We start from the raw sequence: 61242 nt of genomic DNA, 5'->3' as shown, positions 1-61242 counted from the left end.
ACTAAACCAGGTCCAAACCAGGACTAAACCAGGTCTAAACCAGGTCTAAACCAGGTCTAAACCAGGACTAAACCAGGTCTAAACCAGGTCCAAACCAGGACTAAACCAGGTCCAAACCAGGACTAAACCAGGTCTAAACCAGGTCTAAACCAGGTCTAAACCAGGACTAAACCAGGTCTAAACCAGGACTAAACCAGGTCTAAACCAGGTCTAAACCAGGTCTAAACCAGGTCTAAACCAGGACTAAACCAGGTCTAAACCAGGTCTAAACCAGGTCTAAACCAGGTCTAAACCAGGACTAAACCAGGTCTAAACTAGGTCTAAACTAGGTCTAAACTAGGTCTAAACTAGGTCTAAACTAGGTCTAAACCAGGACTAAACCAGGACTAAACCAGGACTAAACCAGGACTAAACCAGGACTAAACCAGGACTAAACCAGGACTAAACCAGGTCTAAACCAGGTCCAAACCAGGACTAAACCAGGACTAAACCAGGTCTAAACCAGGTCTAAACCAGGTCTAAACCAGGTCTAAACCAGGTCTAAACCAGGTCCAAACCAGGTCCAAACCAGGTCCAAACCAGGTCTAAACCAGGTCTAAACCAGGACTAAACCAGGTCCAAACCAGGTCCAAACCAGGACCAAACCAGGTCCAAACCAGGACTAAACCAGGACTAAACCAGGTCTAAACCAGGTCCAAACCAGGTCCAAACCAGGACTAAACCAGGTCTAAACCAGGACTAAACCAGGACTAAACCAGGTCCAAACCAGGACTAAACCAGGTCTAAACCAGGACTGTTCCGGGTGCATTCCAGATTAAAGATGTCAAACCAAATATTCACAATCCTGCCTTAATCTTATTGTTCTTTTCCTTGTGTTTCTTTTGTGCTGTGACTTTTTCTGTTTTGATATAATTTCGATGTCTTTTTTGTTGTTGTTTTAATCCAAACGTGAGACAAACGTCATGATGCTTTTGTTTTGCATACAAACTGTGCCTTTAGCGTCAGAGCCACATTTACAGCCGCGTTTTTAGATGTATTTATTCAATAAAACTCACCCCAGTGTCGTTTAAAACAAGAAAAGTGTGTAACTTTTTTTTAATCTTTTACATTTTCTAAAAGTGGCTAAAAACATGTCCCTTTTTGTCCAACATAATTATATTTTATGTGTTTTTTCAACTCATTTGGAATAAGATATTAACATTGCCTGAATTTGTCATTTGATTTTTTAAAAACATTTTACAAGGAATACAGTGTTCATTAAATCAACCTCATGTATATTTTCATTAAATTCATTATTAGTAATATATTTATTTTGTTTTATTTTTATTGAAAGTAAATTATTTAAATGTATCTAGTTTTATTTTAGTTATATATTTTTAGTTCTTGGTACTTAATAATAAGCCCTAATAACATCTCAAATTATTTAGAAGTAGATTTTTATTTTTGATGTTTTTAAATTAAAGTGATTTTCTTGAGTTGTACATCTTTTATTTATTTTTGACACAATTTACTTTTTTTTTTTTAAATTTATTTTTTAAGTTTATTTTTATTTTAAACTAAATGATCCTACTTTTTAGGCCCGAGCCCCAGCAGGGCGGAGGGCCTATTGCTCCCGCAACGCTGCCGAAGGCAGCTGTTCGGTCAGACAACTGTCTGACCCGTCGCCCCTGGCAAGTACAGTGAACTAGCCCATGCCGAAGACATGGATCATGCATACTTACTCCTGCTATGACAGAACAATGAGTGAATGGGCCACTCATTGTTGACAACAGCAGCGCGAAGCGCTGCATTCCTCCAAAAACCCTCCTGGCATCGTCCCGTACACGAGAGTCCATGCCGCAGGCATGGGCCATGCTTGTACCTGCTCAAGCGCGTAAGCGCTCGTAATGATGATTCCACCCCATGGCGGCATCGGGAAGGCTTAGAGCTTTCAAACGATGTATCATTTGTTGTTATAGTGGAAACGGCTATATTGTTTTTGCTAAAAATATTATTATTTTTAGGCCCGAGCGCCACAAGCTGCGAGAGGCCTATTAATCTCGTAAGGCTGTGCGAAGCACGGCTGTGAAAGTGCGCAGCGCTCGCCCACTTCCAAACACTCACTAACGCACTCCTTCACTCACGCACGCCCCGTGCAGACTAATTAGTAGTAGGAAAATGGAACATTACCGTTGTAAACGGGCGAAGCCCGTGCAAAAGTGCACACTAAACGAGCACTTTACATTGAGATGACGACCGCGAAGCGGTCGTCATCCCCATATAAAGCACTCATTTGCCCTAAGTAGCTCACGAATACGTTCCATCTCTTGCATGTTCCGTTCATATAAACATGTGATGCAAAAATGTAACATTATTACTGTTTAGAGGGCCAAAAACACAAAGTGGGCGGAGCCCACTCAAAATTAACGAAAGTACCCGTCAGTGACCAGGGACCCACACCATGAGGTAGGAAAGCGCGAGCGCTTTCCGAAAATGTATAGTTTATGATATTTGGAAAATGGGAAACATTGTTTTCGCATCGGAATATTCTTCTTCTTCTTCTTCTTCTTCTTCTTCTTCTTCTTCTCGGGACCAACCCCCCTATTTTTCACCCAGTGAACATTGACGAAAAGTCACAAAAATGTTCACACCTCTAAAAATCGTGCCTCTCTACATTCTGGCTATTTCCCTTTTCTAAAATTAAAAAAATTGGCGCGTCAGCGCCCCCAAATGTACCAAAAATACATTGAGAGATGGGAAATGACCCAAAAAAAATCTGATCGTAGAATCATGAAATTTGGCGCAGAGGTAGATGGTGACAAGAGAAGTAAAAAATATTATTACGGCAACGCCGTCCGCCCAACCAAATGTCGGCCATATTGCTTCAAAAATGGCTAAACATGACTTCGGAGTTTTTCCAAACGTCGTACTTTTACGAACTCCTCTCAGGGCGTTGGCCCTAAAAAGCTGAAATTTGGTGAAAATGCTACTGAGGAGTGGGACATCAAAAGTTATTCAAATTACATTGACCCTGTCACGGTCTCTGAGCGGCGAAGCCACAAACTGTAGCAAGAATTTCAGAAATCTCCCATATTTAAAATTTCTGCCGTTTGCGCGGATAAAGTCCGAATTGCGTCAAATTAGAATCAGTTGTTAAACTCTTTGCCCTAAACCTACTTGAAGTGAAATAAATTCATTTGGCGCCACAGCGCCCCCTACAGATTTTATATGGAGGTTAAATGTTTAGTTTTGCGAAATTATATGAAATTTGACACAAAACTCAATTTTAGCCCCATCAAAAAAGTCAATGAGACTCATGTCATAATTGTTATGTCGTTGCCGTAGCGATGACTGAAACCTCCCATGTTATTCCAATGGGGAAATCACCAGAACATGTTTACACTTTAGACTTTCACAAACTCCTCCCCCTCAGGGCGTTGGCCCTATTAACCTGAAATTTGGTGAGACTCATCTTCAGGACCATCAAAAGTTATCCACATTTTTATTCAAAGAGTCACGATGTCTGTGCGGCAAAGCCGCACATTTTGCCAAGAATTCAAAATAAAATTGCTTTTTGATGTAAAACAAAGGGGAGAAGATGTGACAGCGTCACAGATTCAGCAGTAGGCGTAATAAAAGGACCGTTGGGGCGCGTTAGCCACGCCCCCTCCTCTTGCGGCGTGGTGGCGGTGTGGCGAGGGCCGATCATTGCCGCTTGCGGCTATATTTATTATTATTATGGTGTTTTTATAAAGCGTTTCCACCTTCAAAGCGCTTCACTACATTGTGGGTAAAGTGTCTGGCCCGAGGACACAACATCATTCCCTGTAGCGCCCCCTGTGGCTCCTGGTGTCCCTTTTGCGCCCCCTGTGGCTCCTGTAGCGCCCCCTGGTGTCCCTGTAGCGCCCCCTGGTGTCCCTGTAGCGCCCCCTGGTGTCCCTGTAGCGCCCCCTGGTGTCCCTGTAGCGCCCCCTGGTGTCCCTGTAGCGCCCCCTGTGGCTCCTGTAGCGCCCCCTGGTGTCCCTGTAGCGCCCCCTGGTGTCCCTGTAGCGCCCCCTGGTGTCCCTGTAGCGCCCCCTGGTGTCCCTGTAGCGCCCCCTGTGGCTCCTGGTGTCCCTGTAGGGCCCCCTGTGGCTACTGGTGTCCCTGTAGCGCCCCCTGGTGTCCCTGTAGCGCCCCCTGGTGTCCCTGTAGCGCCCCCTGTGGCTCCTGTAGCGCCCCCTGTGGCTCCTGTAGCGCCCCCTGTGGCTCCTGGTGTCCCTGTAGCGCCCTCTGTGGCTCCTGTAGCGCCCCGTGGCTCCTGTAGCGCCCCCTGTGGCTCCTGGTGTCCCTGTAGCGCCCCCTGGTGTCCCTGTAGCGCCCCCTGTGGCTCCTGTAGCGCCCCCTGTGGCTCCTGTAGCGCCCCCTGTGGCTCCTGTAGCGCCCCCTGTGGCTCCTGGGGTCCCTGTAGCGCCCCCTGGTGTCCCTGTAGCGCCCCCTGTGGCTCCTGTAGTGCCCCCTGTGGCTCCTGTAGCTCCCCCTGGTGTCCCTGTAGCGCCCCCTGTGGCTCCTGTAGCTCCCCCTGGTGTCCCTGTAGCTCCCCCTGGTGTCCCTGTAGCGCCCCCTGTGGCTCCTGTAGCGCCCCCTGGTGTCCCTGTAGCGCCCCCTGTGGCTCCTGTAGCGCCCCCTGGTGTCCCTGTAGCTCCCCCTGGTGTCCCTGTAGCTCCCCCTGGTGTCCCTGTAGCTCCCCCTGTGGCTCCTGTAGCGCCCCCTGTGGCTCCTGTAGCGCCCCCTGTGGCTCCTGTAGCGCCCCCTGTGGCTCCTGTAGCGCCCCCTGTGGCTCCTAGTGTCCCTGTAGCGCCCCCTGTGGCTCCTGGTGTCCCTGTAGCGCCCCCTGGTGTCCCTGTAGCGCCCCCTGTGGCTCCTGGTGTCCCTGTAGCGCCCCCTGGTGTCCCTGTAGCGCCCCCTGTGGCTCCTGGTGTCCCTGTAGCGCCCCCTGGTGTCCCTGTAGCGCCCCCTGGTGTCCCTGTAGCGCCCCCTGTGGCTCCTGTAGCGCCCCCTGTGGCTCCTGTAGCGCCCCCTGTGGCTCCTAGTGTCCCTGTAGCGCCCCCTGTGGCTCCTGGTGTCCCTGTAGCGCCCCCTGGTGTCCCTGTAGCGCCCCCTGGTGTCCCTGTAGCGCCCCCTGTGGCTCCTGGTGTCCCTGTAGCGCCCCCTGGTGTCCCTGTAGCGCCCCCTGGTGTCCCTGTAGCGCCCTCACCCGCAGTATTGTGCCGTTATTAATCCTTCAGTTTAGATGTAACTGAGTTTATATCCTGAGTCTTTACAGTTTGTGGAAGTGGGAGTCATTTCATGATTTAGTGTTAAAAAAACAAGTTTTAATCTTTAGTGTAAGCGGCTCTGCGCATGCGCCCTGGCCGCGCTGCCATAGGGCGTGGCTCAGGGGGCGGGGCCCTGAGTGGAGCGCAGCAGCAGAGTTTTAAATGTCCGCCATGTTGTGCATGGCGCACTGAAGCGGCGCGTCATAAAAACACAGTCCGACAGAGAGCGACGAGACCCGGCCTTCCCGGCTCCGCGGCGACGCCCTAAACACTCTCACGTCCCAAAGCTTAGACTGAGCCTCACAGACACATCCATGAACGCGCCACTCGGCTCCGCGGCGCAAATCTGGAGATCGGATATATTTATATCGCATCTGGAATTGTGAAAAATGAGTAAATTGTCGTTTCGGGCGCGGGCGCTGGACGCGTCCAAGCCTCTGCCCGTCTTCCGCTGTGAGGATTTACCAGATCTGCACGAATATGCTTCTATCAACCGGGCCGTGCCGCAGATGCCCACGGGGATGGAGAAGGAGGAGGAATCGGTAGGAATTTCACCCGTAAACCGCTTCCGTGGAACAGTGTGATTTCTGCAGCACAGACGCGTCCCTCTTTTCCTGCGCCAGCGTTCACAAAATGGCGGCCAGTTTTCACAGACGTTACACGACGAAAATCCCCGTTAAACATCCGCGTGCACTGCCGCGGGGCCCCGGGGCTTTGTCACGGGCCCACGCTGCGTGTTTATCGGGTGGCATATGTCGGTTTGCGCGGTGTATTTGTGAGCGCAGCGGCTTTCCGAGTACAAAAGGGTCATGTGACCGAGGCCGTGCCGACATTTTGTGTCTGTCAGGACGGAGCAGTACCAGCGGCGCAGCGAGGGGGCGCTGTGCCGCGGCTCTGTACCGGCCACTAATGTCAACAAGCCGGGGCAGACCGCGGTGCATGTCCCCGCGCGGACCGCGGCGCATGTCCCCGGCCTGGTGTCTCTTCGAGGCTCAGGTCCCGCTGCTCAGGGTTTGTCCAAGTGTAAATAAACCCGGACACCTGAGGGTTCTGTCCTGTTAGCATCGTTAGCATCAGAGCCGCTCCTCGTTAAGTCCCCTTGTCTTCTGCTTTGTACCTGGACACCACATTCAAAGCCTGCTGTCCATCTTCGTCCCTGTGATGATCTTTGTAAACATGACCTTTTGGGGAAAAACTTGTTCACGGTTGGCATTCTGTCATGTTAGCATCGTTAGCATCAGAACCAGCCCTTACGTCCCTGTCAGACTGTCGCCCCGCGAAACTTCACATTAGTCTCGTTATTGGTGTTAATTTAAGCTAATGTATCACTGGCGGCTGTGCTATCCCTGCAAACATTAGCTTTGTGTAAACATTAGCTTTGTGTAAACGCTCCTTGACACTTAGCATTCTGTCATGTTAGCACACTTAGCATTCTGTCATGTTAGCACACTTAGCATTCTGTCATGTTAGCACACTTAGCATTCTGTCATGTTAGCACACTTAGCATTCTGTCATGTTAGCACACTTTAGTGGCTTCAGCTGGTGGTGTTTCCTTGTAAACATTAGCTTTGGGTGCTATGTCGTGTTAGCTTCCATAGTTGGCTCTGCTTTGGGGGCTTGTGCGTTACTTTGGACCCTCGTGTCATTATATTTACCATCTTGGTCCTGGGGTAGTGCTTTTCTTTGACATGTTAGCATTCTGTTGCGTTTAAGGCTCTGTCTCTTGTCGTGGTTGTCTGTGTTGTACAGTACTAGAGTACATCTCTACTTTACATCTACAGTACATGGCTGCAGTACATGCAGTACATGGCTGCAGTACATGGCTGCAGTACATGCAGTACATGGCTGCAGTACATGGCTGCAGTACATGCAGTACATGGCTGCAGTACATGGCTGCAGTACATGCAGTACATGGCTGCAGTACATGGCTGCAGTACATGCAGTACATGGCTGCAGTACATGGCTGCAGTACATGCAGTACATGGCTGCAGTACATGGCTGCAGTACATGGCTGCAGTACATGGCTGCAGTACATGCAGTACATGGCTGCAGTACATGGCTGCAGTACATGCAGTACATGCAGAGGATGATCAGTATTTGCTCTCGTTTACACTTGGCCTGCTCGGCTATATTTCCAGCACAATTTCACTCACATTTAACCTTCGTTTTGTGAGTTTTGTTCATTGACAACGGCAATAAAAGTATTCTGAATCTGAGTGAAAATTAAAACTTTCTGTTCTGCATAAACCAGACTTTGCCACATGATGGCGCCACCTGTCGGCCACAATCCCCGTCATATCAACGTTCCGGGATGTCACTTATGGGGGAATGATTCTGGCTAAATGTGATTGACATGGATTAGATTTGAGCAAAACACACTCAGTGAAACAGGCAGCGCCCCCTACAGGCCGGGCCACTCGGTGAACCAAAATGCATTTAAGATCAATATATTTTGAATTTGCCTCAAAATGTTATGTTTTTTTTAACGTTTTTTATCATTTCACTTCCTGTTTGTAATTTACATCACACTAGGAAAATACCCAGCAACCACTGGGCCAAAACCAAACAATATTTCTACAAGGTTTCAAAAAGTTTCTTTTATATAAACTTCCTCCACAAATACCTGCTCGATTGTTGTAAAACTTTAATGTATATGTGCAACAGGTAAAAACACGCCAAATAAAGTCCACATTAGGACGTGATATCAGTGTTCTCCCCAGGATGTTTTGAATTGATTGTAAATATAACTCATACAGGGTTGCATTTTCCACCAAGGATGGTTTAATGTACCTACATGTACAATGTGTATAAGCCTAAACACACTATTACATGTGTATAAGCCTAAACACACTATTACATGTGTATAAGTCTAAACACACTATTACATGTGTATAAGCCTAAACACACTATTACATGTGTATAAGCCTAAACACACTATTACATGTGTATAAGCCTAAACACACTATTACATGTGTATAAGCCTAAACACACTATTACATGTGTATAAGCCTAAACACACTATTACATGTGTATAAGCCTAAACACACTATTACATGTGTATAAGCCTAAACACACTATTACATGTGTATAAGCCTAAACACACTATTACATGTGTATAAGCCTAAACACACTATTACATGTGTATAAGCCTAAACACACTATTACATGTGTATAAGCCTAAACACACTATTACATGTGTATAAGCCTAAACACACTATTACATGTGTATAAGCCTAAACACACTATTACATGTGTATAAGCCTAAACACACTATTACATGTGTATAAGCCTAAACACACTATTACATGTGTATAAGCCTAAACACACTATTACATGTGTATAAGCCTAAACACACTATTACATGTGTATAAGCCTAAACACACTATTACATGTGTATAAGCCTAAACACACTATTACATGTGTATAAGCCTAAACACACTATTACATGTGTATAAGCCTAAACACACTATTACATGTGTATAAGCCTAAACACACTATTACATGGTGTATAAGCCTAAACACACTATTACATGGTGTATAAGCCTAAACACACTATTACATGGTGTATAAGCCTAAACACACTATTACATGGTGTATAAGCCTAAACACACTATTACATGGTGTATAAGCCTAAACACACTATTACATGTGTATAAGCCTAAACACACTATTACATGGTGTATAAGCCTAAACACACTATTACATGGTGTATAAGCCTAAACACACTATTACATGTGTATAAGCCTAAACACACTATTACATGGTGTATAAGCCTAAACACACTATTACATGGTGTATAAGCCTAAACACACTATTACATGGTGTATAAGTCTAAACACACTATTACATGGTGTATAAGCCTAAACACACTATTACATGGTGTATAAGCCTAAACACACTATTACATGTGTATAAGTCTAAACACACTATTACATGTGTATAAGTCTAAACACACTATTACATGTGTATAAGTCTAAACACACTATTACATGTGTATAAGTCTAAACACACTATTACATGTGTATAAGTCTAAACACACTATTACATGAGTATAAGTCTAAACACACTATTACATGTGTATAAGTCTAAACACACTATTACATGTGTATAAGTCTAAACACACTATTACATGTGTATAAGTCTAAACACACTATTACATGTGTATAAGTCTAAACACACTATTACATGTGTATAAGCCTAAACACACTATTACATGTGTATAAGCCTAAACACACTATTACATGTGTATAAGCCTAAACACACTATTACATGTGTATAAGCCTAAACACACTATTACATGTGTATAAGCCTAAACACACTATTACATGTGTATAAGCCTAAACACACTATTACATGTGTATAAGCCTAAACACACTATTACATGTGTATAAGCCTAAACACACTATTACATGTGTATAAGCCTAAACACACTATTACATGTGTATAAGCCTAAACACACTATTACATGTGTATAAGCCTAAACACACTATTACATGTGTATAAGCCTAAACACACTATTACATGTGTATAAGCCTAAACACACTATTACATGTGTATAAGCCTAAACACACTATTACATGTGTATAAGCCTAAACACACTATTACATGTGTATAAGCCTAAACACACTATTACATGTGTATAAGCCTAAACACACTATTACATGTGTATAAGCCTAAACACACTATTACATGTGTATAAGCCTAAACACACTATTACATGTGTATAAGCCTAAACACACTATTACATGGTGTATAAGCCTAAACACACTATTACATGGTGTATAAGCCTAAACACACTATTACATGGTGTATAAGCCTAAACACACTATTACATGGTGTATAAGCCTAAACACACTATTACATGGTGTATAAGCCTAAACACACTATTACATGTGTATAAGTCTAAACACACTATTACATGTGTATAAGCCTAAACACACTATTACATGGTGTATAAGCCTAAACACACTATTACATGGTGTATAAGCCTAAACACACTATTACATGGTGTATAAGCCTAAACACACTATTACATGTGTATAAGCCTAAACACACTATTACATGGTGTATAAGCCTAAACACACTATTACATGGTGTATAAGTCTAAACACACTATTACATGGTGTATAAGTCTAAACACACTATTACATGGTGTATAAGTCTAAACACACTATTACATGGTGTATAAGCCTAAACACACTATTACATGTGTATAAGTCTAAACACACTATTACATGTGTATAAGTCTAAACACACTATTACATGGTGTATAAGTCTAAACGCACTATTACATGGTGTATAAGCCTAAACGCACTATTACATGGTGTATAAGCCTAAACGCACTATTACATGGTGTATAAGCCTAAACGCACTATTACATGTGTATAAGCCTAAACGCACTATTACATGTGTATAAGTCTAAACGCACTATTACATGTGTATAAGCCTAAACGCACTATTACATGTGTATAAGCCTAAACGCACTATTACATGTGTATAAGCCTAAACGCACTATTACATGTGTATAAGCCTAAACGCACTATTACATGTGTATAAGTCTAAACGCACTATTACATGTGTATAAGTCTAAACGCACTATTACATGTGTATAAGCCTAAACACACTATTACATGGTGTATAAGCCTAAACACACTATTACATGTGTATAAGCCTAAACACACTATTACATGGTGTATAAGCCTAAACACACTATTACATGTGTATAAGCCTAAACACACTATTACATGTGTATAAGCCTAAACACACTATTACATGTGTATAAGCCTAAACACACTATTACATGTGTATAAGCCTAAACACACTATTACATGTGTATAAGTCTAAACACACTATTACATGTGTATAAGCCTAAACACACTATTACATGTGTATAAGTCTAAACACACTATTACATGTGTATAAGTCTAAACACACTATTACATGTGTATAAGTCTAAACAATAGGGCTGGGGATCGTGGCCAATTTCCTAAATCGATTTGATTTCGATTCATAACGTCCTGAATCGATTCATCATGATTGGATTGAATCTGCTCTTAAATAATGAAAATGGCTCAATTGTGTTACAAAATACAAATGTACTTTGTTTTCTTTTCACCATAAACAGGTTTTAAGTGCAAACTTGTAAATTGGACAGTTTAAACTTCAGCTGTAACAAAACTCTCTAAAGTGCAATTTTGAAATATAAAGTAGTTTTTAGAGCTGTTTGTGAGGCTCAGTTCAGTGAGACCTGCACCAGCCACTGTCTGTAGTGTTGTCCTCACCCCTGTGTGGCCCCCACCCCTGTGTGGCCCCCACTCCTGTGTGGCACCCACCCCTGTGTGGCACCCACCCCTGTGTGGCCCCCACTCCTGTGTGGCCCCCACCCCTGTGTGGCCCCCACCCCTGTGTGGCACCCACCCCTGTGTGGCACCCACCCCTGTGTGGCCCCCACTCCTGTGTGGCCCCCACTCCTGTGTGGCACCCACCCCTGTGTGGCCCCCACCCCTGTGTGGCCCCCACCCCTGTGTGGCCCCCACTCCTGTGTGGCACCCACCCCTGTGTGGCACCCACCCCTGTGTGGCCCCCACTCCTGTGTGGCACCCACTCCTGTGTGGCACCCACCCCTGTGTGGCCCCCACCCCTGTGTGGCCCCCACTCCTGTGTGGCCCCCACCCCTGTGTGGCACCCACCCCTGTGTGGCCCCCACCCCTGTGTGGCCCCCACCCCTGTGTGGCCCCCACTCCTGTGTGGCACCCACCCCTGTGTGGCACCCACCCCTGTGTGGCCCCCACTCCTGTGTGGCACCCACTCCTGTGTGGCACCCACCCCTGTGTGGCCCCCACCCCTGTGTGGCCCCCACTCCTGTGTGGCCCCCACCCCTGTGTGGCACCCACCCCTGTGTGGCCCCCACCCCTGTGTGGCCCCCACCCCTGTGTGGCCCCCACTCCTGTGTGGCACCCACCCCTGTGTGGCACCCACCCCTGTGTGGCCCCCACCCCTGTGTGGCCCCCACTCCTGTGTGGCCCCCACTCCTGTGTGGCACCCACCCCTGTGTGGCCCCCACTCCTGTGTGGCCCCCACTCCTGTGTGGCCCCCACTCCTGTGTGGCACCCACCCCTGTGTGGCACCCACCCCTGTGTGGCCCCCCACCCCTGTGTGGCACCCACCCCTGTGTGGCCCCCACTCCTGTGTGGCCCCCCACCCCTGTGTGGCACCCCACTCCTGTGTGGCCCCCCCACCCCTGTGTGGCCCCCCACTCCTTGTGGCCCCCGTCAACATATTAGCTATATTATTAGGGAGTGTCTACAGAGCCGCAGCCGAAACTGCCATGTTGTTTTGTGCCGCGGCTCCTGAAACTGCTGGTCCATTTGACCGCGCCGCGGCTCTGCAGCACGGGTCATATTAGCGGCGTGGCTCGTCAGGAGTACGGGCGTAAATCTTTGCAGGTGAAAGTTGCGACGGCCTCTGTCATCGTTATGACCAGCAGAGAATCGTCTGGTCCTGTTGGTGATTCCCTCAGTTTCATTTGTTTTGCTGGACGGCTGTTTTCGGAAGCTAACGTTAGCGTAACGTGGTAATACTGGTCATGTGGTTTCTGAGGTTTGTAGTATTTCTACCAGAACTGACCTGCGCTTCAGATTTAACAAACCACTTTGGTTTGATCGGCTGCACCTGCACAAGATTACTGCACCTGCACAAGACGACTGCACCTGCACAAGACTGCTGCACCTGCTGCACCTGCACAAGACTGCTGGGGAAAAATCGATCTCCTGCCGTATGAATCGATATTGCAAAATTTTAATTACATCGATCCAAAATCGATTTAATCTTTTTTTTTTTTTTTTACCCAGCCCTAGTGAATCGTCTCTGGTTTAAGATCAGACAATCCTTTAATGTCCACACAGGGACATGTTGTCCACACAGGGACATGTTGTCCACACAGGGACATGTGGTTGTTGCAGTAGAAACGGGAGGAAAGGACAGATTATAGGAAGTTTCAAAAACACTCTTAATAGAAGAAAACAATTAACAAAACTCCTCTCCTATCTTAATAGGGAATGGAGGGGGGGAAATGAAATATAATTGATAAATAAGAAGGGCTGTCCGGTCCCTGTATGACCGGAGCAGGAGCTGTGTTCACATTGCCGGCAGTAAGTCAGACCTGTTCCCAGTGCATGTTGGACTCCGCCAGGGCTGCCCTTTGTCACCGGTTCTGTTCATCATTTTTATGGACAGAATTTCTAGGCGCAGTCAGGGCTCGGGGACCACAGGATCTCATCTCTGCTGTTTGCAGACGATGTTGTCCTGATGGCTCCATCAAACCCTGACCTGCTGCTGCACTGGGACGGTTTGCAGCCGAGTGTGAAGCGTCTGGGATGAGAATCAGCTCCAAATCCGAGGCCATGGTTCTCGACCGGAAAAAGGTGGCTTGCCCTCTCCAGGTGGGTGGAGAGTCCTTGCCTCAAGTGGAGGAGTTCAAGTATCTCGGGGTCTTGTTCACGAGTGAGGGAAGGATGGAGCGTGAGATCGACAGGCGGATCGGTGCAGCGGCTGCAGTGATGCAGTCGCTGCATCGGACTGTTGTGGTGAAGAGGGAGCTGAGCCGAAAGGCAAAGCTCTCTATTTACCGGTCGGTCTACGTTCTGACCTCACCTATGGTCATGAGCTTTGGGTAGTGACCGAAAGAACAAGACCGCGGATACAAGCGGTCGAAATGAGTTTCCTCCGCCGTGTGGCTGGGCGCTCCCTTGGAGATAAGGTGAGGAGCTCGGCCACACGGGGGGAGCTCGGAGTAGAGCCGCTGCTCCTCCACGTCGAGAGGAGCCAGCTGAGGTGGCTCGGGCATCTGTTCCGGATGCCTCCTGGGCGCCTCCCTCGGGAGGGGTTTCAGGCATGTCCCACCGGGAAGAGGCCCCGGGGAAGACCCAGGACACGCTGGAGAGACTATGTCTCTCGGCTGGCCTGGGAACGCCTCGGGATCCCCCCGGAGGAGTTAGAGGAAGTGTCTGGGGAGAAGGAGGTCTGGGAGTCCCTGCTTAGACTGCTGCCCCCGCGACCCGGCCCCGGATAAAGCGGCAGAAGATGGATGGATGAAATAAAAATAAAAAGATAAATAAAAATAACAGAGCCTGCTGATAGGACCGTAGCTTTTAGAGATTCTTCTGTGTGGGAGGGGCCAAAGGGTCTTTATCATGTTCTAACTCTTTGTTTGTGAGTGCAGTTCTTGGTTGTACCAGGAGGGGGCGCTTTGACCTTATGACCTTCTGTTTTAACGGAGCTGCAGCATCAAGAGCAGACTTCAGAGAGTTCATGGTCAAGTGGACAGATTGGTCACTTCCCCTGGACCAAAGCTGTTCTCAGCAGGATCACATGACATGATCACGTCACGTGATCATGTCATGTGAATATTGGCTCTATTATTTCTTTGAACTTTGAGATAGATTTTTCAGATAACTTTAGGCCGTGGCTACAGAGCCGCGGCGCGGTCAAAACGTCCAGCAGTTTCAGGAGCCACGGCACGGCCATATAGCCTAATGGCTAACCCTGACCCTGACCCTAACCTTAACCCGGCGCGGTGAAATAGCTTAGCAGTTTCGGCCGTGCGCCGCGGCTCTGTAGACCAGGCTGCAAAATAGACGGGGCTCCGTAGGCCCTCAAATTGCCGGGGTTTGAATTAGGAGGGGGCCCCCCGTGCCCCTGTATAGAAATTCCTCGAAAAAAATCAAGATTTAACTAGTAATTTGGCAATATTTGGGGCATTTTCTTCACTTAAGTTTCATTTTGACAGACATTCCACTTCGCAGTATTCTCGCTTCTCATTGGCCGAGTGGTGTCCGTGATGTAATTTCGATGAAAGCGGGCGTCTGATTGTCCGCCGCGTTCATGTCGCGTTCCGGTGCACTCAGAAATGCTCCGTCTAATTTTGTGCCAAAAGTGAAATCCAGGTTGACGGTGTCAATCTACTCAGTCCACAATTCAGTCTTTTTAAAGTTGTACAACAAAAGCTGTGTCAATGTGGAAGCGTCTGGAAGAGGGAAACCCACCACCAAAAAAGCAAAGTGACAGAAAATAAATAAAAACGATGATGATGAGAAGAATGATAGGGACGGACAGTATGTGGTGCGGGACGGACAGTATGTGGTGCGGGACGGACAGTATGTGGAGCGGGACGGACAGTATGTGGAGCGGGACGGACAGTATGTGGAGCGGGACGGACAGTATGTGGTGCGGGACGGACAGTATGTGGAGCGGGACGGACAGTATGTGGAGCGGGACGGACAGTATGTGGAGCGGGACGGACAGTATGTGGAGCGGGACGGACAGTATGTGGAGCGGGACGGACAGTATGTGGAGCGGGACGGACAGTATGTGGTGCGGGACGGACAGTATGTGGTGCGGGACGGACAGTATGTGGTGCGGGACGGACAGTATGTGGTGCGGGACGGACAGTATGTGGAGCGGGACGGACAGTATGTGGAGCGGGACGGACAGTATGTGGAGCGGGACGGACAGTATGTGGAGCGGGACGGACAGTATGTGGAGCGGGACGGACAGTATGTGGAGCGGGACGGACAGTATGTGGAGCGGGACGGACAGTATGTGGAGCGGGACGGACAGTATGTGGAGCGGGGGGGACAGTATGTGGAGCGGGGGGGACACTATATGGAGCGGGGGGGACACTATATGGAGTCCAGTGACGCAGCAGCTAACACTGACAACCTGTATTAGCTAAAGCTGACATTTTATTTTTAAATTCTACTCCGACTTCTGGATGGTAGAGATGTGATTGTTAACGAGAAAATAACTTGGTGTAGATTGTTACTGTGGAAAAAACAATTCTTAATATTAAGGTTCCAGGCCTCAAAATAACGGGCCGGACACGGTCAATGACCGGCGTGAAAATCAGTTTTGACCGACTCCAAAATCAAGGCTCTGGACACAATGACAGACGCTCATTTTTCGCCGTAATATATATTTGTAACGGGCAAAAACAGCGGTGAACATGTCTAAAGTGATTCCTCTGCACAGACTCGGGCGCGCTGTACTACAGACCACCATTACTGCTGTAGTTCTACAGACCACCATTACTGCTGTAGTTCTACAGACCACCATTACTGCTGTAGTTCTACAGACCACCATTACTGCTGTAGTTCTACAGACCACCATTACTGCTGTAGTTCTACAGACCACCATTACTGCTGTAGTTCTACAGACCACCATTACTGCTGTAGTTCTAATGACCACCATTACTGCTGTAGTTCTACAGACCACCATTACTGCTGTAGTTCTACAGACCACCATTACTGCTGTAGTTCTAATGACCACCATTACTGCTGTAGTTCTACAGACCACCATTACTGCTGTAGTTCTACAGACCACCATTACTGCTGTAGTTCTACAGACCACCATTACTGCTGTAGTTCTACAGACCACCATTACTGCTGTAGTTCTACAGACCACCATTACTGCTGTAGTTCTACAGACCACCATTACTGCTGTAGTTCTAATGACCACCATTACTGCTGTAGTTCTACAGACCACCATTACTGCTGTAGTTCTACAGACCACCATTACTGCTGTAGTTCTACAGACCACCGTTACTGCTGTAGTTCTACAGACCACCGTTACTGCTGTAGTTCTAATGACCACCATTACTGCTGTAGTTCTACAGACCACCATTACTGCTGTAGTTCTACAGACCACCGTTACTGCTGTAGGGGTTAGGGTTAGCGCCCCTAACTTTGAAAATCTATTTCTCAGCCTGTAAATGATAAAGTTCTTTTTACATTAATGATGTTATTCTGTTTTCCTTTCCTTGTGACAGATTCAGAATTAGCCATGACAGGTGCCAAATGATGGGTACCTGTCATGTTGACAGGGACGTGAAAATAATTATTTCAAGGCTTGAGGTTGTTCTGAGTCAGTGTGAGGAGGGGAGGGGCTTATCTCAATGAGATGCAAATGAGCACGTTGTCCTCCATGTGACTCGGGTCAGGAAAGTTTGAGCCTCGTTTCCTCAGTAAAGGTTTTTATGGTGTTTATGTTCAAATGACCACAATTTATTCAAATATGATCAGATGTACATGAGCATCATTGAGTCTACACTTCATCACATTTGTTATATTATAGTCACTAATCAAATTGCTTTTGGTTAATGAATTAGAGGAGATTGATCTAATGTTTAGCAGTCCACATGTTATATGTTTGTTTGAGTTATTTGGTCTGAGCCTGAAATAGTTTATCTGAGATTTGACTTTATGCCATTTGTGTGAGTCTGAACACTTGAGTACACTGGAGCTGCCCGGGCCTCGTCCTGGGGGGGCCTCGTCCTGGGGGGGCCTCGTCCTTGGGGGCTCACTGTAGACCACTCAGGTTAAAGATCCCATATCATGCCATTTTTCCCGTTTCATAGTCCACCCTAAAGGTACATTTGATCAGTGTTGTGCAACGTCCATAACATAATGGTTCAGAAATATCGCCCTCGTGGAGAGTGCTCTGCCTCCCCCGCCCTCAGTGCTCTGCCTCCCCCGCCCTCGTGGAGAGTGCTCTGCCTCCCCCGCCCTCAGTGCTCTGCCTCCCCCGCCCTCGTGGAGAGTGCTCTGCCTCCCCCGCCCTCAGTGCTCTGCCTCCCCCGCCCTCGTGGAGAGTGCTCTGCCTCCCCCGCCCTCAGTGCTCTGCCTCCCCCGCCCTCGTGGAGAGTGCTCTGCCTCCCCCGCCCTCAGTGCTCTGCCTCCCCCGCCCTCGTGGAGAGTGCTCTGCCTCCCCCGCCCTCAGTGCTCTGCCTCCCCCGCCCTCGTGGAGAGTGCTCTGCCTCCCCCGCCCTCAGTGCTCTGCCTCCCCCGCCCTCGTGGAGAGTGCTCTGCCTCCCCCGCCCTCAGTGCTCTGCCTCCCCCGCCCTCGTGGAGAGTGCTCTGCCTCCCGTAAAGTGGGACGGGACACTCCAGTTTTGCTCAGAGACCAGTTCTGTCATTTCTTGTACAGTTTTCTGTCTTTCTCATTAATAATTCTGACTAAAACGTGGTGTTGTTGTTGCAGGAGCACCACCTGCAGAGGGCGATCTCAGCGCAGCAGGTTTATGGAGAGAAGAGGGACAACATGGTGATCCCTGTTCCTGAGGCCGAGAGCAACATCCCCTACTACGACTCTCTGTACCCCGGAGAGTTCAAGATGCCCAAGCAGCTCATCCACCTGCAGCGTGAGTACTTCTGTACTGCAAGTACTTTTACTGCCCAAGCAGCTCATCCACCTGCAGCGTGAGTACTTCTGTACTGCAAGTACTTTTACTGCCCAAGCAGCTCATCCACCTGCAGCGTGAGTACTTCTGTACTGCAAGTACTTTTACTGCCCAAGCAGCTCATCCACCTGCAGCGTGAGTACTTCTGTACTGCAAGTACTTTTACTGCCCAAGCTGCTCATCCACCTGCAGCGTGAGTACTTCTGTACTGCAAGTACTTTTACTGCCCAAGCAGCTCATCCACCTGCAGCGTGAGCACTTTTAATTAGAGCTGGGTTTCAAATTTCAAGAATCAATTCGATTCCGATTTTTACGTTTCAAAAACAATTTTCTCCGATTCCATCCTATTTCGATTGGATCCGGGGGTTAATGTTATTAAAAATGAAAAATGTATTTGAACCGTTTCCTTCACTTCATGACGGTGTAGAGAAACAATATATTAAAACTATTATTATATCAATATTAAACAGCAAATCTTACAAGTCTTGGTATTTACTGATGGAAGACTGATGAAAGGTTAAGGGTCAATCTACCTTCAAGAAAGAGAATCCAGGACAATAAATGAAGGACATGATTGAGGAGACACGTGTATACTTGTACATGACACGTGTATACTTGTACATGACACGTGTATACTTGTACATGACCCGTGTATACTTGTACATGACACGTGTATACTTGTACATGACCCGTGTATACTTGTACATGACCCGTGTATACTTGTACATGACACGTGTATACTTGTACATGACACGTGTATACTTGTACATGACACGTGTATACTTGTACATGACCCGTGTATACTTGTACATGACACGTGTATACTTGTACATGACCCGTGTATACTTGTACATGACACGTGTATACTTGTACATGACACGTGTATACTTGTACATGACACGTGTATACTTGTACATGACACGTGTATACTTGTACATGACACGTGTATACTTGTACATGACACGTGTATACTTGTACATGACACGTGTATACTTGTACATGACACGTGTATACTTGTACATGACACGTGTATACTTGTACATGACACGTGTATACTTGTACATGACACGTGTGTACTTGTACATGACACGTGTGTACTTGTACATGACACATGCGACACTAACCACTGCAGTATTATTGTATACTTGTACATGACACGTGTATACTTGTACATGACACATGCGACACTAACCACTGCAGTATTATTGTATACTTGTACATGACACGTGTATACTTGTACATGACACATGCGACACTAACCACTGCAGTATTATTGTATACTTGTACATGACACGTGTATACTTGTACATGACACGTGTATACTTGTACATGACACGTGTATACTTGTACATGACACGTGTATACTTGTACATGACACGTGTATACTTGTACATGACACGTGTATACTTGTACATGACACGTGTATACTTGTACATGACACGTGTATACTTGTACATGACACGTGTATACTTGTACATGACACATGCGACACTAACCACTGCAGTATTATTGTATACTTGTGCATGACACGTGTATACTTGTACATGACACATGCGACACTAACCACTGCAGTATTATTGTATACTTGTGCATGACACGTGTATACTTGTACATGACACATGGGACATTAACCACTGCAGTATTATTGTATACTTGTACATGACACGTGTATACTTGTACATGACACATGGGACATTAACCACTGCAGTATTATTGTATACTTGTACATGACACGTGTATACTTGTACATGACACATGTATACTTGTACATGACACGTGTATACTTGTACATGACACATGGGACACTAACCACTGCAGTATTATTGTATACTTGTACATGACACGTGTATACTTGTACATGACACATGGGACATTAACCACTGCAGTATTATTGTATACTTGTACATGATACGTGTATACTTGTACATGACACGTGTATACTTGTACATGACACGTGTATACTTGTACATGACACGTGTGTACTTGTACATGACACATGGGACATTAACCACTGCAGTATTATTGTATACTTGTACATGACACGTGTATACTTGTACATGACACGTGTATACTTGTACATGACACGTGTATACTTGTACATGACACGTGTATACTTGTACATGACACGTGTATACTTGTACATGACACGTGTATACTTGTACATAACACGTGTATACTTGTACATGACACGTGTATACTTGTACATGACACGTGTATACTTGTACATGACACGTGTATACTTGTACATGACACGTGTATACTTGTACATGACACGTGTATACTTGTACATAACACGTGTATACTTGTACATAACATGTGTATACTTGTACATGACACGTGTATACTTGTACATGACACGTGTATACTTGTACATGATACGTGTATACTTGTACATGACACGTGTATACTTGTACATGACACGTGTATACTTGTACATGACACGTGTATACTTGTACATGACACGTGTATACTTGTACATGACACGTGTATACTTGTACATGACACGTGTATACTTGTACATGACACGTGTATACTTGTACATGACACATGCGACACTAACCACTGCAGTATTATTGTATACTTGTACATGACACGTGTGTACTTGTACATGACACATGGGACATTAACCACTGCAGTATTATTGTATACTTGTACATGACACGTGTATACTTGTACATGACACGTGTATACTTGTACATGACACGTGTATACTTGTACATGACACATGGGACATTAACCACTGCAGTATTATTGTATACTTGTACATGACACGTGTATACTTGTACATGACACATGGGACATTAACCACTGCAGTATTATTGTATACTTGTACATGACACGTGTATACTTGTACATGACACGTGTATACTTGTACATGACACGTGTATACTTGTACATGACACATGGGACATTAACCACTGCAGTATTATTGTATACTTGTACATGACACGTGTGTACTTGTACATGACACGTGTATACTTGTACATGACACGTGTATACTTGTACATGACACGTTGGACATTAACCACTGCAGTATTATTGTATACTTGTACATGACACGTGTGTACTTGTACATGACACGTGGGACATTAACCACTGCAGTATTATTGTATACTTGTACATGACACGTGTATACTTGTACATGACACGTGTATACTTGTACATGACACGTGTGTACTTGTACATGACACATGGGACATTAACCACTGCAGTATTATTATGCTTGAAAATAATGAAGAATTCACCCAAAAGCTGTTTTATTTTAAAGCTGCTCACACACTGCCAGCACTGAAACTGCAAGTATCAAATGTAAACATTGAGCATTTTTCAAAAAAATTTAACTTTTTTTTTTTTTTAAACAAATGTTTTAAAATTGAAAAAAAAAAAAAAAAATCGATCTTTGGACGTACGAATCGATAATCGGTCATTAATATGCGAATCGATTTGAAAATCGATTTTTTTTCAACCCAGCTCTACTTTTAATGTAGTACAAGTACTTTTACTGCCTAAACAGCTCAGTGCCGATATTCAATATTGCCCAGCTCTAGTACGAGTACTTTTTCTACTAGTATTTGTGTGTTCTCAGCGTTCAGCCTGGACACAGAGCAGCCCGACTACGACCTGGACTCTGACGACGAGGCCTTTGTGCTGAAGCTGAAGAAGAAGATGGAGATCAGTCTGCTGCAGTTTGAGGAGATGATCGACCGTCTGGAGAAGGGCAGTGGACAGCAGGTAAAGGACACGCTCTGGGCCCCCTGGGCCTTCAGATTTGTCTTTTTGAACAGTTTATGCAACAAATTATTTAAAATCCCAAATAACTCTATTGAAGCATCTCCAGCCCTCAGGAACATTGTGTGGTCTGCTCCCGTTGTCTTTCAGTCGGTGAGTCTCCCTGAGGCCAAGCTGCTGCTGAAGGAGGACGACGAGCTGATCAAGGAGGTGTTCGAGTACTGGAGCCGCAAGAAGAAGAACAGCAAAGCCCAGTCGCTCATCCCCAGCGTCAAACAGGAGAAGCGCGACGGCTCGTCCACCAACGACCCCTACGTGGCCTTCAGGCGGCGCACTGAGAAGATGCAGACCAGGAAGGTGCGTTTCAGGGCGTTGCTCAGGCGCAGGAACATCATCAGTTCCTCTGTCCCAGGTAGAATGTGAGATGTGCAGTAGAAGATAAGATATTCCTTTATTGTCCCACATGGGGAAATTTCATTGGTGAAACGCAGGTAGATCCAGAGGTAGATACAGAAGAACAGATCACTTATAGGAAGTCTGAAAAACACTTTCACTAGAAGATCTCCTATAAATAAATAAAAACTCCCATAGACAAATAAATACATAAATACCATTGCATGTGATAAGAACGGGGCAGAGGAACATCATCTGAAGGCTCCTCGTTACGGGGCTCTTTGTTTTGTCTGTACATTGTGTGTCCGCTGGGGTTGTGTTCAAAAAATGGATACGGCGATATATCGTCACGGACTGATCTGATCAGAAGATGCTGCTGCTGTAGGATGCAGACCTAAACCCACGTTCAGGTTCAGGTCTGGACCTAAACCCAGCCATATTTGCATAATGTTCTAACAGCATAACACAAACCTGAACAAGGACTTCATCAAACACAAGGCTGAACTGCAGATCGAAATCAACTCGTCTGGTTTATTCACCGTTTTTTTACAGGAGTTAGTTTACAGTCAGTCTGGGTCAACCGGTCAAGGCAGCGGTTTAACCCAACTTTGGGAATTCAGTCATGGCAATGACATCGATGGCGTCTTTTCCAGCGCAAATTCCACCATCTATGAAACATCATAGAATTTGCAGAATTCAAATTTATGAAAGCCCCTCATCGCCCTCCCCGCGCCGGCTCCTCCCACTCTCCCGGAGGCTCCTCCCGCTCTCCCGGAGGCTCCTCCCGCTCTCCCGGAGGCTCCTCCCGCTCTCCCGGGGGCTCCTCCCGCTCTCCCGGGGGCTCCTCCCGCTCTCCCGGGGGCTCCTCCCGCTCTCCCGGAGGCTCCTCCCGCTCTCCCGGAGGCTCCTCCCGCTCTCCCGGAGGCTCCTCCCGCTCTCCCGGAGGCTCCTCCCGCTCTCCCGGAGGCTCCTCCCGCTCTCCCGGAGGCTCCTCCCGCTCTCCCGGGGGCTCCTCCCGCTCTCCCGGGGGCTCCTCCCGCTCTCCCGGAGGCTCCTCCCGCTCTCCCGGAGGCTCCTCCCGCTCTCCCGGAGGCTCCTCCCGCTCTCCCGGAGGCTCCTCCCGCTCTCCCGGGGGCTCCTCCCGCTCTCCCGGGGGCTCCTCCCGCTCTCCCGGGGGCTCCTCCCGCTCTCCCGGGGGCTCCTCCCGCTCTCCCGGAGGCTCCTCCCGCTCTCCCGGAGGCTCCTCCCGCTCTCCCGGGGGCTCCTCCCGCTCTCCCGGGGGCTCCTCCCGCTCTCCCGGGGGCTCCTCCCGCTCTCCCGGGGGCTCCTCCCGCTCTCCCGGAGGCTCCTCCCGCTCTCCCGGAGGCTCCTCCCGCTCTCCCGGAGGCTCCTCCCGTTCGAGGATGTTTCAAAAGGGTCAAACTCACTCATATCCAGGACAAACCAAAGAGGTGTTGTGTAAGAGAGGTCATTCTGATACAGCAGCTCGTCGTCATGACGATTCTGGTGTGATATGTGACTTGTGAGTGTAGAGACAATATGTAAATGAGACTCATGCCAATAGTGATGATTGAGTTGTAATAAGGCTGTCTAACTTGGTGTTAATTCATTTGTTCAACTAATTTTATTGGAACATTTTCAGTTAAAAGTTTGGTTTTTTTTTTAAAGAATTTTTACAAATACATTTGAAATCTTGTTACATCAATGGAAAATGTTGATTATATTGATTGTTAGTCATATTTGTGTTTTGCTATGAAACTTATTAAATTGCTATGAAAAAATGAACGCCCGTGAAGAGCTGTCCATCGGATCCACAACTCTCACAGATACAGTTCCAGTTTTTTTGTTTTTTTGCATCTGCTGCAGAAATAGCTCTATCTTTGGCTAAAATAGTGAGAGGCAGAAGAGGCAGTGGCGCTGGTGCGTCTGAGGAAGCGAGGCACACAAACGCCTCCTCCATCACCTCCTCCATCACCTCCTCCATCACCTCCTCCATCACCTCCTGCATCACCTCCTGCATCACCTCCTGCATCACCTCCTCCATCACCTCCTCCATCACCTCCTCCATCACCTCCTGCATCACCTCCTCCATCACCTCCTGCATCACCTCCTGCATCACCTCCTCCATCACCTCCTCCATCACCTCCTCCATCACCTCCTCCATCACCTCCTGCATCACCTCCTGCATCACCTCCTGCATCACCTCCTCCATCACCTCCTGCATCACCTCCTGCATCACCGTGTGATACGCTGGAGCCACAGAGAAGGTGTTCGGCTGCAGACTTCAGTCTCTGCAGGACCTGGACGTCTCCAGGGCTCTGGGACGAGCATGTCGGGTCACAGCAGACCCTTCTCACCCCGCACATGGTTATTTGAGCCACTCCCCTCAGGCAGTAGGCCACGCCCCTCAGGCAGGAGGCCACGCCCCTCAGGCCGTTGGACTCATGAACACTTAAACACTGTCACTTTAACCATCATTTAATCACTCACTGTTCACTTTCTGCACTACATATGTAACTTGACTGTGTACATTTTAAGCCCATTTTTTATCTTTATATTCTTTGTTATGACTTAATCATTGTTTTATTATTTTGTGTCGCATCGAATCAGCAAGACAAGTTCCTATGTTTGAAGTTTGTTCATTGACAATGGCAATAAACCTGATCTGATACTGAATGTGACATGTGCAGGAGAAGAACGTTGTAAACCTGCACAAGATTGTCAAACGGGGAGAAACTAAACAGAATTCTGCTAACTGTGCGCGTGACCCGCGTCGCGTGACCTGCGTCGCGTGACCCGCGTCGCGTGACCTCTTTGTTCCTTCGCAGAACCGTAAGAACGATGAGGCGTCGTACGAGAAGATGCTGAAACTGCGGCGGGACCTGAGCCGAGCGGTCACCATTTTGGAGATGATCAAGCGGCGGGAAAAGAGCAAACGGGAACTGCTGCACCTGACGCTTGAGATCATCGAGAAGAGGTACGGACCGTTCGTAACCATGGCGATCATGTGGCGTCGCATGATCGTGAAAATGTGCCATCATGTTTTAGCCTAATTGCGCTTCTATTTCCACTTTCACTCGTTTGGTATCATTTTTAATGTTTGTATGAAGTGGTATTGCTGATGTTGACACTGGAACTTCTTTGGTTTGAATGATCGACTCAAATCCGGGAAATGGTTCTAGTTTAGGAACGACTGGCACCAATAAGACCAAAGTGTGCGACGACCTGGAACATTCTTGACGCTCAAACGCCACTTCCCTCTCTCCGTAGGAACGGCATGGCGGATTACGGCGGCGAGGTGATAGCGGAGGTCCTGGCCGAGCGCGCTCTGGTCCGGCCTCAGATCATCCCCCTGGTCCCACTCACAAACCAGTACCGGCACCAGGACCACGCCGACCTGAAGGACTATAAATCCAAGGTACTGAAGCTGTCGCCGCTGGTCCATGTCCTGGACCCAAAGTGGCCCCTGAGAGGTTCTGGCTCCCAAAGCATGTGGCTCTTGGGCTCCAGGTGGACTTTAGCTCAGGGGGAGGAGCTCCACAGCACAGCCAGATGATTGGACGAGAAAGAACGCATACTCAGGTCAAAACAAGAGACAAAAAGCAGAGAAACACAAAAGAATCATTTGTTTCCAAACTCTGACTTGATCTTGTGCTAAAGCTCCGTGTTTCCACTGATGCTAACGACTGTGGAGCCTTAGCAACACAAAGCTAGCAAAGCACGTTAGCAACACAAAGCTAGCAAAGCACGTTAGCAACACAAAGCTAGCAAAGCACGTTAGCAACACAAAGCTAACATAGCACGTTAGCAACAGCTGTTTCCTGTTTATGGCACTCATTTTGTCCAGAGTCACAATCTGATATTTCCAGGTCATAAAGCGTCTGACATGAGCCACGCCCCTCACACACACTAGCTTTAGCCACGCCCCTCACACACGCTAGCTTTAGCCACGCCCCTCACACACACTAGCTTTAGCCACGCCCCTCACACACACTAGCTTTAGCCACGCCCCTCACACACACTAGCTTTAGCCACGCCCCTCACACACACTAGCTCTAGCCACGCCCCTCACACACTAGCTTTAGCCATGCCCCTCACACACGCTAGCTTTAGCCACGCCCCTCACACACGCTAGCTTTAGCCACGCCCCTCACACACGCTAGCTTTAGCCACGCCCCTCACACACGCTAGCTTTAGCCACGCCCCTCACACACGCTAGCTTTAGCCACGCCCCTCACACACGCTAGCTTTAGCCACGCCCCTCACACACGCTAGCTTTAGCCACGCCCCTCACACACAGTAGCTTTAGCCACGCCCCTCACACACACTAGCTTTAGCCACGCCCCTCACACACACTAGCTTTAGCCACGCCCCTCACACACTAGCTTTAGCCACGCCCCTCACACACTAGCTTTAGCCACGCCCCACACACACACTGGCTTTAGCTAGTTTGTGCGTCCCGTGTTAGCCATAGCTTGCCGCTGACCTCCACGTCTGAAGCTCTGTGTTCTGTGTCCACAGCCTGAGAAGTGTGAAGTTCCCAGACAGAAGAGGAAATACGAGAAGAAACAGAAAGCACTGCCACTGTCAGCAGGGGGCGCTCACCACGCATCTCTGTTCAACGCCAAGGACCTGAACCAGTATGACTTCCCCAGCTCCGACGACGAGCCCTACTCTCAGGTCAGACATTAGAGTAGAGTGGACACAGTGTCACGTTAGAGTGGACACAGTGTCACGTTAGAGTGGACACAGTGTCACGTTAGAGTGGACACAGTGTCACGTTAGAGTGGACACAAGGTCACGTTAGAGTGGACACAAGGTCACGTTAGAGTGGACACAAGGTCACGGTCACATTAGCTTTCTGGGCCGTGTGATGTCTTTGGCTGCAGTCCCAATATGCTGGCCACTGGGGGCGCTGGTGACATATGCAGATAATATAATATATCATGCATCTTCAGCACTGGATAAATCTGGACACATTTCAGAGTGATGTTCTGAGGCTTTCCTGACCTTTGACCTGTGCCCTTTGCCCACAGATGCTTTCAGGGTCATCAGAGGCGGAAGAGGAGAACGACCCTGATGGAGCCTATGCTTTCAGGAGGAGAACGGGCTGCCAGTATCACGCTGTGAGTAACCTAACGTGTGACCTACACCCCCGCGTCTGTGACCTACACCCCCGCGTCTGTGACCTACACCCCCGCGTCTGTGACCTACACCCCCGCGTCTGTGACCTACACCCCCGCTTCCCCCTCTGTCCTCAGGTTCAGCAGGACTCTCTGGGGGCGTGGCCCTGGTGCAGTCCATCAGAAGCTCCTCCTTCAAACCCTCGCTTCAGATACAGCCTGACGTCGCTCACGGTGCCGCGCCGCTGTTTGGGTTTGGCTCGGCGGCGAGTAGGCCGCGGCGGCAGGTAGGGCTTCCAGCACAGCTGAAAAACATGCACTCTCCACAAACTCGACCTGTAACTGGTGTGGTCTCCATGGAGATGTTCTCATTCCAAAGAATTATAAACCGATCCATCTCCAGGTCATGTCTGTAAGGGTCAGATGAGTGGTCATGTCTGTGGGTCAGATGGGTGCAGAGGGGTCATGTCTGTGGGTCAGATGGGTGCAGAGGGTCATGTCTGTGGGTCAGATGGGTGCAGGGTGGTCATGTCTGGTCAGATGGGTGCAGAGTGGTCATGTCTGTGGGTCAGATGGGTGCAGAGGGGTCATGTCTGGGTCAGATGGGTGCAGAGGGGTCATGTCTGTGGGTCAGATGGGTGCAGAGTGGTCATGTCTGTGGGTCAGATGGGTGCAGAGTGGTCATGTCTGTGGGTCAGATGAGTGCAGAGTGGTCATGTCTGTGGGTCAGATGGGTGCAGAGGGGTCATGGCTTTGGGTCAGATGAGTGCAGAGTGGTCATGTCTGTGGGTTGATGGGTGCAGAGGGGTCATGTCTGTGGGTCAGATGGGTGCAGAGTGGTCATGTCTGTGGGTCAGATGAGTGCAGAGTGGTCATGTCTCTGGGTCAGATGAGTGCAGAGGGGTCATGTCTGTGGGTCAGATGGGTGCAGAGTGGTCATGTCTGTGGGTCAGATGAGTGCAGTGTGGTCATGTCTGGTCAGATGGGTGCAGAGTGGTCATGTCTGTGGGTCAGATGGGTGCAGAGTGGTCATGTCTGTGGGTCAGATGAGTGCAGAGTGGTCATGTCTGGTCAGATGGGTGCAGAGTGGTCATGTCTGTGGGTCAGATGGGTGCAGAGGGGTCATGTCTGGGTCAGATGGGTGCAGAGGGGTTATGTCTGTGGGTCAGATGGGTGCAGAGTGGTCATGTCTGTGGGTCAGATGGGTGCAGAGGGGTAATGTCTGTGGGTCAGATGGGTGCAGAGTGGTCATGTCTGTGGGTCAGATGGGTGCAGAGTGGTCATGTCTGTGGGTCAGATGGGTGCAGAGTGGTCATGTCTGTGGGTCAGATGAGTGCAGAGTGGTCATGTCTGTGGGTCAGATGGGTGCAGAGGGGTCATGGCTTTGGGTCAGATGAGTGCAGAGTGGTCATGTCTGTGGGTTGATGGGTGCAGAGGGGTCATGTCTGTGGGTCAGATGGGTGCAGAGGGGTCATGTCTGTGGGTCAGATGAGTGCAGAGTGGTCATGTCTCTGGGTCAGATGAGTGCAGAGGGGTCATGTCTGTGGGTCAGATGGGTGCAGAGTGGTCATGTCTGGTCAGATGGGTGCAGAGTGGTCATGTCTGTGGGTCAGATGAGTGCAGTGTGGTCATGTCTGGGTCAGATGGGTGCAGAGTGGTCATGTCTGTGGGTCAGATGGGTGCAGAGTGGTCATGTCTGTGGGTCAGATGAGTGCAGAGTGGTCATGTCTGTGGGTCAGATGGGTGCAGAGTGGTCATGTCTGTGGGTCAGATGGGTGCAGAGTGGTCATGTCTGTGGGTCAGATGGGTGCAGAGTGGTCATGTCTGTGGGTCAGATGGGTGCAGAGTGGTCATGTCTGTGGGTCAGATGGGTGCAGAGGGGTCATGTCTGTGGGTCAGATGGGTGCAGAGGGGTCATGTCTGGGTCAGATGGGTGCAGAGGGGTCATGTCTGTGGGTCAGATGAGTGCAGAGGGGTCATGTCTGTGGGTCAGATGAGTGCAGAGTGGTCATGTCTGTGGGTCAGATGGGCGCAGAGTGGTCATGTCTGTGGGTCAGATGGGCGCAGAGGGGTCATGTCTGGGTCAGATGGGTGCAGAGTGGTCATGTCTGTGGGTCAGATGGGTGCAGAGGGGTCATGTCTGTGGGTCAGAGGGGTCATGTCTGTGGGTCAGAGGGGTCATGTCTGTGGGTCAGAGGGGTCATGTCTGTGGGTCAGATGAGTGCAGAGTGGTCATGTCTGGGTCAGATGGGTGCAGAGTGGTCATGTCTGGGTCAGATGGGTGCAGAGTGGTCATGTCTGGGTCAGATGGGTGCAGAGTGGTCATGTCTGGGTCAGATGGGTGCAGAGTGGTCATGTCTGGGTCAGATGGGTGCAGAGTGGTCATGTCTGGGTCAGATGGGTGCAGAGTGGTCATGTCTGGGTCAGATGGGTGCAGAGGGGTCATGTCTGGGTCAGATGGGTGCAGAGGGGTCATGTCTGGGTCAGATGGGTGCAGAGGGGTCATGTCTGTGGGTCAGATGGGTGCAGAGGGGTCATGTCTGTGGGTCAGATGGGTGCAGAGGGGTCATGTCTGTGGGTCAGATGGGTGCAGAGTGGTCATGTCTGTGGGTCAGATGGGTGCAGAGTGGTCATGTCTGTGGGTCAGATAAGTGCAGTGTGGTCATGTCTGTGGGTCAGATGAGTGCAGAGTGGTCATGTCTGTGGGTCAGATGGGTGCAGAGTGGTCATGTCTGTGGGTCAGATGAGTGCAGAGTGGTCATGTCTGTGGGTCAGATGAGTGCAGAGTGGTCATGTCTGTGGGTCAGATGAGTGCAGAGGGGTCATGTCTGTGGGTCAGATGAGTGCAGAGTGGTCATGTCTGGGTCAGATGGGTGCAGAGGGGTCATGTCTGGGTCAGATGGGTGCATAGGGGTCATGTCTGTGGGGCAGATGTGTGCAGAGTGGTCATGTCTGGTCAGATGGGTGCAGAGTGGTCATGTCTGGTCAGATGAGTGCAGAGTGGTCATGTCTGTGGGTCAGATGGGTGCAGAGTGGTCATGTCTGTGGGTCAGATGGGTGCAGAGTGGTCATGTCTGTGGGTCAGATGGGTGCAGAGGGGTCATGTCTGGGTCAGATGGGTGCAGAGGGGTCATGTCTGTGGGTCAGATGGGTGCAGAGTGGTCATGTCTGTGGGTCAGATGGGTGCAGAGGGGTCATGTCTGTGGGTCAGATGAGTGCAGAGTGGTCATGTCTGTGGGTCAGATGAGTGCAGAGTGGTCATGTCTCTGGGTCAGATGAGTGCAGAGGGGTCATGTCTGTGGGTCAGATGGGTGCAGAGTGGTCATGTCTGTGGGTCAGATGGGTGCAGAGTGGTCATGTCTGTGGGTCAGATGGGTGCAGAGGGGTCATGTCTGTGGGTCAGATGGGTGCAGAGGGGTCATGTCTGTGGGTCAGATGAGTGCAGAGTGGTCATGTCTCTGGGTCAGATGAGTGCAGAGTGGTCATGTCTGTGGGTCAGATGGGTGCAGAGTGGTCATGTCTGGGTCAGATGGGTGCAGAGGGTCATGTCTGTGGGTCAGATGGGTGCAGAGTGGTCATGTCTGTGGGTCAGATGGGTGCAGAGGGGTCATGTCTGGGTCAGATGGGTGCAGAGTGGTCATGTCTGTGGGTCAGATGGGTGCAGAGTGGTCATGTCTGTGGGTCAGATGGGTGCAGAGTGGTCATGTCTGTGGGTCAGATGGGTGCAGAGTGGTCATGTCTGTGGGTCAGATGGGTGCAGAGTGGTCATGTCTGTGGGTCAGATGGGTGCAGAGTGGTCATGTCTGTAACATGTGTTTCTTTCTCAGGCTGATCCTGGATCGCGCACACTCGGATTACGACTCTGTGTATCATGAATTGTCCCCAGACCGAGCGGCACCGCCCCCTTCCCCGCCTCTACCCCCCGCGTGTGAGCGGTTAACTCCTCCCACCACCGACAGAGTCCCGCCCCTCACAGAGAGCGGCCCCGACAGACACTGGCACACGGACCTCACTCACCTGCTCCTGAGCATAAAGGCCTGTCGCTGGAGACACTTCAGGCCCCGGACACTGCCCCTGGCTCAGCTGGACAATGCACACCCCCTTTTCAGGAGGATCAGCCGCCGCCTCAAGCCCCACATCACCCCGCCCACCCCACGGAGCTGTGCCCGAGGGGCCCGAGGAGCCACACTGGCCCCCACACTGGGTAAGAACATGAGGACAGAGAGGAGGAGGAGCCTAGTGCCTGTGTTCTGAAGTGTGTGTGTGTGTGTGTTCTGAAGTGTGTGTGTGTGTGTGTGTTCTGAAGTGTGTGTGTGTGTGTTCTGAAGTGTGTGTGTGTGTGTGTGTTCTGAAGTGTGTGTGTGTGTGTGTGTGTTCTGAAGTGTGTGTGTGTGTGTGTGTTCTGAAGTGTGTGTGTGTGTGTGTGTGTGTTCGTTCTGAAGTGTGTGTGTGTGTGTTCTGAAGTGTGTGTGTGTGTGTTCGTTCTGAAGTGTGTGTGTGTGTGTTCTGAAGTGTGTGTGTGTGTTCTGAAGTGTGTGTGTGTGTGTTCTGAAGTGTGTGTGTGTGTGTTCTGAAGTGTGTGTGTGTGTGTTCGTTCTGAAGTGTGTGTGTGTGTGTGTTCTGAAGTGTGTGTGTGTGTTCTGAAGTGTGTGTGTGTGTTCTGAAGTGTGTGTGTGTTCTGAAGTGTGTGTGTGTGTGTTCGTTCTGAAGTGTGTGTGTGTGTGTTCTGAAGTGTGTGTGTGTGTGTTCTGAAGTGTGTGTGTGTGTGTGTTCTGAAGTGTGTGTGTGTGTGTTCTGAAGTGTGTGTGTGTGTGTGTTCTGAAGTGTGTGTGTGTGTGTGTTCGTTCTGAAGTGTGTGTGTGTGTGTTCTGAAGTGTGTGTGTGTGTGTTCTGAAGTGTGTGTGTGTGTGTTCTGAAGTGTGTGTGTGTGTGTGTGTTCTGAAGTGTGTGTGTGTGTGTGTTCTGAAGTGTGTGTGTGTGTGTTCGTTCTGAAGTGTGTGTGTGTGTTCTGAAGTGTGTGTGTGTGTGTGTGTGTTCTGAAGTGTGTGTGTGTGTGTGTGTGTTCTGAAGTGTGTTCTGAAGTGTGTGTTCTGGTGTGTGTGTGTGTTCTGAAGTGTGTGTGTGTGTGTTCTGAAGTGTGTGTGTGTGTGTTCTGAAGTGTGTGTGTGTGTTTCAGTACTGACCCCAGAACAGTTCCAGCAGCATCAGGAGCAGCTCGCTCTGATGAAGAAACAGCAGCTGGAGCAGGAGCAGCAGCAACACCGAACTGTGAGTAACAGACACAAGCACGGGAGGGCATCCGAGCCACTGTGACAACCCCCTTTGACCCTGCTCTGACCCTCCCTGACCCCGCTTTGACCCTGCTCTCTCTCTAACCCCCTTTGACCCTGCTCTGACCCTTTCTAACCCTCTCTGACCCGCTTTGACCTTCTCTAACCCGCTCTGACCCTCCCTGACCCGCTCTGACCCTCCCTGACCCTCTCTAACCCGCTCTGACCCTCCCTGACCCGCTCTGACCCTCCCTGACCCCGCTCTGACCCTCTCTAACCCGCTCTGACCCTCCCTGACCCTCTAACCCGCTCTGACCCTCCCTGACCCCGCTTTGACCCGCTCTGACCCTCCCTGACCCTCTCTAACCCGCTCTGACCCTCCCTGACCCCGCTCTGACCCTCCCTGACACTCTCTAACCCGCTCTGACCCTCTCTGACCCCGCTCTGACCCTCAGGCTTCAGGGACCACTCTGGACCAGGCCTCTGCTCAGCTGGCCGCCTCTGCTCTGGTCACCACTGACCAGCTCCTCGCTCTGAAGGTGAAAGACGACCTGCCACCAGGAGGCGCCGTCAACGGAGTCCTGTCGCCCTCAGGTACTTTAAGACACGCCCTCCATGTTGTGATGTCATAAGAGGCGTATCCATCACTACAGGGCCGAGGTCACAAAGAAGATGAGTCTCATGTGAACCTTAAACTGTGTAAACAAACGGATCATCAGGCTCCTCCCTGAGGGCGGGGCTTATGCAGCTCATAGGACAGTTCAGTCCAAACGTCATGAATCAGAACTAAACATGTGTCTCCTGGTGTTTGGAGTGTGGCGGCCCCTGCAGGTCTCCTGAGGGACCTGCAGGGGCCACTCTAACAGTCTGTCTGTCCTCAGGAGTGTACAGAGCGTCCCACCTGTCCTGCTCCACCTCTCCGGCCCCCAGCCCCAGCACACTCCTGCCCAGCTCCACGGCGGCCCCTCACACGGCGGCTCCTCACAGTAATAACGGCATGGCTCCTCACAGTAACTGTCTGCGCTTGGGGGCCGTGGCCCCCGGGAAACGTCTGCACACCTCCAGGACCCTGAGCTCCTCCATGGGCCCCGCCGCCCTCAAACTGGCCCACTGTCAGAAGCCCAAAGCCCCCACGCCAGCCCCCGCAGCGGCCCTCAGCCTGGGGCCCAGGTGAGATTTGATAAGTTGTGATGAATTGGGGCGTGGTCAGTCTGGACTCTAAAGCTCGTCTGTTTCAGAGAGAACCACGACCAGGAGAAGGCTCTGACCAGTCTGACCGACAACACAGTGGCCATGGAGGTCACGTAGCTGCAGGCTCCTCCCCCTGCTCCTCCTCCTTTAGGTGCTACTGGTCAGAAGCCGGCCGGACTCCTCGTGCTCTGGTCATTGGACTCTCCCTGGACATGTCACTTTTGATTGGCTCCTGTGTAAAACCCGTCAAACGATTAAAAATGTACAGCTGTGCATCTTTGTAAAGCCCCGCCCACATTCTTGTATATAACATTACTTGAATTTGTGACGTTTTGCACTCGACCCGAAAAAAATCTAATGAATTTATGAAAAGCACGGCGCCCCCTGCTGGTCGTTTACCTCCCGTTAAGTTAAACATCTGTTTGACTGCTCCGTGTTTCGGCGTCTGATTGGCTGCTCTTCCGTGAGACACCGAGCCGCGCCCGCTTCCAGCGATCTCCAATGCAGTAAAATTTTCATTCGTCCAAAAAGCGTTTGCTAAGTTGTTTTACGTGCAGAGGCTGGACGTGAGTGACAGGCCCGGTGTGAGTGACAGGGCCCCGGTGTGAGTGACAGGTCCCCGGTGTGAGTGACAGGTCCCCGGTGTGAGTGACAGGGCCCCGGTGTGAGTGACAGGTCCCCGGTGTGAGTGACAGGTCCCCGGTGTGAGTGACAGGGCCCCGGTGTGAGTGACAGGTCCCCGGTGTGAGTGACAGGTCCCCGGTGTGAGTGACAGGGCCCCGGTGTGAGTGACAGGCCCGGTGTGAGTGACAGGTCCCCGGTGTGAGTGACAGGGCCCCGGTGTGAGTGACAGGTCCCCGGTGTGAGTGACAGGTCCCCGGTGTGAGTGACAGGGCCCCGGTGTGAGTGACAGGCCCGGTGTGAGTGACAGGGCCCCGGTGTGAGTAACAGGCCCGGTGTGAGTGACAGGGCCCCGGTGTGAGTGACAGGGCCCCGGTGTGAGTGACAGGTCCCCGGTGTGAGTGACAGGTCCCCGGTGTGAGTGACAGGCCCGGTGTGAGTGACAGGCCCGGTGTGAGTGACAGGCCCGGTGCCTTTAAACTTGGGAATAAAGTGAAACCTACAAAATAAAAGCTGTGCTCTCTTCTGTGAAGAGTTTGGTACCGAACATGACTCTGTGTAGTGTCCGTTTGTCTGCCCCAAGTACACGACAAGAGACGCACACTTTAACCTAAAGATCGACGCACACTTTAACCTAATGATCGACGCACACTTTAACCTAATGATCGACGCACACTTTAACCTAATGATCGACGCACACTTTAACCTAATGATCGACGCACACTTTAACCTAAAGATCGACACACTTTAACCTAAAGATCGACGCACACTTTAACCTAATGATCGACGCACACTTTAACCTAATGATCGACACACTTTAACCTAATGATCGACGCACACTTTAACCTAATGATCGACGCACACTTTAACCTAAAGATCGACGCACACTTTAACCTAATGATCGACGCACACTTTAACCTAATGATCGACGCACACTTTAACCTAATGATCGACACACTTTAACCTAATGATCGACACACACTTTAACCTAATGATCGACGCACACTTTAACCTAAAGATCGACACACACTTTAACCTAATGATCGACGCACACTTTAACCTAATGATCGACGCACACTTTAACCTAATGATCGACGCACACTTTAACCTAATGATCGACGCACACTTTAACCTAAAGATCGACGCACACTTTAACCTAATGATCGACACACACTTTAACCTAATGATCGACGCACACTTTAACCTAATGATCGACACACTTTAACCTAATGATCGACACACACTTTAACCTAATGATCGACGCACACTTTAACCTAAAGATCGACGCACACTTTAACCTAATGATCGACGCACACTTTAACCTAATGATCGACGCACACTTTAACCTAAAGATCGACGCACACTTTAACCTAAAGATCGACGCACACTTTAACCTAAAGATCGACACACACTTTAACCTAATGATCGACGCACACTTTAACCTAAAGATCGACGCACACTTTAACCTAATGATCGACGCACACTTTAACCTAAAGATCGACGCACACTTTAACCTAAAGATCGACACACACTTTGACCTAATGATCGACACACTTTAACCTAATGATCGACGCACACTTTAACCTAATGATCGACACACTTAAACCTAATGATCGACGCACACTTTAACCTAATGATCGACACACACTTTAACCTAATGATCGACACACACTTTAACCTAATGATCGACGCACACTTTAACCTAAAGATCGACACACACTTTAACCTAATGATCGACGCACACTTTAACCTAATGATCGACGAACACTTTAACCTAAAGATCGACGCACACTTTAACCTAATGATCGACGCACACTTTAACCTAAAGATCGACACACACTTTAACCTAATGATCGACGCACACTTTAACCTAAAGATCGACACACACTTTAACCTAAAGATCGACACACTTTAACCTAAAGATCGACGCACACTTTAACCTAATGATCGACACACTTTAACCTAATGATCGACACACACTTTAACCTAAAGATCGACACACTTTAACCTAATGATCGACACACACTTCAACCTAAAGATCGACGCACACTTTAACCTAATGATCGACACACTTTAACCTAATGATCGACGCACACTTTAACCTAATGATCGACACACACTTTAACCTAATGATCGACGCACACTTTAACCTAATGATCGACACACTTTAACCTAAAGATCGACGCACACTTTAACCTAATGATCGACGCACACTTTAACCTAATGATCGACGCACACTTTAACCTAAAGATCGACACACACTTTAACCTAATGATCGACACACACTTTAACCTAATGATCGACACACACTTTAACCTAAAGATCGACGCACACTTTAACCTAATGATCGACACACTTTAACCTAATGATCGACACACACTTTAACCTAATGATCGACACACTTTAACCTAAAGATCGACACACACTTTAACCTAATGATCGACACACACTTTAACCTAATGATCGACACACACTTTAACCTAAAGATCGACGCACACTTTAACCTAAAGATCGACACACACTTTAACCTAATGATCGACGCACACTTTAACCTAATGATCGACACACTTTAACCTAAAGATCGACACACTTTAACCTAAAGATCGACACACACTTTAACCTAATGATCGACGCACACTTTAACCTAAAGATCGACGCACACTTTAACCTAAAGATCGACGCACACTTTAACCTAAAGATCGACGCACACTTTAACCTAATGATCGACACACACTTTAACCTAATGATCGACGCACACTTTAACCTAATGATCGACACACTTTAACCTAATGATCGACACACTTTAACCTAAAGATCGACGCACACTTTGACCTAATGATCGACGCACACTTTAACCTAAAGATCGACACACACTTTAACCTAATTATCGACGCACACTTTAACCTAATGATCGACGCACACTTTAACCTAAAGATCGACGCACACTTTAACCTAATGATCGACACACTTTAACCTAATGATCGACACACACTTTAACCTAATGATCGACACACACTTTAACCTAATGATCGACACACACTTTAACCTAATGATCGACACACTTTAACCTAATGATCGACACACACTTTAACCTAATGATCGACGCACACTTTAACCTAATGATCGACACACACTTTAACCTAAAGATCGACGCACACTTTAACCTAATGATCGACACACTTTAACCTAATGATCGACACACACTTTAACCTAATGATCGACACACTTTAACCTAAAGATCGACACACACTTTAACCTAATGATCGACGCACACTTTAACCTAAAGATCGACACACACTTTAACCTAATGATCGACACACACTTTAACCTAAAGATCGACGCACACTTTAACCTAAAGATCGACACACACTTTAACCTAATGATCGACGCACACTTTAACCTAAAGATCGACACACACTTTAACCTAATGATCGACGCACACTTTAACCTAAAGATCGACGCACACTTTAACCTAATGATCGACACACTTTAACCTAATGATCGACACACACTTTAACCTAAAGATCGACGCACACTTTAACCTAAAGATCGACACACACTTTAACCTAATGATCGACGCACACTTTAACCTAATGATCGACACACTTTAACCTAAAGATCGACACACTTTAACCTAAAGATCGACACACACTTTAACCTAATGATCGACGCACACTTTAACCTAAAGATCGACACACACTTTAACCTAAAGATCGACGGACACTTTAACCTAAAGATCGACGCACACTTTAACCTAATGATCGACACACTTTAACCTAAAGATCGACGCACACTTTAACCTAATGATCGACACACACTTTAACCTAATGATCGACGCACACTTTAACCTAAAGATCGACGCACACTTTAACCTAATGATCGACACACACTTTAACCTAATGATCGACACACACTTTAACCTAATGATCGACGCACACTTTAACCTAAAGATCGACACACACTTTAACCTAAAGATCGACACACTTTAACCTAATGATCGACACACACTTTAACCTAAAGATCGACGCACACTTTAACCTAATGATCGACACACTTTAACCTAATGATCGACACACACTTTAACCTAAAGATCGACACACTTTGACCTAATGATCGACACACACTTCAACCTAAAGATCGACGCACACTTTAACCTAATGATCGACACACTTTAACCTAATGATCGACGCACACTTTAACCTAATGATCGACACACACTTTAACCTAATGATCGACGCACACTTTAACCTAATGATCGACACACACTTTAACCTAAAGATCGACGCACACTTTAACCTAATGATCGACGCACACTTTAACCTAAAGATCGACGCACACTTTAACCTAATGATCGACGCACACTTTAACCTAATGATCGACGCACACTTTAACCTAAAGATCGACACACACTTTAACCTAATGATCGACACACACTTTAACCTAATGATCGAAACACTTTAACCTAATGATCGACACACACTTTAACCTAATGATCGACACACACTTTAACCTAATGATCGACACACACTTTAACCTAATGATCGACGCACACTTTAACCTAAAGATCGACACACTTTAACCTAATGATCGACACACACTTTAACCTAATGATCGACACACTTTAACCTAATGATCGACACACACTTTAACCTAATGATCGACACACTTTAACCTAAAGATCGACACACACTTTAACCTAATGATCGACACACACTTTAACCTAAAGATCGACACACTTTAACCTAAAGATCGACACACTTTAACCTAATGATCGACACACACTTTAACCTAATGATCGACACACACTTTAACCTAATGATCGACGCACACTTTAACCTAATGATTGACACACACTTTAACCTAATGATCGACACACACTTTAACCTAAAGATCGACACACACTTTAACCTAATGATCGACACACACTTTAACCTAAAGATCGACACACTTTAACCTAATGATCGACACACTTTAACCTAAAGATCGACGCACACTTTAACCTAATGATCGACGCACACTTTAACCTAAAGATCGACGCACACTTTAACCTAATGATCGACACACACTTTAACCTAAAGATCGACGCACACTTTAACCTAATGATCGACGCACACTTTAACCTAAAGATCGACACACACTTTAACCTAATGATCGACACACACTTTAACCTAATGATCGACGCACACTTTAACCTAAAGATCGACACACACTTTAACCTAAAGATCGACACACACTTTAACCTAATGATCGACACACTTTAACCTAAAGATCAACGCACACTTTAACCTAATGATCGACACACTTTAACCTAATGATCGACACACACTTTAACCTAATGATCGACACACTTTAACCTAAAGATCGACGCACACTTTAACCTAATGATCGACGCACACTTTAACCTAAAGATCGACACACACTTTAACCTAATGATCGACGCACACTTTAACCTAAAGATCGACACACTTTAACCTAATGATCGACACACACTTTAACCTAATGATCGACACACACTTTAACCTAAAGATCGACGCACACTTTAACCTAATGATCGACGCACACTTTAACCTAAAGATCGACACACACTTTAACCTAATGATCGACGCACACTTTAACCTAAAGATCGACACACACTTTAACCTAATGATTGACGCACACTTTAACCTAAAGATCGACACACTTTAACCTAAAGATCGACACACACTTTAACCTAATGATTGACGCACACTTTAACCTAATGATCGACGCACACTTTAACCTAAAGATCGACACACACTTTAACCTAATGATCGACGCACACTTTAACATAAGATCGACACACACTTTAACCTAAAGATCGACACACACTTTAACCTAAAGATCGACGCACACTTTAACCTAAAGATCGACACACACTTTAACCTAATGATCGACGCACACTTTAACCTAATGATCGACGCACACTTTAACCTAAAGATCGACACACACTTTAACCTAATGATCGACGCACACTTTAACATAAGATCGACACACACTTTAACCTAAAGATCGACACACACTTTAACCTAATGATTGACGCACACTTTAACCTAATGATCGACACACTTTAACCTAATGATCGACACACACTTTAACCTAATGATCGACACACACTTTAACCTAAAGATCGACACACACTTTAACCTAATGATCGACACACTTTAACCTAATGATCGACACACTTTAACCTAATGATCGACACACACTTTAACCTAAAGATCGACACACACTTTAACCTAATGATCGACGCACACTTTAACCTAAAGATCGACGCACACTTTAACCTAATGATCGACGCACACTTTAACCTAAAGATCGACACACACTTTAACCTAATGATCGACGCACACTTTAACCTAAAGATCGACGCACACTTTAACCTAAAGATCGACACACACTTTAACCTAAAGATCGACACACTTTAACCTAATGATCGACACACTTTAACCTAATGATCGACGCACACTTTAACCTAATGATCGACGCACACTTTAACCTAAAGATCGACGCACACTTTAACCTAATGATCGACGCACACTTTAACCTAAAGATCGACGCACACTTTAACCTAATGATCGACACACTTTAACCTAATGATCGACACACACTTTAACCTAATGATCGACACACACTTTAACCTAATGATCGACGCACACTTTAACCTAATGATCGACGCACACTTTAACCTAAAGATCGACACACACTTTAACCTAAAGATCGACGCACACTTTAACCTAAAGATCGACGCACACTTTAACCTAATGATCGACGCACACTTTAACCTAAAGATCGACACACACTTTAACCTAATGATCGACACACACTTTAACCTAATGATCGACACACACTTTAACCTAATGATCGACACACACTTTAACCTAATGATCGACACACACTTTAACCTAATGATCGACGCACACTTTAACCTAATGATCGACGCACACTTTAACCTAATGATCGACACACACTTTAACCTAATGATCGACACACACTTTAACCTAAAGATCGACACACACTTTAACCTAAAGATCGACGCACACTTTAACCTAAAGATCGACGCACACTTTAACCTAATGATCGACACACACTTTAACCTAAAGATCGACGCACACTTTAACCTAATGATCGACACACACTTTAACCTAATGATCGACACACACTTTAACCTAAAGATCGACACACACTTTAACCTAAAGATCGACGCACACTTTAACCTAATGATCGACACACACTTTAACCTAAAGATCGACGCACACTTTAACCTAATGATCGACACACACTTTAACCTAATGATCGACACACACTTTAACCTAAAGATCGACACACACTTTAACCTAAAGATCGACGCACACTTTAACCTAAAGATCGACACACACTTTAACCTAATGATCGACACACACTTTAACCTAAAGATCGACACACACTTTAACCTAAAGATCGACACACACTTTAACCTAATGATCGACACACACTTTAACCTAAAGATCGACACACACTTTAACCTAAAGATCGACGCACACTTTAACCTAAAGATCGACACACACTTTAACCTAATGATCGACGCACACTTTAACCTAAAGATCGACACACACTTTAACCTAATGATCGACACACACTTTAACCTAATGATCGACACACACTTTAACCTAAAGATCGACACACTTTAACCTAATGATCGACGCACACTTTAACCTAAAGATCGACACACTTTAACCTAAAGATCGACACACACTTTAACCTAAAGATCGACACACTTTAACCTAATGATCGACACACACTTTAACCTAAAGATCGACACACACTTTAACCTAAAGATCGACGCACACTTTAACCTAAAGATCGACACACACTTTAACCTAATGATCGACACACTTTAACCTAAAGATCGACACACTTTAACCTAAAGATCGACGCACACTTTAACCTAATGATCGACGCACACTTTAACCTAAAGATCGACACACTTTAACCTAAAGATCGACGCACACTTTAACCTAATGATCGACACACACTTTAACCTAAAGATCGACGCACACTTTAACCTAAAGATCGACACACTTTAACCTAAAGATCGACGCACACTTTAACCTAATGATCGACGCACACTTTAACCTAATGATCGACACACACTTTAACCTAAAGATCGACGCACACTTTAACCTAATGATCGACGCACACTTTAACCTAATGATCGACACACACTTTAACCTAAAGATCGACACACACTTTAACCTAAAGATCGACACACTTTAACCTAAAGATCGACACACACTTTAACCTAATGATCGACACACTTTAACCTAAAGATCGACACACACTTTAACCTAATGATCGACGCACACTTTAACCTAAAGATCGACGCACACTTTAACCTAATGATCGACACACACTTTAACCTAAAGATCGACGCACACTTTAACCTAATGATCGACACACACTTTAACCTAATGATCGACGCACACTTTAACCTAATGATCGACACACACTTTAACCTAAAGATCGACACACACTTTAACCTAATGATCGACGCACACTTTAACCTAATGATCGACACACACTTTAACCTAATGATCGACACACACTTTAACCTAATGATCGACACACACTTTAACCTAATGATCGACACACACTTTAACCTAATGATCGACACACTTTAACCTAATGATCGACACACACTTTAACCTAATGATCGACACACTTTAACCTAAAGATCGACACACACTTTAACCTAATGATCGACACACTTTAACCTAAAGATCGACACACACTTTAACCTAATGATCGACACACTTTAACCTAAAGATCGACACACACTTTAACCTAAAGATCGACACACACTTTAACCTAAAGATCGACACACACTTTAACCTAATGATCGACACACTTTAACCTAATGATCGACACACACTTTAACCTAATGATCGACACACACTTTAACCTAATGATCGACACACTTTAACCTAATGATCGACACACACTTTAACCTAATGATCGACACACACTTTAACCTAATGATCGACGCACACTTTAACCTAATGATCGACACACTTTAACCTAATGATCGACACACTTTAACCTAAAGATCGACGCACACTTTAACCTAAAGATCGACACACTTTAACCTAAAGATCGACACACACTTTAACCTAAAGATCGACACACACTTTAACCTAAAGATCGACACACACTTTAACCTAATGATCGACACACTTTAACCTAATGATCGACACACTTTAACCTAATGATCGACACACACTTTAACCTAATGATCGACACACTTTAACCTAAAGATCGACACACACTTTAACCTAATGATCGACACACTTTAACCTAAAGATCGACACACACTTTAACCTAAAGATCGACACACACTTTAACCTAAAGATCGACACACACTTTAACCTAATGATCGACACACTTTAACCTAATGATCGACACACTTTAACCTAATGATCGACACACACTTTAACCTAATGATCGACACACTTTAACCTAAAGATCGACACACACTTTAACCTAATGATCGACACACTTTAACCTAAAGATCGACACACACTTTAACCTAATGATCGACACACTTTAACCTAAAGATCGACACACACTTTAACCTAAAGATCGACACACACTTTAACCTAAAGATCGACACACACTTTAACCTAATGATCGACACACTTTAACCTAATGATCGACACACTTTAACCTAATGATCGACACACTTTAACCTAATGATCGACACACTTTAACCTAATGATCGACACACACTTTAACCTAATGATCGACGCACACTTTAACCTAATGATCGACACACTTTAACCTAATGATCGACACACTTTAACCTAAAGATCGACGCACACTTTAACCTAAAGATCGACACACTTTAACCTAAAGATCGACACACACTTTAACCTAAAGATCGACACACACTTTAACCTAATGATCGACGCACACTTTAACCTAATGATCGACACACACTTTAACCTAAAGATCGACACACACTTTAACCTAATGATCGACGCACACTTTAACCTAATGATCGACACACACTTTAACCTAATGATCGACACACACTTTAACCTAATGATCGACACACACTTTAACCTAATGATCGACACACACTTTAACCTAATGATCGACACACTTTAACCTAATGATCGACACACTTTAACCTAATGATCGACACACTTTAACCTAAAGATCGACACACACTTTAACCTAATGATCGACACACTTTAACCTAAAGATCGACACACACTTTAACCTAATGATCGACACACTTTAACCTAAAGATCGACACACACTTTAACCTAAAGATCGACACACACTTTAACCTAAAGATCGACACACACTTTAACCTAATGATCGACACACTTTAACCTAATGATCGACACACTTTAACCTAATGATCGACACACACTTTAACCTAATGATCGACGCACACTTTAACCTAATGATCGACACACTTTAACCTAAAGATCGACACACACTTTAACCTAAAGATCGACACACTTTAACCTAAAGATCGACACACACTTTAACCTAAAGATCGACACACACTTTAACCTAAAGATCGTACGTTTGTTGAATATATTGGATTTCATTAGTGAAATGTTTGTGCACATTTGTTACAGAAGTGATGAATATATCATATATATAATGTATAATATATATAATGTATAATATATATAATGTATAATATATATAATGTATAATATATATAATGTATAATATATATATAATGTGTAATATATATAATGTATAATATATATAATGTATAATATATATATAATGTATAATATATATATAATGTGTAATATATATAATGTATAATATATATAATGTATAATATATATAATGTATAATATATATAATGTATAAGGGTGAAAGTTCAACAGACTGAAACGTCTCAGAGGCTGAAACTGAAGAAAGATCAGGATTTCTGCAGCACGTCTGAGGACCACGAGCAACGAGCTAACGACCACGAGCTAACGAGCTAACGACCACGAGCTAACGAGTTAACAACCACGAGCAACGAGCTAACGACCACGAGCTAACGAGTTAACAACCACGAGCAACGAGCTAACGACCACGAGCTAACGAGTTAACAACCACGAGCAACGAGCTAACGACCACGAGCAACGAGCTAACGAACAACGAGCTAACGAGCAACGAGTTAACGACCACGAGCAACGAGCTAACGACCACAAGCAACGAGCTAACGAGCAACGAGCTAACGACAACAAGCACGAGCTAACGAGCAACAAGCTAACGACCACGAGCAACGAGTTAACGACCACGAGCAACGAGCTAACGACAACAAGCAACGAGCTAACGAGCAACGAGCTAACGACCACGAGCAACTAGCTAACAACCACGAGCTAACGACCGTGAGCTAACGACCACGATCAACGTGGGTGTGGTCATTGGGCACATGGGTGAAAATCTGAGGCGAGTTTTGCTCCTTGAGTTTAAGGTTTGGATAATTTAGCAAAACTTTAGATTTGAGTGTTTATCCAATCGTCTTCACTGCATTGGACAGAATCAAGTACATTGTTCTGTCTTCGTGTTGCTCTTTTGTCCTGAGGATGAACCACTTTGTGTTTTAAAGTGTTTCAAATAAACAGAAATTTCATGTCTTAAAATCCTTTGTAGTTTTTGTAAAAAGTTCTCTCAAATGTTTGTGTCATATTCAGGAGGACTGTAAACCTCAAACCTTCTGTAGAAGAGGCTGGTGGATCTAAACCTCAGACCTTCTGGAGAAGAGGCTGGTGGATCCAAACCTCAGACCTTCTGTAGAAGAGGGTGGTGGATCTAAACCTCAGACCTTCTGTAGAAGAGGCTGGTGGATCTAAACCTCAGACCTTCTGTAGAAGAGGCTGGTGGATCCAAACCTCAGACCTTCTGTAGAAGAGGCTGGTGGATCCAAACCTCAGACCTTCTGTAGAAGAGGCTGGTGGATCTAAACCTCAGACCTTCTGTAGAAGAGGCTGGTGGATCTAAACCTCAGGACCTTCTGGAGAAGAGGCTGGTGGATCTAAACCTCAAGACCTTCTGTAGATGAGGCTGGTGGATCCAAACCTCAGACCTTCTGTAGAAGAGGCTGGTGGATCCAAACCTCAGACCTTCTGTAGAAGAGGGTGGTGGATCCAAACCTCAGACCTTCTGTAGAAGAGGCTGGTGGATCTAAACCTCAGACCTTCTGTAGAAGAGGCTGGTGGATCTAAACCTCAGACCTTCTGTAGAAGAGGCTGGTGGATCCAAACCTCAGACCTTCTGTAGAAGAGGCTGGTGGAGCTAAACCTCAGACCTTCTGTAGAAGAGGCTGGTGGATCTAAACCTGAGACCTTCTGTAGAAGAGGCTGGTGGATCTAAACCTCAGACCTTCTGTAGAAGAGGGTGGTGGATCCAAACCTCAGACCTTCTGTAGAAGAGGCTGGTGGATCTAAACCTCAGACCTTCTGCAGAAGAGGCTGGTGGATCTAAACCTCAGACCTTCTGTAGAAGAGGCTGGTGGATCTAAACCTCAGACCTTCTGTAGAAGAGGCTGGTGGATCTAAACCTGAGACCTTCTGTAGAAGAGGCTGGTGGATCTAAACCTCAGGACCTTCTGTAGAAGAGGCTGGTGGATCTAAACCTCAGGACCTTCTGGAGAAGAGGCTGGTGGATCTAAACCTCAAGACCTTCTGTAGAAGAGGCTGGTGGATCTAAACCTCAGACCTTCTGTAGAAGAGGCTGGTGGATCTAAACCTCAGGACCTTCTGGAGAAGAGGCTGGTGGATCTAAACCTCAGGACCTTCTGGAGAAGAGGCTGGTGGATCCAAACCTCAGACCTTCTGTAGAAGAGGCTGGTGGATCCAAACCTCAGACCTTCTGTAGAAGAGGCTGGTGGATCTAAACCTCAGACCTTCTGTAGAAGAGGCTGGTGGATCTAAACCTCAGGACCTTCTGGAGAAGAGGCTGGTGGATCTAAACCTCAGACCTTCTGTAGAAGAGGCTGGTGGATCTAAACCTCAGACCTTCTGTAGAAGAGGCTGGTGGATCCAAACCTCAGACCTTCTGTAGAAGAGGCTGGTGGATCTAAACCTCAGACCTTCTGTAGAAGAGGCTGGTGGATCTAAACCTCAGACCTTCTGTAGAAGAGGCTGGTGGATCCAAACCTCAGACCTTCTGTAGAAGAGGCTGGTGGATCTAAACCTCAGACCTTCTGTAGAAGAGGCTGGTGGATCTAAACCTCAGGACCTTCTGGAGAAGAGGCTGGTGGATCTAAACCTCAAGACCTTCTGTAGAAGAGGCTGGTGGATCCAAACCTCAAGACCTTCTGTAGAAGAGGCTGGTGGATCTAAACCTCAGACCTTCTGTAGAAGAGGCTGGTGGATCCAAACCTCAGACCTTCTGTAGAAGAGGCTGGTGGATCCAAACCTCAGACCTTCTGTAGAAGAGGCTGGTGGATCTAAACCTCAGACCTTCTGTAGAAGAGGCTGGTGGATCTAAACCTCAAGACCTTCTGTAGAAGAGGCTGGTGGATCTAAACCTCAGACCTTCTGTAGAAGAGGCTGGTGGATCCAAACCTCAGACCTTCTGTAGAAGAGGCTGGTGGATCTAAACCTCAAGACCTTCTGTAGAAGAGGCTGGTGGATCCAAACCTCTAAATTGTCTCAAATATGAGACATTTGGTCTTATTCCAATTGAAAACCTGATGAAGAATGAGATGTTCCTCTAACGTTCAAAGAAGAACCGTCACATTGAGAGTTTAAAGTGTTCGAGATGTTTAATGAGTTCTCCACGATCAGAACCAGAACTGTTCTCCACGATCAGAACCAGAACTGTTCTCCACGATCAGAACCAGAACTGTTCACATCAAACGGGTCGTTAGTGGTTCAGACGTTCTGTGAAAATATGGAAATATAAAAGAATAAAAAAGCGTCAGTTCAAACAGTTCGGCTCAAAAGGACGTTCGTGCAAAAGTCTGTGGCTCAGTGGTTCAGCCGCAGCACATGTGCAGCCCAACCACAGCGTCTGGGGTTCGAGTCCGGGTCCAGGTCCGGGTCCAGGTCCAGGTCCAGGTCCGGGTCCAGGTCCAGGTCCAGGTCCAGGTCCGGGTCCAGGTCCAGGTCCGGGTCCGGGTCCAGGTCCAGGTCCAGGTCCAGGTCCAGGTCCAGGTCCCGGCTTAGATCTTGTTTTCCATCATCCTGGAGTTGAGTTTGTGGAAAAAAGCGTTGAGTTTGCAGAGATGACACTTCCCTCGTTTTCGCTTTTTCTTTTTCTTCTGCTCCTCTTCCTCCTCTGCACCGTTCTCTGCGTCCTGGTCCTGGTCCTGGTCCTGGTCCTGGTCCTGGTCCTGGTCCTGGTCCTGGTCCTGGTCCTGGTCCTGGTCCTGGTCCTGGTCCTGGTCCTGGATCCAGGGCTCCCAGGCTCCTCTCCTCCTCCTGGGATTAGCTCTGGAACAGAAAATGCAGCTTTACTTCTTCTCATCTTCAGCTCCGTCACCATGACGACGTCTTTATGGAGGGGTAAAATGTACATTTTATATTTTGGTAAATTTATAACATTTTGTCTTTTCTATGAGCGCGTTTGTGAATTATGTTCATTGAAAATAAACCTTTTCTCTTTCTGAAGCACAAACAGGAACATGAAACAACATCTACAAGTCACAAAGAGAAACATTCAAATCTGCTGTAGAATCAAAAATAGAAATAATCTTAATATCGTCACAATTGAATTTACATATGTCGTGGGGGGGCAGAGGAGGCCACAGTGGGGGGGGCAGAGGAGGCAACAGTGGGGGGGCAGAGGAGGCAACAGTGGGGGGGGCAGAGGAGGCAACAGTGGGGGGGGCAGAGGAGGCAACAGTGGGGCGGGCAGAGGAGGCAACAGTGGGGGGGGCAGAGGAGGCAACAGTGGGGGGGGCAGAGGAGGCAACAGTGGGGGGGGCAGAGGAGGCAACAGTGGGGGGGCAGAGGAGGCCACAGTGGGGGGGCAGAGGAGGCAACAGTGGGGGGGCAGAGGAGGCCACAAACAGAGTGGGGGGGCAGAGGAGGCCACAGTGGGGGGGGCAGAGGAGGCAACAGTGGGGGGGAAGAGGAGGCCACAGTGGGGGGGCAGAGGAGGCCACAGTGGGGGGGGCAGAGGAGGCAACAGTGGGGAGGGGGCAGAGGAGGCAACAGTGGGGGGGGCAGAGGAGGCAACAGTGGGGGGGGGGGGGCAGAGGAGGCCACAGTGGGGGGGGCAGAGGAGGCAACAGTGGGGGGGCAGAGGAGGCAACAGTGGGGGGGCAGAGGAGGCCACAGTGGGGGGGGCAGAGGAGGCCACAGTGGGGGGGCAGAGGAGGCAACAGTGGGGGGGGAAGAGGAGGCAACAGTGGGGGGGCAGAGGAGGCCACAAACAGAGTGGGGGGGCAGAGGAGGCCACAAACAGAGTGGGGGGGCAGAGGAGGCAACAGTGGGGAGGGGGCAGAGGAGGCAACAGTGGGGGAGGGCAGAGGAGGCAACAGTGGGGGGGCAGAGGAGGCAACAGTGGGGGGGGCAGAGGAGGCAACAGTGGGGGAGGGCAGAGGAGGCAACAGTGGGGGGGGGCAGAGGAGGCAACAGTGGGGGGGCAGAGGAGGCCACAGTGGGGGGGCAGAGGAGGCCACAGTGGGGGGGCAGAGGAGGCAACAGTGGGGGGGCAGAGGAGGCCACAGTGGGGGGGCAGAGGAGGCAACAGTGGGGGGGCAGAGGAGGCAACAGTGGGGGGGCAGAGGAGGCAACAGTGGGGGGGGAAGAGGAGGCAACAGTGGGGGGGCAGAGGAGGCCACAAACAGAGTGGGGGGGCAGAGGAGGCCACAAACAGAGTGGGGGGGCAGAGGAGGCAACAGTGGGGGGGCAGAGGAGGCAACAGTGGGGAGGGGGCAGAGGAGGCAACAGTGGGGGAGGGCAGAGGAGGCAACAGTGGGGGGGCAGAGGAGGCAACAGTGGGGGGGGCAGAGGAGGCAACAGTGGGGGAGGGCAGAGGAGGCAACAGTGGGGGGGGGCAGAGGAGGCAACAGTGGGGGGGCAGAGGAGGCCACAGTGGGGGGGCAGAGGAGGCAACAGTGGGGGGGCAGAGGAGGCAACAGTGGGGGGGCAGAGGAGGCCACAGTGGGGGGGCAGAGGAGGCCACAGTGGGGGGGGAAGAGGAGGCAACAGTGGGGGGGCAGAGGAGGCCACAAACAGAGTGGGGGGGCAGAGGAGGCCACAAACAGAGTGGGGGGGCAGAGGAGGCAACAGTGGGGGGGCAGAGGAGGCAACAGTGGGGAGGGGGCAGAGGAGGCAACAGTGGGGGAGGGCAGAGGAGGCAACAGTGGGGGGGCAGAGGAGGCCACAGTGGGGGGGCAGAGGAGGCAACAGTGGGGGGGGCAGAGGAGGCAACAGTGGGGGAGGGCAGAGGAGGCAACAGTGGGGGGGCAGAGGAGGCAACAGTGGGGGGGGCAGAGGAGGCAACAGTGGGGGAGGGCAGAGGAGGCCACAGTGGGGGGGCAGAGGAGGCAACAGTGGGGGGGGGCAGAGGAGGCCACAGTGGGGGGGCAGAGGAGGCAACAGTGGGGGGGGCAGAGGAGGCAACAGTGGGGGGGCAGAGGAGGCCACAAACAGAGTGGGGGGGCAGAGGAGGCAACAGTGGGGAGGGGGCAGAGGAGGCAACAGTGGGGGAGGGCAGAGGAGGCAACAGTGGGGGGGCAGAGGAGGCCACAGTGGGGGGGCAGAGGAGGCCACAGTGGGGGGGCAGAGGAGGCAACAGTGGGGGGGCAGAGGAGGCAACAGTGGGGGGGCAGAGGAGGCCACAGTGGGGGGGCAGAGGAGGCAACAGTGGGGGGGAAGAGGAGGCCACAGTGGGGGGGGCAGAGGAGGCAACAGTGGGGGGGCAGAGGAGGCCACAAACAGAGTGGGGGGGCAGAGGAGGCCACAGTGGGGGGGGCAGAGGAGGCAACAGTGGGGGGGGAAGAGGAGGCCACAGTGGGGGGGCAGAGGAGGCCACAGTGGGGGGGCAGAGGAGGCAACAGTGGGGGGGCAGAGGAGGCCACAAACAGAGTGGGGGGGCAGAGGAGGCAACAGTGGGGGGGCAGAGGAGGCAACAGTGGGGAGGGGGCAGAGGAGGCAACAGTGGGGGAGGGCAGAGGAGGCAACAGTGGGGGGGCAGAGGAGGCAACAGTGGGGGGGGCAGAGGAGGCAACAGTGGGGGAGGGCAGAGGAGGCAACAGTGGGGGGGGGCAGAGGAGGCAACAGTGGGGGGGCAGAGGAGGCAACAGTGGGGGGGCAGAGGAGGCCACAGTGGGGGGGCAGAGGAGGCCACAGTGGGGGGGCAGAGGAGGGAACAGTGGGGGGGGAAGAGGAGGCAACAGTGGGGGGGCAGAGGAGGCCACAAACAGAGTGGGGGGGCAGAGGAGGCCACAAACAGAGTGGGGGGGCAGAGGAGGCAACAGTGGGGGGGCAGAGGAGGCAACAGTGGGGAGGGGGCAGAGGAGGCAACAGTGGGGGAGGGCAGAGGAGGCAACAGTGGGGGGGCAGAGGAGGCAACAGTGGGGGAGGGCAGAGGAGGCAACAGTGGGGGGGGGCAGAGGAGGCAACAGTGGGGGGGGGCAGAGGAGGCAACAGTGGGGGGGCAGAGGAGGCCACAGTGGGGGGGCAGAGGAGGCAACAGTGGGGGGGCAGAGGAGGCAACAGTGGGGGGGCAGAGGAGGCCACAGTGGGGGGGCAGAGGAGGCAACAGTGGGGGGGGAAGAGGAGGCAACAGTGGGGGGGCAGAGGAGGCCACAAACAGAGTGGGGGGGCAGAGGAGGCCACAAACAGAGTGGGGGGGCAGAGGAGGCAACAGTGGGGGGGCAGAGGAGGCAACAGTGGGGAGGGGGCAGAGGAGGCAACAGTGGGGGAGGGCAGAGGAGGCAACAGTGGGGGGGGCAGAGGAGGCAACAGTGGGGGAGGGCAGAGGAGGCAACAGTGGGGGGGCAGAGGAGGCAACAGTGGGGGGGGCAGAGGAGGCAACAGTGGGGGAGGGCAGAGGAGGCAACAGTGGGGGGGCAGAGGAGGCAACAGTGGGGGGGGCAGAGGAGGCCACAAACAGAGTGGGGGGGCAGAGGAGGCCACAGTGGGGGGGCAGAGGAGGCAACAGTGGGGGGGGCAGAGGAGGCCACAGTGGGGGGGCAGAGGAGGCAACAGTGGGGGGGGCAGAGGAGGCAACAGTGGGGGGGCAGAGGAGGCCACAAACAGAGTGGGGGGGCAGAGGAGGCCACAAACAGAGTGGGGGGGCAGAGGAGGCAACAGTGGGGAGGGGGCAGAGGAGGCAACAGTGGGGGAGGGCAGAGGAGGCAACAGTGGGGGGGCAGAGGAGGCCACAGTGGGGGGGCAGAGGAGGCAACAGTGGGGGGGGCAGAGGAGGCAACAGTGGGGGGGCAGAGGAGGCCACAGTGGGGGGGCAGAGGAGGCCACAGTGGGGGGGCAGAGGAGGCCACAGTGGGGGGGCAGAGGAGGCAACAGTGGGGGGGCAGAGGAGGCCACAAACAGAGTGGGGGGGCAGAGGAGGCCACAAACAGAGTGGGGGGGCAGAGGAGGCAACAGTGGGGGGGCAGAGGAGGCAACAGTGGGGAGGGGGCAGAGGAGGCAACAGTGGGGGAGGGCAGAGGAGGCAACAGTGGGGGGGCAGAGGAGGCAACAGTGGGGGGGCAGAGGAGGCAACAGTGGGGAGGGGGCAGAGGAGGCCACAGTGGGGGAGGGCAGACGAGGCAACAGTGCGGGGGGCAGAGGAGGCAACAGTGGGGAGGGGGCAGAGGAGGCAACAGTGGGGGAGGGCAGAGGAGGCAACAGTGGGGGAGGGCAGAGGAGGCAACAGTGCGGGGGGCAGAGGAGGCCACAGTGGGGGGGCAGAGGAGGCAACAGTGGGGGGGCAGAGGAGGCCACAGTGGGGGGGGGCAGAGGAGGCCACAGTGGGGGGGCAGAGGAGGCAACAGTGGGGGGGGCAGAGAAGGCCACAGTGGGGGGGCAGACGAGGCAACAGTGGGGGGGGCAGAGGAGGCCACAGTGGGGGGGGGCAGAGGAGGCCACAGTGGGGGGGCAGAGGAGGCAACAGTGGGGGGGGCAGAGAAGGCCACAGTGGGGGGGCAGAGGAGGCCACAGTGGGGGGGAAGAGGAGGCCACAGTGGGGGGGGAAGAGGAGGCCACAGTGGGGGGGAAGAGGAGGCCACAGTGTGGGGGGCAGAGGAGGCCACAAACAGAGTGGGGGGGCAGAGGAGGCCACAAACAGAGTGGGGGGGTAGAGGAGGAAACAGTGGGGAGGGGGCAGAGGAGGCAACAGTGGGGGGGGCAGAGGAGGCAACAGTGGGGGGGCAGAGGAGGCAACAGTGGGGAGGGGACAGAGGAGGCAACAGTGGGGGGGCAGAGGAGGCAACAGTGGGGGGGGCCGAGGAGGCCACAGTGGGGGGGCAGAGGAGGCCACAGTGCGGGGGGCAGAGGAGGCAACAGTGGGGGGGCAGAGGAGGCCACAGTGGGGGGGGCAGAGGAGGCCACAGTGGAGGGGGCAGAGGAGGCAACAGTGGGGGGGCAGAGGAGGCAACAAACAGAGTGGGGGGGCAGAGGAGGCAACAGTGGGGAGGGGGCAGAGGAGGCAACAGTGGGGCGGGCAGAGGAGGCAACAGTGGGGAGGGGGCAGAGGAGGCAACAGTGGGGGGGGCAGAGGAGGACACAGTGGGGGGGCAGAGGAGGCCACAGTGGGGGGGCAGAGGAGGCAACAGTGGGGGGGCAGAGGAGGCAACAAACAGAGTGGGGGGGGCAGAGGAGGCAACAGTGGGGCGGGGGCAGAGGAGGCAACAGTGGGGGGGCAGAGGAGGCCACAGTGGGGGGGGCAGAGGAGGCAACAGTGGGGGGGGCAGAGGAGGCCACAGTGGGGGGGGCAGAGGAGGCAACAGTGGGGGGGCAGAGGAGGCAACAGTGGGGGGCAGAGGAGGCCACAGTGGGGAGGGGGCAGAGGAGGCAACAGTGGGGGGGCAGAGGAGGACACAGTGGGGGGGGCAGAGGAGGCCACAGTGGAGGGGGCAGAGGAGGCAACAGTGGGGGGGCAGAGGAGGCCACAGTGGGGGTGGCAGAGGAGGCCACAGTGGGGGGGGCAGAGGAGGCAACAGTGGGGGGCAGAGGAGGCCACAGTGGGGGGGGCAGAGGAGGCAACAGTGGGGGGGCAGAGGAGGCCACAGTGGAGGGGGCAGAGGAGGCAACAGTGGGGGGGCAGAGGAGGCCACAGTGGGGGGGGCAGAGGAGGCAACAGTGGGGGGGCAGAGGAGGCAACAGTGGGGGGGCAGAGGAGGCAACAAACAGAGTGGGGGGGCAGAGGAGGCAACAGTGGGGAGGGGGCAGAGGAGGCAACAGTGGGGGGGCAGAGGAGGCCACAGTGGGGGGGGCAGAGGAGGCCACAGTGGGGGAGGGCAGAGGAGGCAACATGGGGGAGGGCAGAGGAGGCAACAGTGGGGGGGGCAGAGGAGGCCACAGTGCGGGGGGCAGAGGAGGCAACAGTGGGGGGGCAGAGGAGGCAACAAACAGAGTGGGGGGGGGCAGAGGAGGCAACAGTGGGGGAGGGCAGAGGAGGCCACAGTGCGGGGGGCAGAGGAGGCCACAGTGGGGGGGCAGAGGAGGCCACAGTGGGGGGGGCAGAGGAGGCCACAGTGGGGGGGCAGAGGAGGCAACAGTGGGGGAGGGCAGAGGAGGCCACAGTGCGGGGGGCAGAGGAGGCCACAGTGGGGGGGCAGAGGAAGCAACAGTGGGGGGGCAGAGGAGGCCACAGTGGGGGGGGAAGAGGAGGCAACAGTGGGGGGGCAGAGGAGGCAACAGTGGGGGGGCAGAGGAGGCAACAAACAGAGTGGGGGGGCAGAGGAGGCAACAGTGGGGAGGGGGCAGAGGAGGCAACAGTGGGGGGGCAGAGGAGGCCACAGTGGGGGGGGCAGAGGAGGCCACAGTGGGGGAGGGCAGAGGAGGCAACATGGGGGAGGGCAGAGGAGGCAACAGTGGGGGGGGCAGAGGAGGCCACAGTGCGGGGGGCAGAGGAGGCAACAGTGGGGGGGCAGAGGAGGCCACAGTGGGGGAGGGCAGAGGAGGCAACATGGGGGAGGGCAGAGGAGGCAACAGTGGGGGGGGCAGAGGAGGCCACAGTGCGGGGGGCAGAGGAGGCAACAAACAGAGTGGGGGGGGGCAGAGGAGGCAACAGTGGGGGAGGGCAGAGGAGGCCACAGTGCGGGGGGCAGAGGAGGCCACAGTGGGGGGGGCAGAGGAGGCCACAGTGGGGGGGCAGAGGAGGCAACAGTGGGGGAGGGCAGAGGAGGCCACAGTGCGGGGGGCAGAGGAGGCCACAGTGGGGGGGCAGAGGAAGCAACAGTGGGGGGGCAGAGGAGGCCACAGTGGGGGGGGCAGAGGAGGCAACAGTGGGGGGGCAGAGGAGGCAACAGTGGGGGGGCAGAGGAGGCAACAAACAGAGTGGGGGGGCAGAGGAGGCAACAGTGGGGAGGGGGCAGAGGAGGCAACAGTGGGGGGGCAGAGGAGGCCACAGTGGGGGGGGCAGAGGAGGCCACAGTGGGGGAGGGCAGAGGAGGCAACATGGGGGAGGGCAGAGGAGGCAACAGTGGGGGGGGCAGAGGAGGCCACAGTGCGGGGGGCAGAGGAGGCAACAGTGGGGGGGCAGAGGAGGCAACAAACAGAGTGGGGGGGGGCAGAGGAGGCAACAGTGGGGGAGGGCAGAGGAGGCCACAGTGCGGGGGGCAGAGGAGGCCACAGTGGGGGGGCAGAGGAGGCCACAGTGGGGGGGGCAGAGGAGGCCACAGTGGGGGGGCAGAGGAGGCAACAGTGGGGGAGGGCAGAGGAGGCCACAGTGCGGGGGGCAGAGGAGGCCACAGTGGGGGGGCAGAGGAAGCAACAGTGGGGGGGCAGAGGAGGCCACAGTGGGGGGGGCAGAGGAGGCAACAGTGGGGGGGGCAGAGGAGGCCACAGGAGGCCACAGTGGGGGGGGCAGAGGAGGCAACAGTGGGGGGGCAGAGGAGGCCACAGTGGGGGGGGCAGAGGAGGCAACAGTGGGGGGGGGGCAGAGGAGGCCACAGTGGGGGGAGCAGAGGAGGCAACAGTGGGGGGAGCAGAGGAGGCAACAGTGGGGGAGGGCAGAGGAGGCAACAGTGGGGGGGCAGAGGAGGCCACAGTGGGGGGGCAGAGGAGGCCACAGTGGGGGGGGGCAGAGGAGGCCACAGTGGGGGGGGGCAGTTATTGTTGGAGATTAAGTGTGAACCAGGGTTTGTTATTTGTCACATGAATATGTCAGTATTGCACATGAACATGACATTATTGCACATGAGTATGACAGTACTGCACATGAATATGACAGTATTGCATATGAATATGTCAGTATTGCACATGAATATGACATTATTGCAGATGAATGACATTATTGCACATGAATATGACATTATTGCTCATGAATATGACGGTATTACACATGAATATGACAGTATTGCACATGAATATGACATTATTGCACATGAATATGACGGTATTGCACATGAATATGACATTATTGCACATGAATATGACAGTATTGCACATGAATATGACATTATTGCACATGAATATGACAGTATTGCACATGAATATGACATTATTGCACATGAATCTCAATATTGCACATGAATGACATTATTGCACATGAATATGACATTATTGCACATGAATATGACATTATTGCTCATGAATATGACGGTATTACACATGAATATGACAGTATTGCACATGAATATGACATTATTGCACATGAGTATGACAGTACTGCACATGAATATGACAGTATTGCATATGACTATGTCAGTATTGCACATGAATATGACATTATTGCAGATGAATGACATTATTGCACATGAATATGACATTATTGCTCATGAATATGACGGTATTACACATGAATATGACAGTATTGCACATGAATATGACATTATTGCACATGAATATGACGGTATTGCACATGAATATGACATTATTGCACATGAATATGACAGTATTGCACATGAATATGACATTATTGCACATGAATATGACAGTATTGCACATGAATATGACATTATTGCACATGAATCTCAGTATTGCACATGAATGACATTATTGCACATGAATATGACATTATTGCACATGAATGTCAGTATTGCATATGAATATGACAATATTGCACATGAATATGTCAGTATTGCATATGAATATGACATTATTGCACATGAATATGACATTATTGCACATGAATATGACATTATTGCACATGGATGTCAGTATTGCACATGAATATGACATTATTGCACATGAATATGTCAGTATTGCACATGAATATGTCAGTATTGCACATGAATATGACATTATTGCATATGAATATGACATTATTGCACATGAATGACATTATTGCACATGGATGTCAGTATTGCACATGAATATGACAGTATTACACATGAATGACATTATTGCACATGAATATGACATTATTGCACATGAATATGTCAGTATTGCACATGAATATGTCAGTATTGCACATGAATATGACATTATTGCACATGGATGTCAGTATTGCACATGAATATGACATTATTGCACATGGATGTCAGTATTGCACATGAATATGACATTATTGCACATGTTCAGGACTAACAGTGTTTGTTGTAAAGCGTTCATGTGCCACGCCTCCTCAGCCCCGCCCCCCTTTCCTCTTCTGCGTCTCACACTTTTAGCCCAAAAAAAGTCACTTTTTTGCATCTTCATCAATGTGAGGCCAAGGCACATTTACAAGGAGTACTGGCCCCGCCCACTGTTCGCCGCCGAGCCCCGCCCACTGTTCGCCGCCGAGCCCCGCCCACTGTTCGCCGCCGGGCCCCGCCCACTGTTCGCCGCCGAGCCCCGCCCACTGTTCGCCGCCGAGCCCCGCCCACTGTTCGCCGCCGGGCCCCGCCCACTGTTCGCCGCCGGGCCCCGCCCACTGTAGACCTCCATAGAAAGATCATTTTGACTTTCTCCGACGCTCATGTTCTACCAAACAAACGTGAACGGATGTAATGGTTCTGGTGTCAGTGCAGTTCTACACATGAGGCAGGGGGCGCCGCAGAGCTCACACCTGTTGTCATATCGACACTGACCTGGGGTCGTCGGGGGGGAACCGCACCGGCACCGCGCTCCAGTTGTAGTGGACCAAGCGCTGGAGCAGGACCTGGACTATCTCGGGTCTCTGGTCCGACAGGTCGTGCCTCTCGAGCGGATCAGCGCTGATGTCGAAGAGCCAAACTCTGCCACGTTCTGCCGCTTGAGAGAACGAGACGGAACGCTCCAGGTTCCACCAGCGCCCGGGCAGAGACGGCAGGATCTGAGGAGACACGAGGGTCAGAACCGGGTCTGAGCCGGGTTTGAGCCGGGTCTGAGCCGGGTTCGTACCTGAGGAGGGACCCAGTCTCCGTGGCCTGGATCTCCAGTCAGGAGTTTCCAGTCTCCGACTCTAATGGCCGCCTGCACAGACGTATCCCACAATGCACCAGGGCTCGGGGGGTCAGGACCGGACCAGGACCCAGGCCCGGGTCTGGAGGTCGGGCTCGGGGGGTCAGGACCGGACCAGGTCCCAGGCCCGGGTCTGGAGGTCGGGCTCGGGGGGTCAGGACCGGACCAGGTCCCAGGCCCGGGTCTGCAGGTCGGGCTCGGGGGGTCAGGACCGGACCAGGACCCAGGCCCGGGTCTGGAGGTCGGGAGCGTCGTGTTCTGGTGCTTCCACTTAAACTGCAAAAAAACGTGTTCAAATGAAAACTTTTTTCCTTTTTCTAGTTTAAAGAATCAAACAATCAATAGTTTAGTTTGTTCACCACATAATTATTTAAAACGACTAAAAATACAAACTTTGGTTCAAAAAAGCAGAACTTAAAAAGCAGCAGATTTTGTGTATTTGTTTTAGTAGTGTGTTTTCACTGTAGTTCCACTGACTGGCCACTGGGATGACCCACTACAGCTTTAATGTGTCCAGATAATCCATAGGTGTCAAACTCTGGTCATACAGGGACCGGACAGCCCTGAGCAAAGGGCCCCGACCGCCACGCAATATTGCAGAGAAGTGTCAGCCAAGACAGTCCTACAACATCCAGAGACTTAAGGTCCTCAGGGGGGATCTCATCCACTCCCGGAGCCACTGAGGAGCCAACAACCTCAGTGACTTCAGCTTGGGTGATGGACGAGTCCCTCTGAGTCCCCGGTCTCTGCTTCCTCTTCAGAAGACATGACAGTGGGATTAAGGAGGTCCTCAAAGTATTCCTTCCACTGTCCGACGACATCCGCAGTCGAGGTCAAAAGGTCTCCACCCGCACCGTAAACGGTGTTGGTGAAGCACTGCTTCCCCCTCCTGAGGCCCCGGACAGTTTGCCAGAATTTATTTGGGGTCCTCCTCCAAGGCCTCCCTGAACTCCTCCCAGCCGCGGGTTTTTGCCTCTGCAACAGCACAAGCTTCGGCCGCTTGGCCTGCCGATACCTGTCGATGACCTAAGGAGACCTACAAGCTGCAAGCAAGTGGCCTGATAGGCCTCCTTCAGTCTGACGACATCCCTTACTTCCAGTGTCCACCACCAGGTTCAGGGGTTGCCGCCACGACAGGCACCGGAGACCTTGTGACCACAGCTCCGAGCAGCCGCATCAACAATGGAGGAGGAGAACATGGTCCACTCGGACTCAATGTCTCCAGCCTCCCCCGGGACATGGGAGAAGCTCTCCCGGAGGTGCGAGTTGAAGACCCTCCTGACAGAGGCTCTGCAAGACGTTCCCAACAGACCCTCACAATGCGCTTGGGTCTGCCAAGTCTGTCCGGCCTGTATCCTTGTGCCACGTGCACTGATGGACCTTGTGCTTGAACATGGTGTTCGTTATGGACAATCCGTGGCTAGCACAGAAGTCCAGTAACTGAACACCGCTCGTGTTCAGATCAGGGAAGCCGTTCTTCCCGATCACCCCTCTCCAGGTGTCACTGTCATTGTCCACGTGGGCGTTGAAGTCCCCCAGTAGAACAACAGAGTCGGTGCACTGTCCAGTTCCCCTCCCAAGGACTCCAAGAAGGCCGGGTCCTCTGCACTGCAGTTCGGCCCGTAGGCTGCCACAACAGGGAGAGACCTGTCCCCCATCCGAATGCGAAGGGACACGACCCTCTCGTCCACCGGGGTAAACTCCAACACGTGCTGAGGGCTTATAGCCCCTCAGCTCAGCCGCCGCTTGAGGCAAATAATGAATCTAATCTTTTTTGGAATAAGGCTATAACAGAACAAAATGTGGAATACATTCTGAACGCAGTTAGAACAAATGGTTTGTACAGACCTTCTGCTTGGACTCGGTCTTCCTCTGGACTCTGAACCTCTTGGACTCGGTCTT

The 61242-nt window shown here is 49.9% G+C and overlaps 2 protein-coding genes across 5 annotated transcripts in view; one reads left to right on the top strand and one right to left on the bottom strand.

The window, feature by feature from the left end:
* The first annotated feature begins 5441 nt into the window (after positions 1-5441).
* On the top strand, positions 5442-35389 carry LOC140355893 (enhancer of polycomb homolog 1-like). 3 transcript variants are annotated; one of them, XR_011926035.1, is made up of 15 exons: positions 5442-5818; positions 18312-18471; positions 22097-22242; positions 22390-22596; positions 25461-25609; positions 25903-26050; positions 27154-27312; positions 27669-27758; positions 27894-28042; positions 31583-31959; positions 32932-33023; positions 33481-33619; positions 33907-34195; positions 34264-35029; positions 35110-35389. XR_011926035.1 is itself a non-coding variant. In XM_072440536.1 (14 exons), the coding sequence occupies exons 1-14, from the start codon at positions 5666-5668 to the stop codon at positions 34331-34333; spliced, it is 2328 nt and encodes a 775-aa protein (XP_072296637.1). In that variant the 5' UTR covers positions 5442-5665; the 3' UTR covers positions 34334-35389. The 3 variants fall into 3 exon arrangements, 1 of the variants encoding a protein (XP_072296637.1); XR_011926036.1 differs by having other exon boundaries at positions 34264-35245; positions 35284-35389; XM_072440536.1 differs by having other exon boundaries at positions 34264-35389.
* Positions 35390-48694: 13305 nt separating this feature from the next.
* Positions 48695-61242, bottom strand: part of LOC140355892 (arylsulfatase I-like) — a 35101-nt gene continuing 22553 nt past the window's right edge. The window contains exons 10-14 of one of the 2 annotated variants that reach the window (XM_072440535.1): positions 61189-61242; positions 59281-59616; positions 58989-59212; positions 49235-49290; positions 48695-49150 (exon numbers count right to left, since the gene is read on the bottom strand). The exon at positions 61189-61242 is cut by the window's right edge and continues 338 nt beyond it. In XM_072440535.1, coding sequence (XP_072296636.1) covers positions 49020-49150; positions 49235-49290; positions 58989-59212; positions 59281-59616; positions 61189-61242 — 801 coding nt within the window. In that variant the 3' untranslated portion in view covers positions 48695-49019. Of the gene's footprint in view, positions 49291-58988; positions 59213-59280; positions 59617-61188 lie in introns of both variants that reach the window. The other variant, XM_072440534.1, reaches the window with a different exon arrangement.

This window comes from Eucyclogobius newberryi, unplaced genomic scaffold (genome assembly GCF_026437365.1).
Source record: "Eucyclogobius newberryi isolate DKJ021-1_F unplaced genomic scaffold, fEucNew1.0.hap1 SCAF_12, whole genome shotgun sequence".
Taxonomy (NCBI): Eukaryota; Metazoa; Chordata; class Actinopteri; order Gobiiformes; family Gobiidae; genus Eucyclogobius; species Eucyclogobius newberryi.
Note: the sequence above shows the minus strand (reverse complement) of the source record. Positions and strands in the feature narration are given on the sequence as shown.

Coding starts and splice junctions, on each gene's coding strand:
- LOC140355893 (XM_072440536.1), top strand. CDS start 5,666: ATGAGTAAATTGTCGTTTCGGGCGCGGGCGCTGGACGCGTCCAAGCCT. Junction 5,819..18,311: donor TGGAGAAGGAGGAGGAATCG/GTAGGAATTTCA, acceptor TTGTTGTTGCAG/GAGCACCACCTGCAGAGGGC. Junction 27,759..27,893: donor CGGGCTGCCAGTATCACGCT/GTGAGTAACCTA, acceptor CTCTGTCCTCAG/GTTCAGCAGGACTCTCTGGG.